General features: G+C 53.9%; 1 protein-coding gene across 2 annotated transcripts; it reads right to left on the bottom strand.

Moving 5' to 3' along the window:
* Nucleotides 1-21,809: 21,809 nt before the first annotated feature.
* Nucleotides 21,810-66,164, bottom strand: TENT4A (terminal nucleotidyltransferase 4A). 2 transcript variants are annotated; one of them, XM_081230793.1, is made up of 13 exons: nt 65,406-66,164; nt 39,956-40,079; nt 39,093-39,139; nt 38,097-38,217; nt 35,704-35,811; nt 34,579-34,707; nt 32,039-32,252; nt 30,077-30,203; nt 29,017-29,117; nt 28,265-28,437; nt 27,668-27,826; nt 25,564-25,728; nt 21,810-24,061 (listed from the first exon to the last, which is right to left on the bottom strand). In XM_081230793.1, the coding sequence occupies exons 1-13, from the start codon at nt 66,116-66,118 to the stop codon at nt 23,867-23,869; spliced, it is 2,376 nt and encodes a 791-aa protein (XP_081086919.1). In that variant the 5' UTR covers nt 66,119-66,164; the 3' UTR covers nt 21,810-23,866. The 2 variants fall into 2 exon arrangements, with proteins under 2 accessions (XP_081086919.1, XP_081086920.1); XM_081230794.1 differs by having other exon boundaries at nt 21,810-24,058.
* Nucleotides 66,165-70,947: the final 4,783 nt, after the last annotated feature.

Here is a 70,947-nt window from a genome sequence, read left to right as displayed (position 1 = left end):
ATGGAGCCCCTTGGCCCGCTGTTGGTACACTGCCCCCCGCTTCTCGCCACACACACACCCAGGGCAAGGCTTCAAACAGCAGGTACTGTGACGTCCTTCAGGGTTTGGAGCAGGGATCTGGGGCACATCCCCTGTGCTGGGGCCGCCAACACCAGGCTGAGGTTAATTTCCTGCAAGTGACAGCAATATCTGGTGTAAAATAGCATAAAGTTGCCGACCTGCTTCCAAATGGCAGCGTGGAGAAAAGAAGTGAATAAAAGTCAACTGCAGGTTCCTTTCCTCAGGCTGTTTGAACTCTGTCGTGGTTTGAAAGTCCAGAGCCCAGTCGATGTGTGTAGCTGACACATCTCCCATGTGTGAGGGTCGCTGTGAGCAGGCACACCAGGCTCCATCCTCACCAGAGGAGACGGGGGACCAGGGACTCAGGACAGACTCCATGCTCCTTTGCCCAAACCTGACTAAACCATGAGTCTGTGTCATGTTTCAGAGAAATTATCCCAGCTTACCTGTGCAAGAATCACTTTGGAAAGTGGCACAGATGTTTGTCTCCTAGTTTTAAAAACTACCTAAGGGAGAGTTTGATGTATTCTTTCACAAACACCCCTGCACACTACGTGGAACAATTCTCTCAGCTGAACCGCTGTTCTTTGCTGCATGCATTTCATTTCCTCTGTTTCCTGCAGAAGATGAGCATCTTGTCACTGAAGCAGCAGCGAGCTCTGCTAGGTCACAGCATCTCAGGAAGTTGAGCATAAAAAACACTCTGGTTGTGATGATGATGGCCGAGTGAAACCTGTCTTTCATCCCAGCATAGATGTCGTGTGACTGATTCATGCAGCTGGGTGGACCTCACAATTAGTGGAAGCAGACGGCTCGGCCAGCTTCCTGGGCACCTTCCTGCCACCTCTGTTCTCCAGGAGGAGTGTCTCCTCACTCACCCGCGGGCACCTCCAGCCACCTGGGAAACACACAAGAGCATCAACTCTCCCTGTGGCGCCAATGGCACTGCCAGGGGGCTCAGCACAGCTGTCAGACACCTGGATATGGTACCCAACAGAGGCTGCCCTCGAGGATGCAAAGAATTGTACTCGGGGCCTCCAGCCTCCATGGTCTGCTTTCAAACACAAGAAGCTGAAGGAGAGGGCAAGGGATGGAGTGAGCTGTGAATCAGTCCCATTCTCTGGACCCTGTGGGTGAGGCCAGCAACTCTGCCTCCTTCCAGGCAGGGGAGCTGAGTGGAAGAGAGAGGAGCTCTCAGGGGCCAGGGGTCCCCCTACATAAGCATGGGAAGCTACTTGTCTTGGGTGAAGAGAAGGTCTTGACAACTCCAAAGGGAAAGAGTCCTCATGGGGACTCGTAGGTTGCCATGGACATAAGATTGATCTCCAAGTTGGGAATCAGACATAATTGTGTGGATTGAGTAGTCACCTAAGAAAGTGGACAGTCACAAACACAGGTGAGCTCCTGGATCCTTCTGAAGGGAGCCCCCTCCACTAGCTGTTGGTACTTGCTGCTCTCTCTCTGGTGCTTCCCACCATCCACCTTCTCAAACCAATATTTGACCTCATAAGACATCGGTCCTTATGAGAATTTGAGCTAATTAATAAATTTAATATATAAATTTAAATAAATGTTTTCCTCCAGGGACTACCCTTATGAAAAAGAATATCTCTCATTGTCTTTTATAAGCATTAGAAAAATAATAAATATTGCAAAATAAATGCATGCTAAATTTAGGAAACTTGAGAAATGAAGTTGATTTTAAAAGATGAAATCATCTTTAATCCCACCACACAGAGAAACACTCATGTATGGAATGCTTAAGACACCATAGCACATGGGTGTTCCGTGATACTTGACATGAGTTCATCATGGATTTGCCTATTAGACGAATGCAAATCAAAACCACAGTGAGATACCACTTCACACCCACTAGAATGGCTAGAATCTAGAACTCAGATATTCATACAACTCAGTAACAACAACAACAAGAAAAGCAAACAACCCAATCAAAAACTAGGCAGAAGACCTAAATAGACATTTCTCCAAAGAAGACACAGGCACATGAAAAGATGTTGAACATCGCTAATTATTAGGTAAATGCAGATCAAAACAACAATGAGGTACCACCTCACACCATTCAGAATGGCCATCATTAAAAAGTCTACAAATAACAAACGCTGGAGAGGGTGTGGAATAAAGGGAACCCTTCTACACTGTTGGTGGGAATGTAAATTGGTTCAGCCACTATGGAGAACAGTATGGACGTTCCTCAGAAAACTAAAAATAGAGTTGCCATATGATCCAGCAATCCCACTCCTGGGCATATATCTGGAGAAAACTCTAATTCAGAAAGATACATGCACCCCAGTTTTCATAGCAACACTATTTACAATTGCCAAGATATGGAAACAACCTAAATGTCCATCAACAGATGAATGGATAAAGAAGATGTGGTACCTATGTACAATGCAATATTACTCAGCCCTAAAAAAGAATGAAATAATGCCATTTGCAGCTACATGGATGGACTTAGAGATTATCAGACTAAGTGAAATAAGTCAGAAAGAGAAAGACAAGTAAAACATGATATCATGCATATGTGGAATCTAAAATATGACACAAATGAACTCATCTACAGAATAGACTCACAGACATAGAGAACAGACTCGTGGTTGCAGGGGAAGGAGGTGGAGGAGGGATGGATTGGGAGTTTGGGGTTAGCAGATGCAAACTATTATATATACAATGGATAAACAACAAGGTGCTACTGTATAGCACAGGGAACTGTATTCATTATCCTGTAATAAACCATAATGGAAAAGAATATGAAAAAGAATATATATACGTACATATATATGTATAACTAAATCACTTTGCTGTACACCAGAAACTAACACAACACTGTAAATCAACTATACTTCAATTTTTAAAAAATCAGGTAATCGCGAGCGTTGGTGAGGATGTGGAGAAATCAGAATGCTCACACATGGCTGGTGGGCATGTGAAATGGGGAGGCCACTTTGGAAAACTGCTTGGCCGTTCCTCAATAAGCCGTACATCGAATTACCACATAACCCAGAAACGCCACTGCTAGGTATATACCCAAGAGAAATGAAGAATATGTCAACATAAAAACTTGTATATGAACGTTCATAGCAGCATTATTCAAAGTGACTAAACAGTAGAAACAAACACCAAATCCATCCACCGTTGACAGGGTAAATGAAATGCGGTACCCACACAAGCCAATGTTATTTGGCCATAAAAAGGAATGAAGCACTGATACATTATGCTCAGTGAAATAAGCCAGACACAGAAGGTGACATATTGCATGATTCCATTTATAGGAACAGGATGTTAGCAGATGGAGAGTTGTGAAAATAGTGGGGAAAGTAATAACAACAAAAACAGCTGCATTGAATACTCTCTCTGAACGGGAATTGACTCTTCGTCCTCACCACAACACTGGGAGGTGGATATTATTTTACCCCCATTTCACAGATGCAAAAGGTAAGACCCCAGGCCAGGACCCCACCTCTAGGAGATGACGAGGTGGTGAGGATGAGGAGGCAGTTCCCGTCCTGACTGCACGTGTCCCGAGGGAGAATGGAAAGTGTCCCACTCACACTGGCCCCAAACGTCTGCACTCACACCCCGATTTCCACAAAGGCCAGTCGAGAGGCTAGATCCTGCACCCACCATGATATCTCTCTCAGAGGACGGGAACGCTGGAAACCCTCGGGAGCAGGGGAGCGGCCCCCAAGCTGACTCACACGCCAAAGACTCAGAGGTTGACCACACATCACTGCCTTGGCATCACAGACGTCCGCAGAGCTGAACAGGTGACCTGCCCCATGCCCTCGAGACACCCCAGTCCTCCGTGTCCTCCTCTCCATCAGCCCCATCACTCCAGTGGTGGATCAGCCGCATCACTGGACAGTCCCTTCTGTACCATCAAGGAGGCAACGTCTACAGAAGCTGGCGCCTGGGCCATGCCCACTAGGAGACCCCTGCTTACCTCCTCCGAGGGACAGTAAGTGAGCACTCTGGGCTGCAAGTTTGGGACCCCACAATCCACATGTGGAACCCCAACCCCCAGTGTGATGCCATTTGGAGGCGGGGCTTTGGGGCGTGGCTAGGGTTAGATTAGGGTGGAGCCTTCATGATGGGATTGTTACCGACTCGGAGCTCATGCTGTTCACATGAGCAGTTGGGGTGCCGATGAGGTGTTGGAACAAGGAATAGCAACTTTATTCAGAAGGCCGGCAAACCGAGAAGACGGTGGGCTCGTGCCCCAGGGAACCATCTTTCCTGACCTAGGATTCAGCCTCTTTTTATACTACAAAGGGAGGGAGTAAAGTCAAACACTTCCTGGTTCCCATCAGCTTCCGGAGGGGATGTGTTCGTTGCTTCCTTCCTGCAGCCATTCACCGGTGGGCCTGGTCAGGATGTTTCCTGTGAGCTAAACAAAGGTATTTCAGCTTCACGCTCATTACGTGGGAGGCAGGCTTCCCAGAGGTGGGCCGTGATGTGTAATTGAAGCTTGTAGGCGACATCCCTTTAGTGATGAACTTGTAAGAGAATGCAAAATGTTCTTCCTACTACAGGATTAGTGCCCTCACAGGAAGAGGAAGACAGAGATCTCCCTCCATGGGCACACACCAAGGAAAGGCCACATGAGGACACAGTGAGAGGATGGCCGTGTACAAGCCAGGAACAGAGGCCTCCCGGGAGCCGAATCTGCTGGCACCCTCATCTTGGACATCTGGCCTCCAGGACTGTGAGAAATAAACATCTGCTGTTTAAGGCACAGAGAAAGCTGTGGTACTCTGTTGTGGCAGCCAGGCTGACCAGGACGGGGGTGAGTGAGTAGTTGGTTGGTGTACGGGGTTGAGAGAGTGTCTTCCAAAATTCCAGGTCCACCGGGAACATCAGAATAGGACAATAATTGGAAATAGGGTCTTGACAGATGTAATTAGATACACTCGTCCAAAGCTGGTGTACTTATAAGAGGAGGGAAATTTGGACACAGACACAGGAAAGATGGTCATGTGAAGACGAAGCGATGCTTCCACAAGGCAAGGAACGCGAGAATTGCCAGCCACCGTGAGAAGCTGGAAGAGGCAGGAGGCTTCCTGCCCTGGAACCTTCAGGGACAGCGTGGGCCTGCTGACACCTTGATCTCAGGCTTCTGGCTCCAGAATCTGAAAAGATGACTGTCTGTTGTCGCAGCCCTCCCAGCCTGCGGTGCTCTCAGGGCAGCTGTAGGACACCAGCATGGCCTCTAGTGAACCACTGTGCACATGCCCTCATTCGTCTGGAGCACTGGCTCACCGAGCCTTCAACCCTGAGCACCAACTTTGGCTGGCGGCATCCCTCGCCCACCCCGTGGGTGCTGCTGTGCTGGGGGAGGGGAGGGGTGGTCCAGGGGGCCACGGGAGCCACGGGAGCAGCCACAGAGCCGGAGGCCAGCCTGGCTTGCTGCCAGCCGGGAGGGGAGCGGTTCACGCACACTTCCCGCCTCCCTCCCCCACACACACTGCTGACAACTCCAGTGCCCATGTCCTAGGATCTGCTGAGTGTTAGATAAATCGTCCCTTCCCTGGTGCTCGGTGCTGCAACTGGTGCATAAGCAGCCTCCATGGAGACTGCCCGCGTGTCCTATGGGGCCACGAGCAGGGCTGTGCTTTTGGCTGAGTTGCCTCTTCTCAGGGGTCTGAGACCCCAAACACCGAGCACCTTCTTTCCATGGCCCAGGGGAGCTAAATGTCCTGCTCGTTCTCCCAAGCAGCGCCTCTGCAATCTCCTTAAATTGATAAGTCAAGAGCCCTAATTTCTTCATTTATGTCAAGAAGGGAAAGGTTAAGTCAGGATGAAAAGGTTAAATTGGAAAGATTAAACGTGTTCCTGTCATTTTGTGGGTTAGATGGGTTTTGCTTGGTACCTTGTCAAACAGAAATTTAACTGGAAATTGTTTCGGGAAAAAAATATAATTATAAGAGGGTAAAATCAACAGGCCCCATCGCAGGCCCCTGGGTGATTGCCTGGCAGCATCTGCATTAAGTCTAAGGGTGTGTTTTCCTGCATGTGTGCAGGTAAACACACATATACACACACACAGGCACACACATGTGTACACACACACATATACACGGTTCCCTCAATTCCATCGTCCACGCCTTTCCCAGGTTGAGTCATTACTGCACGATGCTGACCCAGGGAGGTAGGGATGAGTGTGCATTTCTTCTCAAAGTCACGAATCCTGTCTGTGACAGTCAGGCTGTGGCAAGTCCCTTCACAGCGGAGGGGACATCGGGTGGCTCTTGGAGACTCAGTAGAGCTTTGCAGACGGACAAGGAGAAGAGCTCCCAGCACAGGGAAAGAACTTGGGCCTCGTGGTGAAGCCAATGTGAGCTCCCACCCAGTCCCCTGGACCCGCAGGTACACTGGTCAGCCTCACAACCAGTCTTCACGGCCGTGCTCACCAGCCCAGGCTTGCCCTTCCCTTCTCTTTGTGGGTGCCTCCAGTCACCACCCTCAGCAATGTCGGGACTGAAGGCATGCCTCCCCGGGGCTGGCAAGTGCTGAGGGAAAGTTCTGAGAGCCCCCGGCAGCGCCAAGGCCCCTACCTCTTGCACCCTTAGTGCTGTGGTTGCACCAGAGCCGGCAGGAACAGCCCGGGATCCGGGCCACAGACCACCCTCCAAACGCCACCCGGCTGTGCTTGGGTGCCCCTGCCCTGCTAGGCCACACACGCCTCTGTGACAACTAGGAGGAGATGCCCCTTCCTCTGGGAGGACACAGCCCCGCCACAGGTTGCCCTCAGCCAGGCCCCGCGTGCAGAGAAGATTCTGTGTAGCCCGAAGCATCCCGAGGAGCCTGTCAAACTCCCAGGTTCCCGGGCAGACACACGTGCTGGGAGGGCCAGAGTTGGTCCCAAGGGGCAGGGGGGGTCTGGTCCAGCGGGGGGTCACCCTTGCAGGACGGGACAGTCCAAAGTGGCCAGAGGAGCCTCGTGGCACCAAAGCCCATGGAATGGGACCACGGAGAAGCTGGAGGGCAGATGGTGAGGGAGAGGGAGGCCCGGGCCTGCGAGCTCACGCGACGGACGGCAGCACCCGCTCCAGCAAGGACAGAGCCCAGCGCTGGCCGGCCGTGGCTCCAGCCTCTGGCTGAGGAACAGGGAAGATGGGATTGCAGGTCTCCTGCTGGCAGAGATGACCTCCCCCACCCCCGACTCCCGTCCCCAGGGCTGCGGCGGCTCCCGCCTCCCGGAACGAAGAGGCGAAAGCTCAAGGCAGAAATCAGCCCAGGCACACTGACTGCAGAGGACGGCCAGATGTTACACGCACAGAGCACAATTCTCCCCGGGACAGCCCCACCCCACGGGATCTCTGGTTCATGAAGGGATGCCCCCTTCTCCCCCCAGGCTCCAGGGAAGCTGGGGTCCAAGCTGAGCCAATGGGGACACACCTGCCTCTAATCACAGAGGACTGGCACTTCTGAGCATCTGTGTGCTGGGCAGCGTTCAAGACTCAGCCGTGGAGAAGGCAAAGTAAAAAGCTTCTAAAGCCCTGCTTCAGGGCTCCCACATCGGGCAGAGGGGACCGGTGAGTTGAGTGTGGTCTGAAACTCCCCATCCGGCTGGGGCCGGGCCAGAGCCAGGCTTCGTGGGGCTGAGGGATTCTGCCAAGGTGCATGGGGCGGAGGAACAGCCCCGAGGAGTGTTCTGGAAGCCAGCCCTCTCCCTCCTTCATTCCCTCCCTTCCTGACAAGTATCTGCTGAGCACCCACCATGCCGGGGGTGGGGGGTGAGGTCAGAGACTAAGATTCAGCATTAAGTGCCGGTGATGCCTGCTGAGCTCGGAAGGGCCAGAAAGAGCCTAATGGCATGTCCCCTGCCCCCTCGGCTCCTGCAGGTAAGTGCCCATGCGAACAACTGTCCTTAGGGCGGGCACGAGGTACGGCGCCTGCTTCTCCCTGCGTCCCGGGCTGCAGGGTCCCACCACCCGTCACTGACCAGAGGGGCTCTCTGTGTCCAGACCATGCCGGCAAGAGCTGCTTCCTTCTGGGGTCTGGAATTTCTGGCCCTGCTGGGCAGTGGGTGCCCACGTGACCAGCCCCCAGGAAAAGCCCCGGGCACCGGGACGGCTGAGCGTCCCTGGAGGACAGCACTTCTCGAGCGCTATCTCAGCTCCTCCCTGAAGGAATTAAGGCCTCCCCCGCCCACCGTGGGGCTCCCCCGGGAGGGGCTCCTGGCAGCTCATGCCTGGTCCCTTCTGGACTGCACCCCGTGCACCTCTTCCCTTTGCTGGTTTTGCTTCAGATCCTTTTGCTGGAATAAATCTGAGCCACAAGTACAATCGCATGCTGAGTCCTCCAAGCAAATCCCTGAGATGGGGTGGCCCTGTGGAGATCCCACACAAGCCCCCCGAAACCCCAGGCAGACAGTAAGTGTTCGGGGCTCACAGCGGCTGAGCATCTGGCTCTCAGAGCGTCCCCATCGGGTGAAGCCCCACACACTACCCAGCTTAGCTCACCTCCAGCTTGGCCACCGCAGCAATGCTGGGTGACAAGCGGTCAGAGACGAAGCACACATGAGCCATCTCTGCCAAAGCCCCTGGCCCCGCCCCTAGCATCCACCCAGAGGCTCGGGGAAGCAAGCGGGTCTCTGCCCCGCCGGCAGTGAAAGGCGGGCGGTTAGAGGGCAGGGTGTGCGGTCTGTGCACAGGTGTGCGCGTGCAGAGAAGTGCTGATGTCACAACATAAACCAGCAGCGGACTCGCTGCCTTGTATCTAAAAGCGCTTCTAAGACCCTGGGAAGAGCCAGTCTGGACACAAGGGTGATTCCCTTGGTCTCGGTACCGTCTCCTAGACGCTGAGGGGCGGCCGGAGGGCAGCTCCTCTCTGCTCCCCTGGGACTTGCCTCCGTGCCCAGGACACGCCGTGATCGCTCCGTCCACGTGGTGGCGCCATGTCCGAGCGAGTGAGGAGAAAACCCCGCGAGGCTGGGAAGCGAGGTGGAGGCAGGGCCTGTGTCCTTGCAGAGTCAGATCAGAGCAGCCCGAGGCCGGCCCTCCGGAGGACACAGGACACACACGGCTGTGACCCCCTCGTGACTGCTGGCGAAGACCAGGCAAGCCGCGTGCTACCGTGTGGATGTTGACAAGTTGTAGGGATTTCTGCGAGGCGGTAGAAGCATCCCCAAGGCTTTACTATCCCTCAGGACACGGAGCACTTTTCACCTAGGTGAACCAAGCTCATTCTAGAACCTTCTTTCACTGACTCTATCAGTCTCTCCTGTCCTCCTCTGAACCAACCGAATGGAAAAACCAATTTAAAGGAGCAGGTACCCAGCTCCAGGGCCCTTCCTTCTGCCTCAGGAAGAGCAAGTGGTGCCGTATCAGTTCCTACAGCTGCTGTAACAAATGACCACAAACTTGGTGCCTGAAAACAACACAAATTTATTCTCCTACAGTTTTGAAGTCCAAAATCAGTGTTGGGGGCTAACGCTGAGGGTCAGTAGGGCTGGCCCCTCCTGGAGGTTCTGGGGAGAGAGATTCCTTGCCTCTGCCAGCTTCAGGTACCACTAGCGTCCCTCCGCTTGTGGCCACATCACTCCAACCCTTGCTCCTATCACTGCATTGCCTTCTCCTCTTCTGTAGTCAAATCTCCCTCTGCCTTCCTCTTAGGAGAACACTTGCCATTATATGCAGGACCTACCCAAACGATCCAGAATAGTCTCCCCATTTTAAGCTCCTTAATTTAATCACATCTGCAAAGTGCCCTTCACCGTGCATGGTAACAGGCTCAGGTTCTGGGGATTAGGTCATGGGCAGCTGTTACGGGCTGAACAATATTCCCTCCCCAAATCATATGTTGAACCCTGACCTCCAGAACCTCAGAATGTGAACTTATTTGGAAATAAAGTCACCGCAGATGAAACTAGTAAAATGAGGTCAGACTGGAGCAGGGCAGGCCCCTCATCTGACAGGTGTTCTTATCAAAAAATGAAGTTTGGACACAGGGACAGGCATGAAGAGAGACACCACTTGAACACGAAGGCAGATGTCCAGGTGATGCTTCTGAGCCAAGGGTTGCCAGCAGACCACCAGCTGGACCAGACGCTGGAGAGAGGCCTGGACCAGAGAGAAACGTACCCTGCCCACACCGGGATCCCGGACTTCTCGCCTCCAGAACTGAGAGACAATAAAGCTCTGTTGTCTAGCTGCCCCGTCTGTGGTGCTTTGTCACAGCTGCCTCAGGAAACAGACACAGCCTCTTGGGGCCATTCCTCAGCCCAGCACTGTGTGGGTGACCCACGCAGCCAGCCCAGCGTGATCTGGGGCACAGGACCGCCTTGCCCCCCACCCCAGATTTTATCATCCGCAAGCTGAGGAGCAGGGGCTGTGCTTCTCCAGCATCTTGACCCACAGACGGCACTCCAACTGCCACCTCACCTGGGCCAGTGTCGGCACCAGATACAGAGCTCAAACTGCATCAGCACGCAGAGATTCCCCACTCGGGAAGCTCCTTACAAGCACTGAGCGTGGTGGGCTTGCACCTGTGCCTGTCACTGAAGAGGAGGCCCAAGGATAGCCCCTGATGACAGTGAGACCCCTGCACTTCACCTCCAGAGCCCCCGTCCCTGGAGCTGGGCCTCCCTCACCAAGACAATTAGTGGTTGCATCTCTGGAGGAGATGGCTGGACCCCCAGGAAATCCCTGGGTCCCAGCAACATGGATGTCAGTGTGTTTGTGCTGAATCTCCTCCCTTACCCTCCTCTCCTATTTGAAAATGACAAGAAGCAGAAGAAGGTTCCCCACGTGTTGCTGCGGTCCTCAAAACCACCTTGAGTTTCAATGATTTGCTGGAAGGACACATGGAACCTGGCAAAGCTGAATTTACGACAGCAAGATACAGACTAAAATTGGCAAAGGCAAAGGCTCCTGAGGGAGTCCAGGGGAGACAATGCATAAGCCTCCAGCTGTAGTGTCCACGGAGCTGTATGGACAGTGCTGAACCCTCCCAGCAGTGACATGGGACCACAGTGTGAAGTATCGCCAACCAGGGAAGCTTACCTGAGCCTTGTGTCCCAGGCTTCCCTGAGAGTTGACCTTGGATCCTCAGTCTCTGGACCCTCTAGACATCAAACTGATTACAGCATGACCCAAGGACCCCAGGAGTCACACTGCCAGCCTGACAATCTACCAGGGCCCAAAGCCCTAGATAACTGAAGACCACCTCATCAGGCAGGACGTAGGGGCTTAGAGGTGATGCCCTAGGATGGTCGAGGACCACACTTTTGGAAGGATGTGCAGGATTTATCACCCTGCTGAGCGAATCTTTCCCTGTATACTGAGCCTGTGCGTCTAAAAGCCCTGTCACGGCTGATCCCGCTGGGAGATTCTCTCCGCAGAGCCCAGCTCCGGAGCTTTTATTGCCAAAGCCACGGCCACCAGGATCCAGCCCCCCAGCTGAATCACATGTCCGGACCTGCCCAATTTAACCCCCTGTGTTTCTGTGGATGTGAGGCGCCGACTGGGCTTCTAACATGATGGAACCACAGAAGGTTTCTTCTTTGGATGGAAAAGAAGCTCTCACCCACCCGGGTCCTGTGATTAGAGCCTTGAACAGCAATCTCACAGGTAGTGAAAAGCAAACGTGCTTTATAGCTTCATTAGTTTTTATCCCACATCAGTTGTAGATTTTTATAATGAAAGCAGTATATATATATATAAGGGTAACATAAAAACTCTTATGAAGCTGTGACCACAAAACTCACTGCCCTCTAGGACAGGGATTCCCAATACTGGTGATAATCATAGCAAATTCTGAGCCCACAGAAACTATTATTTTACTGTATTTTTATAGTACATTTGGGTAAACTGGAAAAAATTGGGGGCATCGACATGAAGTGTGGCAAAAAAAGTTATTCCCTTTTGTATATCATTATAATCTTACAATGAAATACAGTATATGGAGATAATAAATGTTGTATTTGTGTAAAATTTCCAAATAAAAGCTTTTACTATGTTTGTAGTAGAAAGTTTGAGTGGATTTCTCTGAGCCTGACTTTTTCATATCAAGCTATGTGTTTGAAATGGTTGTGTGATCCCTGTTCAGGACTTTTTAGTGACGATGTCTTTAAATTCTTTTTGATGCCATGGGTGAGACACTCTGTTAATGTGACTGGGGAACAGAGTTCAGGAGGGCATTCCCCAGCACCCTTCAAGCGGTGACCTCCCTTGGAATGAGGGTGAAGCACCTGACAATCCTGCTATCCCTCTGCTGATAATGTAACGTGGATTTCTCGTGTAATGATAATGGTGATCGCTGAGTCCAGCGGACTTGTCGCAAGTAGGGATTTGAGTGACAACGATGCTTTGTCCACCTAGGCTCTGCCTGGTTAGGACAGTCTCCCTGAAGCTGGTTCTGAGCCACCGTGAAGACACATCTCCTTCCAGCCAGTGACAGAAGTGGGGTGGGAGCCCCTCCCGGCCCCTCCCAACCAGAGGCCCTCCGGCTGGGCACCAGCATCTTGGACGTCTAGAACTCACCCTGTGGATTCCAGCATCACCTGAGCTCACTGCCTGTGGGGTGCGCTGGCCACACAGACCCCACCCTGCCCTTTGTCATCCAAGGAGCCCCCAGGCCAAGGGAACCGGTGTCCCCAGCGTGCTGGTCCACGAGGGTGGCACTTTGGCCACAGGTGGGAAGCCTTACAAGAAGCTTGGTTCAGACAGAGGGTCAGGCCACACTCACTCCCGCCAGCCACTTACAGGGTCAACTCCCCCTCCCCCTCTCCCTCTCTCCTGGGTCACCCTCCCAACTGCCTTGCACCCCCAGGGTCTTGGGTGCTGCACCCACCTTCATCCTGAAGTGGGGGAGGGAGGGATGAGGCCGGCAGGGGGAGGCCGGGAGCCCGGCCTGGTCTGTGACTTCAATAACGTCACCAAGAGCAAAAAGAAGTTGGACATTTGTGAAGTAAGACAGCTTTCATAGGGACTTCCCTGGTGGTCCAGTGGTTAAGACTCTAAGCTTCTGCTGCCGGGGGCCCGGGCTCCAGCCCTGGTCAGGGAACCAAGATCCCACATTCCAGGCGGTGTGGCCTAAATAAATAAATAAATATTTGAAAAATAAAAAATAAAATAAAAACACAAACACTGTATATTAAAAACCAGCTTTCATAGTTGTTTGCTTCAAACTGTCAGATACACACACACAAAAACGGATTCTGGGACCAGCTGGGTTTCTGAGAAGATAGCAGGACTTCCTGGAATCCCTCTGGTGGACCTGGGGGGCTGGGTCTGCTGGGGAGGGGAGGGGGCTGAGAGGCCCCGGTCCCATGGAGGCACCAGGCCTGTGGGAACAGGGCCTCCAATGCACCCCCAGGACTTCAATAGGCAGAGGGAGGCGGAGGTCCCTGAAGGAAAAGCAGAGAGAGAAAAAGAAATATTTCTTCCACCAGCTCAGGCTCTGAGCATGTATTTGCAGAGTGTTTGCCGATGAGGCTGTTCTCAGAACGGGGCCGTCAACCTAACAACCCCCCGAGTTACCAGCCCCCAGCGTCCTTGGCTGCAGGCGGCCGCAGCTCCAGAGACCTCTGTCCACCCGCACTGCCCACGGGCTCCCCAGGGCCACGCCACGCCCTCTCTGCGTGGGAAACTCTTCTCCCCCCAGGAGATGCTCCCCACTCTGCTCCTGCGGGGCCGAGCGCCATCTCCACTACGGAGCGCTCCCCGAGGTCCAGCCGCTGTTCCGCGACAGCTCCCCCCTCCCGGCCTCCCTCGCAGCACATCGTCGCCGTCGGCGACCTGAGGACAGCAGGGCCACCAACCCCCTGCCCGGGCCAGACACGCCGTCGGGTCTGCACGGAGGGTGGACGCCTGATTTCGAAATTCGGGGCGCCCCCTGTCGGACCCGACGGGCACCCCCGGAGAGGCAGGAGCGGCCGCGGTCCCACCCGCACTGTCACTGCTGCGAGGTCCCAGACCTCTCTTGGTCGCGGTAGAAGAAAAGAGCTGCTGCCCCGTTTCCCTGTGCTTTTGTAAGACCTGGGCACGTGGTTTCCTTCCAAATCTTAACTGAGCTCACCGCCCGCCGCAGGGGGCCGTCCTCCGTGGGTAAAGGGACCCTCCCGCCGGGCGGAGGGAGGGAGGGAGGGAGGGGCGCTGGGCGGAGGGAGGGAGGGGCCGCGGGGGCGCCGGACGGAGGGAGGGGCCGCGGGGGCCCTGGGCCGGGGGGTCGGCTGTGAGCCCGCAGCGCCCCTCCCTCCTCCGCGGGGCGAGGCTCCCGCAGCCAGGCCTAGCGAAGGGCCGGCAAAGCAGCCCCCAGGGGACAGTCCCGGGCCGGGGGCGACAGCGAGGCCCGCCCGGACCCCGGTCGTCGCACAGAGGTCCCCTCGCCGGGCAGGCGGCGGCGGCAGGACGGCAGGAAGGCCTGGAGCACCTGTGAGGGAGGCAGATTCGCCGCCAGTAGACACCCCACCCCGGAACTTGGAGATGGGGTGGGGTGAGATGGAACAAAGCAGCCAAACTAAACGTTGACAATTGTCCGGCTTCACTGTGGCTCCAGCTTTCCTTCCTCCCGTTCGAGTAGCTGGCAGGCAGGGTATCAAAGAACCAAACAAAACTCTCCAGGACAGGCAACACCGCAGTGAGATGTGTTCCAGCTAAAGGGAGGACTTGACATTCTTTTAAATTCTAGTGTGTATCTAGACTCCAATTTTCCTAAAATGAACCTGGAGTCTTACTATTTATTTCCTGCTGCATTTTCCCACATAAAAGCTTCTTTTTTTTTTTAACTCACTGAAGCTTTGCTGTCTATTTGCTTCTTTCTTCCCTGTGTAACAACAGAAGCACGGAAGAAGCATGTGCACCTCCCGATAAACCAGTGAGATCTCAGCAAGAAGTTTCGCGATGTCCCGCCTGGCACTGAGGCTGTGAGGGACACACACAGGCACGCGAACTCACACACACACACACACACACACGCACACACACACCTCAGAAAGTTCACGATCTACTGAGTAAAGAAGATAGATTTGAAAAAGTCAAATAACAGTACAAAAGAAACACTACCTTCTTACCACGGTATAGTAAATATCAGAAAGCAAGTTGACTGACTGCCCAATGACGATTACGGGACCCAGCACGGTGCAGACAGCCCTTCTGACGCTCCAGGAGGCTCCAAGCAGAGGAGGGAGCCGCTGGGTGTGGACGGAGGAGCCGGCCCTGGAATAAGTGCACAGAGTAAAGGAGGGCCCAGTCACCCCCAGCCACGGCCAACATTTCCCTATGGGACACACAGGTGGAGGCCAGGGGTGTCAGGGCGTCCCACACTCAGGAAGGACCCCCCGCCCTGCACCAGACCTACCTGAGCTGCTACACCTTCATAGGGAGCTGGAAATTCAGGACGTGAGGAGGGAGGGAAGCCAAAAAACCTCCCAACTGCTCTGTTTTGCACCCCAAGCAGAATTCAGCAGCGTTTAGACTGTGACCACAGTGTCATCTCCAGCCAGTGAGATGCTTCTCAAAGGGCCAAGCCCCTCGGACCCCACCCAGCCAGTTTCTCTTGAAAGCAGCACAGAGGATGCTGCTCTGGCTCAGGGACCCCAGGAAAGAGCTGCACTCGGCTGGCTTCCCATCCTCCTCGACCGAGGCAGCTCGTGTCCTCTCTGGGCTCCGGGGTCTTGTGCTTCAAATGATGGGTCCAGACCATCAGGGCTGGCGAGAGAGATTCAGTGGGTGAGGCCACCAGCACTCTGTTTTGTTTTTATTTTTTAATTTTTTTATTGGAGTATAGTTGATTTACAGTGTTGTGTTTCTGCTATACAGGAAAGTGAACCAGTTATACATATACATATATCCACTCTTTATTAGATTCTTTTCCCACATAGGTCATTACAGAGTATTGAGTAGAGTTCCCTGTGCTGTACAGTAGGTCCTTATTAGCTATCGATTTTATATAGAGTAGTGTGTATATGTCAATCCCAATCTCCCAATTTATCCCTCCCCTTCCCTTTTTTTTTTTTTTTTTTCCTGCGGTACGCGGGCCTCTCACTGTTGTGGCCTCTCCCGTTGCGGAGCACAGGCTCCGGACGCGCAGGCTCAGCAGCCATGGCTCACGGGCCCAGCCGCTCCGCAACACGTGGGATCCTCCCGGACCAGGGCACGAACCCGTGTCCCCTGCATTGGCAGGTGGACTCTCAACCACTGTGCCACCAAGGAAGTCCCTCCCCTTCCCCTTTTGTTTGTTCGTTTGTTTGTAATGAGCTAGAGCAGGATAGAGTAGAACAGAATCGATCCCACATGTAAGCATGGGCAGTGGTTCATTTAACTTGTAGAGTCATATGTACGTGGCGGCAAAGTAACATGTATTCCTTTTGGTGAGGTGGTCGTGGAAATAGGGAACATGATGCTCTGGGCAATGGGTCTCACCCTGACCCTACAGGAGAATCCCCTGAGGCTTAAAGTTGGTGGGCACAGGCTCTGTCTACACAGTTGATTCAGATCTCTACAGGTGGGGCTCAGGCAGCCAGCCTCCGTGTAGACGCCCACACAGGTCTTCCAATCACTTTTGTCAAGAGCAGTGGTGGGGCTTCCCTGGTGGCGCAGTGGTTGAGAGTCCGCCTGCTGATGCAGGGGACACGGGTTCGTGCCCCGGTCCGGGAGGATCCCACATGCCACGGAGCGGCTGGGCCTGTGAGCCATGGCTGCTAAGCCTGCGTGTCCGGAGCCTGTGCTCCGCAACGGGAGAGGCCACAACAGTGAGAGGCCCGTGTACCCCAAATAAAAAAAAAAAAAGAGCAGTGGTGTAACATGGGCACATAATGGCCACCCACAAGAAGGAAACACCACAAGTCGTGTGTTAAGTGTCATGGGCCTTCCCAAAGGATAAATGCTCCCCGGGAGGGCCGTGGAGAGACCTGAGAACAGGTGGGAGCCGCGGTTCAGAGCAAGGTGAGGGACCAGTTGGGTCCCCAAAGCCCAGCCACGGCCACATAGGGAGGTACGAACATGGGTGGGAACATTTAGACTCCCGAACACCAGACAGCACAGCTTAGGTCTGACGGATCCAGTAACGAACCACATGAGCTTTTAATCTGTATATTTACAAGCAGGGTTTTGCTTTTCCACTTTTCTTTTTCTAATTCATTTTTTATTTTATTTTACATGACTATTGGTAAAGGGCTGACCAGATATTAAAAAATAAACAACTCACAAGTCCTTCAGTACAGACCACTTGAGAGACAAATGTTCAGAGGGCATCGGAAAGGGCGGCTTTCTCTTCAGGAGGGCTGCCCGGCCCCCTACAGGGAAGCCAGGGTGGTCCTACCAGCCAGCCACGACTGTCCAGGGCTCTTGAAGGCTCAGGCCGAGCTCTAAGGGAAACACGCGGGGCTGTGGTGAAGCCAGCGCCCCAGCGCCCGGGCTGGCCAGTGTCCCCTGAGAATGAGGCGGCAAACGGGAAATGAGAGGTGACCGGCTTCCTCCCTGTTCCTCCCTGGACCAGGCGCGGTTGGGGGTGCAGAACCCCAGGAAGCTCCCAGTTCCGGTCACAGGATACTGTGCTCTGCCCAGCCCCTCAGCATTTGTACGACCTGCAAGTCTCAGCCCCAAACCACCTAAGAAGGGATATCTTTTCCTCCCTACATAAATGGACCTGAGTTAAAAAAAAAAAAAAAGGAGGTAAGTAACAATTCAGGCAGTACACGCAGAGAGAGAAAACTGGGAAGGAACTATTCAGTACTATAAAGCCTGATGTTGGGGAAGGCCGTCCTGAGGACCCCGGAGAGACATGCCGGGATTTGAGAAGCAGAGACAGGGTTGAGGTTGTGTTTTTGAAAGATCGTCAATGGTGCTCCGTGGAGGGAAGTTGGAGAATGGACTGAAGGCTGACCCCAGGAGTGGCATCCAGGAGAGGGAGGAGGGGGAGGGGAGGAGAGGGCAGGCCCAGGGCGGGGCGTCCGGGAGAGGGGCGGGGTGAGGGCGGGCCCGGGGCGGGGCGTCCGGGAGAGGGGCGGGGATGAGAGCGGGCCTGGGGCGGGGCGACAGGGAGAGCGGGGAGGATGAGGCCGGTAGGGCAGCCCCAGGCAGTCAGGATGAGAAGGAAGGGATGGGTCTAGGTCCTGAGGAGTTGTAGGCAGCAGATTTAGAGGCCGACAGGTGCCCAGTGGATGAGGTAGGATGATGGAGGAAGGCTGAGGGCAGCCCCCCCGGAAGGTGAGGACACAGGTGGAGGGGAGGAGACCAGTGTGGCCTTGGGAGTTGCTCCTGGGGAATCCAGCCAGGGTACAAGCAGAGCTGGGAGACGGGAAAATGCGGAGAAAATGTCGTCGAGGAAGCCAAGGAGGGCGTCCTGGGAGCCCAGCCCGAGAAGCAGAGCTGAGGTTGCCCCGAGGTTTCACAGAGTCGCAGGGACGCGAGGCCAGAGGGGAGACAGAGGGTGGGGAGAGCCATGCAGGCAGCCGGTTCCAGAAGAGGCCAGGAGCCTCCAGAGAGGGAGGAGACGGGGGAGACCTGAAGGGTCTGGAGGCTGGTGGGAGACAGAAGCAGGGGTCTGAGACAGAGGACAGGACGAGTGGGCCCAGCAAAGGCCGGGCTGCACTTCCTATGTTTGTTTACAACGGCAAGGCCGGTGCTGCAGGCACCCTGGGGCCCGGGGATTGCTGTCTGACCCAGGAGGCAAGGCCATGTCTGAGAGGGGAGGGAGGGGCGCAGGGAGGTGGGGTGTGAATTTGAACCAAGCAGGGGTTGAGACCCTCCTCGCTGAGAAAGGGGGAAGGCGCACCTGAGCCCTGAGGGTGCGGGGAGTTGTGTCCCATCTCACCCCACACCTGTTAAATGACCCTGGCCGAGTTCCTTAACCTCTGCGCCACCCCTCACTCACCTGCGGATGGGACGTCACCTGTGCCCGGCGCGGAGGCGTGCAAAGCCACAGCGTTGGTGGCGTCACGGGGTGATCCGGGTCCACTAAGTACTTAGAACGTCGGCCTCGTCTCTGCGGGGCCCTGTGCCCCGGCCTTCGCTGACCCCCACCCCCGCCCCCACTGTTCCTTCCCCTGCGCGCAGGGCCGAGGGGCCGCCAGGGGCATGGATCTCGGGTGCGGGTCTTGCCGGGAGAATGCAATTAAGAGACAACGGTGAGGGATTTGACCACGAGGGCCTGAGTGCGCTTGAAGCTGGATGAGAAAGGAGGCGCCAGGGGCAGAGGAAGATGGGGTCCGTCAGGAAGGAGCCGAAAGGACCAGAGGGTGGGATGAGAGTGCACCTTCCGGAATCCGTCTTTATGAGGGCCACTATCTTACGACATAAGCACTGGCCGTGAAAACCAAGTCCAGGTGGTTTTCTCATAACCATTTGAACACATCAACCCAGGGAGCTTCCGGCTGGCCCTCAACACCAGTGTGAGGCGAGGGGGTTCAGCCTAAAGTCAGCAGTCTCGGGGGGGATCACGGGAGACCTTGAGGTGCTCCGGGCTGGCACGCGGCTCCACTGAAGGCAGAGCTCGCCCTACCTTCTGAAAACCCCACTAACGAACACCGGGTTTATCCATTTTGCCCAGAATTCACTCTGGGGCCTGTGAATCACGAATTGGTCCTTCTCCAGGACCCCGTGATGCTGGGAGACTGACAGCGAATGACACCAGCCGGTGTGGCCAAGGTGCCCTCCTCAACTGCTGGGGAACTGCCCCGCCCTCACGCAGCCAAGGAAACACAGTAATGACACCTATTCTTGAGTCGCTCTTAACCAATGGGAATTAGCCCCAAGGGTGGGGTGTTTGGGGTTCTGTGCTTCATGGTAGCCACTATCCACTGTAATCAGCTTGCTCTGGTCATCTAAGTCGCCTAAAGATTGGCAAGAGCTTTGCAAGTTCTGAAGCGTAACGATAAACATCACACCCTCCTCAAAGTGTCATCAAATCATCACAGGGAGTGAATGTAGCCAATATTTCATAACAACTTTAAATGGAGGATAAGCTACAAAAATATTGAAATACTAGGCTGAACACCTGAAACTAATATTGTAAGTCAACTACACTTCACTAGAAAAATAAAGAATAAGTTTTAAAAAATCATCACAAGGTGACTGAAACAAAAATGTGTACGCGTGTCTGGATTACCAATGTCGCCACCACCGTGCACACAGGCTCTCTGGGGCCCATGTGCCAGGTACCTCGAACGGGGATGAGAGAGGGCACGAGAGACCCTGCAGCAACTCAAAGAGGAAATCCTGGAGGGAATTCCCTGGCGGTCCAGTGGTTAGGGCTCCACGCTTTCACTGCCGAGGGCCCAGGTTCAATCCCTGCTCAGGGAACTAAGATCCCACAAGCCACGAGTCTCAAACAAATAAATGAAAAGGGAAGTCCTGGAGACGTGGCCGGGAGGGGTTTACCTGGAAGCCTGGGAGTCAGCGCTGATGGGCCCTGAGACAACGTGCTGGATGGGCAGAGGGTCGCACTGAGGCCGAGCTGCGGTGGGGCCCTCACGACAGCCGACGCCAGCTCGCCAAGTCCCGGGAGGACACAGGGCCCCGCCGGGACAGCACAGGCACCGCCTCCCCTCTGAGCTCCCCGAGGCCCTGCTTACACTTCAGGTAACCTGTCTCCACGCCCCCGGGTTCCAGGCTCCCCGTGCAACTGGCCTGTTCAGCCCCTGCTCCTCGGGGAAGCCTCGAGCATCTGCGGTCACGCCATCCGAGCTCCTGTGGAAAGCTGTGGGCAGAAACCCCGAGGCGGCCGAGGGCACCCCCTCCGCCCCGCCCCCCCCACCCATCACTCCATCCACCAGGCGGCCTTACCAGCTCCACCTCCAGGCCGACCCCAGATCCTAAACCCGCACTGCAGCCTGTCCAGTGCCCCGAGCAGCCATCCCCTCTCGCCTGGGCTGTCCCAGCACCATCCTCCAGAGGTGGCCACCGTGGCACGGAGAACCTCCCACCTCCCCTCGCGGCCTCCAGGAGCTCGCCCAGCCCACCGCCCTCCTAGGCTGCTCCTGCACCCGCCTCGGCCGTCAGGCCTCCTGCTGTGCCCCCATGCGCTCAGCTCCCTGGCGCCACTCAGGTCCCGCGCTCCAGGCCGCCCCAGGTGGTCCTGTTAAGAAAAACACCCCCGTCACTCTTCAGCTCCAGCCTGGCATCCTGCCCTGCTGAGGCCACATGGCGTCGGCTGCTCTCAGAGGTTTCCTGAAACCTCACTGGAACATGGGTGCCCGAGGAGCAGGCCTGGCATCTCCAGACAGCACCTGCCCAGAGCACCTTCGGAAGCCTTTTGTGGAAGGACCCGAAGGAGCACTGGACCCACGACACCAGCCTTACAGCGCGCCAGGCTCTACTGACCAGGTCCTGGAGCAGCCCACTCGCAGGGGCCGCGCAGCCCGGGACAAGCAGCTCAGTCACTCGCTGGTGTAAGAAACATTATACGTTTCCTTATAAATCCTAATCATCAGCTACATTAAGCTGCACCGTGATGTTCGGTGGTTTAAAATGCGTTATTTTGAAGTGATACAACGTTGACCTAAGAGAGACAGACGTGGAAGAAACAGGTGAGTCGTCGGGAAGCCTAAGTACAGTGTCCCACCAGCTTGTCAGAAACCGCGCACATGGCTTTGGCGCACGCTGCCAGCCTAGCCTGGGGCAGGTCTGGTTCTCCTGCGCTCGGCCTGCAACTTCACCAGGTTCTGAGTTCACCGAACCGGTGCTAACACGATGGCTCGCCCTCCGAACTTAGAGAAGTCAAGAACGTAAACTGCAGGAGCCACCGCCCACCCCGCAAGGAAAAACACACTCGAACACAGCCACCTCCTGGTTTCCAAAGTTTATTAAAAATCAAAGAATAGAAAAACTTTACATAAAAATATGTCAATTTTCGCTTCCACATTGTTGTCCACACACACAAAAAATCGAAACATGATATCCTGTTGTCAGGCCCGCGGCGCGTGGCCACAGGCGTCCGGGCCAATTCATTGGTTCACCGTGACGGGGCTGGAGCCTGGCGCCCGGGTCAGGGACTGAGGGTCCCGAGGCACACCCGAGGGCGCTCCCACGGTCCCCCGCAGCGTTTCCTTGGAGGAGGGTTATAGTCAATATTGCTAACGCGTAGAGATTAGTACAGGCCTACGGATCAGTTTTTATAAATATTTCTTTACCAATAGGTTCACGATTTAAATATCTTTAAATATTTTTGATAACCTCCGATCATCAAGAACTGCAGACAAAGTGTGCTACTCGGCTCTGGGCGCCTCCCAGGGAGCCCTGCAGGCGCGGCTGGCCGCTCTCAACGCACGGGGGCCAGTCCTGCTTCCAGGGGGCCCGCAGACGCGGTGAAGCTCTCCACACTCAGACCCCACTTGAGGACGCCCCGCTCCTGCATGTCACCGGGGTCACGGCAGTAAGCTTCTCGTCCCAACCTTCTCTGCTAGTGGACTTCAAAGACCATCCCACCTGTAGCGTCAGCAGGGCCAGGACTCCCATTTTAAAAACGGGAGTCGGATGACCTAGAAGAGGCACCTAACTCCCAGGACACCTGTGGTGCTCCAAAAACTCAGGGTGAGGCAGGATGGGTATATTAGTGTTCAAAAATGGGTAACAAAGACAGTGGCTGTCATGGCAGAATACACTTGCATAGTATACCTGTATGCTTCTCGAGTCGGGCGCCAGCTGCTCCGGGGCCCGACACTGGGCTGTGCTCTCCTGTGATGTGTTAAAAACCCCTCCACAGCGCACTGAGCAGCTCAAGTGCTTCTCCTATATTTGCTCTTAACAGAACGAATGCATACTGCTACAGATTCCACAATAGAATCAACATAATTCCTTTCTCCACATTCCTAAAACTGGGTACCATTGTCCGTGACGCTGTTCACCAGACCCATCATTTACAGGCTGTGTCACTAAAACTGAGGCGTTTCAAAGTTCACATTTGCTTAAGATTTCATAATGTGACCACCTTTTCTTCCCGTAGAAAGTTATACACTCTGGCACTCTAAATGCTGGGTCTGTTGTCTAGTTTAAAAGAACCAAACCCAAAACATTAAAACTCCACGGTCAGAGCAAGACAACAGACAGGCCGGACGGCAGAGCCGGCGGGCAGCTGGTCAGAAGGCTTTGGAGCCAAACCCCCTCGGAAACCCGCTGGGGGGCGGGGGCGGGGGGGGGACTCAGCTCCTTCACCACGAACTGAGAGGCCTCACGTCTGACCAAAAGAAGGAACATAAAAATAAAGCCCCTCATTCGCGGTGCTTGTCACAACACTCATCAGACAACCAGCCGACAGGATAAACCCAACTTAGAAAATGCAACTCGGGAAAGGATCTAAGCTCGTTTAAAAAAATTCCCTTCTCCCTTAAATATAACTTATGTGAAAATATGAAATTAAATAAAAAATATCTGAGTTATTGCACAAATCATAAATTTCCAATATTTACATAGAAAAACAGTTCTGAAATTGGAAACAAAATGTGAGGGCAGTAAAACAAGGAGGACCTCCCAGCAAATAACGGGGTTCGATCTCCGTTGCTCTGACGACGTGGAATGAAGTGTACCAACGCAAAGGACAGACACGGTACCGAGAAAGGCCAAGGCCCCGTCCGTCCCCGCAGCTCCCGGTCCAGACCTGCTCCAGCACTGAAGGGAGACTCCTGGGAAGGCAGAAGGCAGCGTCCACGTCCAGTAAGGCTCCACAGACGAGCACGGGAGCCGCTCCTCAGGACGGACGTGGCCACCGCACAGGAACATGCAGAGCGAGCAGCCGAGGGCGCCGGGGGCCCGGCCGACGTGCTGGGTGCTGGTCTCAGGTCCCGGGGGCGCCGAGGCCACCCGGCTCCAGTCTGGGAGGCGTGGGCCGGGTGGCGCCACCAGGAGTATTATCTGCTGAGACTGACGGGCAGGCTGTCCCTCGTGTGTGTGTGTTTTCTCCTCCTCCAGCCGGCGCGGTTATACTGGTGGTGCCCCCGGTTGCCCACGGGAGGCCGCACGCCTCCGCTGCCCACCGCGCTGTAGCTGCCGCCTTGGCCGTGGCTGTGGGAGCCCTTCATGGACAGTTTCATGCCGCTGTGCTGCTGAGGGGACCGAGAGGGACACAGGGTTGGACAGGGCCCATGTGGAGACCCGCCGCCTCCGTGGGCTGGGAGCCCGAGCGAGCAGGAGACACGACCCCACTGGGGGTTCTGAAGGGCGGCGGGCCCACGGGGAGGGCTGCAGGCTGCGCACAGTGGCCCACTGCACGTGTGCACGGGACCCCAGACGCGACGGGACCGACAGCGGGCCTCCGCTCACACCTCCCAGGGACTCCTGTCGCTACCTCCAGAGGCGGAGAACTACCCCTACCCCAGAGCTTCGGCAGCACGAGAACTGTGGGCCTATTTCAAACCACACGCGTTCACATCCAAACACGTCTAGAACCTCATTTCTAGCTTCTTCTACGCATCCGCAGAAATAAGAGGGTCCCTGTCACTTTCTCCCCCAGACTTTGACCATGACATTCTGGAAACACACGAGTGGGGTCCACGTCAGTGGGGAGTGTGCAGGCTGCTCCCAGGCCGCCAAGCCCCACGCACAGCACACCAGGGAAGACACGGCTGGTCTCAGGAAGGTTTCAGAGCAAAACCAGCAGAAGGGGGTTAAGAAGGAAAGCCAAAATGCTATTAAGCAAGAGTGCTTTTGCCCTTTGCAAAGCTGTAATTTCATCCTGAGTATTTCTAACAGATCAGCGTAGCAAGCCAGGTAGCGACAGGATGGATAAATCCAGGAAGGAACGTTCTATTAGTTAACTCTAAACAAAAAAGATCAGCAGGGCTCAGTGACATAGGTCCAAAGAGCCAACCCTCAGGGATCAAAACTTACTGGCAAATGTGATTAGACAAGCAACAGAGAGCGCTGACCAGAGCGGAGGCAGACAAGCGCCGTCAGCCTGGGCGCGTCGGCCTTCGGACCTCGCACCCCGACCCCCATTGCCTGGACTCGGTCGTGGTTCTTTCCAACATCCTGGCACCTTAACAACGACCTGTCTTCCTGATACCAAGTTTCTAACATGTGGGATCTGGACTTAGAGCAGAAACAGGGCAATTGACAAACGCATTCACAGGGACTCCCACGCTCACTAGAAAACCAATCGCACGCAGGCCCTGCCAAGCCCTCTGCCCAGGGCACCCATGGCAAAGAACGGGGAGGGAGTGAAACTGTGGGAAGACACTGCTCATGGGCCTGATCGTTCCTGGTTTCATCATCTGCTTCTTGAAAACCAAAGTTCTTTTAGCGTGTGAATTGAGAGAAAAATGGGAAATCAAAATATTCTTCCCTTCAAACATCATTTTTATGCTAACAAATGCAACAGAAAAAAGAGATGCATGATGAATTAAACTATATGAAATTTTAAAATAATTTCTTAACACTTGTAAAGTGTTGTTTGCTATACAAGGAAAAGCAAACATGAAGCTGAATGATCAGAGAAGGAAAAAAAAAAGACTCTCTGTGGAATTCCCTCTCTGGTGGAGGCGTTAAGCGCCGGGCTATCACAAACCTGCTTGTTGGGAACCCAGGACCCGGGCGGATGGACCCGTACCTTGTGATACAGGTGAGGGCTGGAGAGCGCATTGGGGGGCGCAGACGGGACGGCCGGGGAAGACACGTGGTGGACAGCTTTCAGCGCCGGAGCTCCTTCGATGCCAGCTGGTCTACAGGGCACAGGGGCCACCCCGAGCGTTGGTGGAGGTATAGTAAACCTGGTCTGGGAGAGAACGACCGGAGACATCCGTGAGGCAACAACGTGACACAGGCTAAAGCAGCCCGTTCTTACCATGGGCGCCGACGAGGGTGCCATGTGCAAACAGGCTCCTTAGTTGGATGCCCGACTACAACATTTTGTTTTGAATCGGACACATTCCACACTCTGAAACAGCAAGACGATGTGAAGTATGTCCAGTCACCCAAGTCGTGAGGTTTTAATATTCACTGAAGACCAAACAATTCAAAAACATTACAGTCATCAAAGTAACTGTCCCCCCTGGTCTCCGGAAAGAGCCCTCAGCAAGGCAGGTGACAGGCGGGAGGCTGGCCCGAGTGAAGGCCCGCACACGGGGTGGCCACCCTCCCCGCTCTCACCGGAGTCCCCAGCGCTTCCGTCTTTGCATCACCGGCCCGTCACGGCGCAGAGGTGCTGGCGGGAGCCCCTCCACCCACTTCCAGCAGCCTCACTGCTCTCGTCTTAGAATTGGACGCATTTGCCCCAAAGCCCTCTGGAGAGTGCCCGTGGTCACCAGGGCAGCAGCTGCAGCAGGAGCTGGGGCCTCAGGGCTGCGCTCGGGAGCTGCAGGGCACTCACGTGCCCCTTCCTCACACCTCCCCCCACCCAGGGCCTGAGCACACCCGGGGCCTCTCCTCCATGCGGGCTCTGCGCCCCCAGGGGCACGAGGCCCCGGGAAGAGCCCACTCCCGGGACCTCTGACGGCTTCGCAGCCCCAGCTCTAAGTCCCCACTGCACCCCGAGCGGGCAGGGGAGACTGTACACGTGAGGTTTTCGAGTGGGATTTCCCTTAGTTACCCCACTGCAAGGAATGTGTGAAGTTTGGGAATACAATGAGAAAGCGGGCTTTGAGCCTCGTCTTAAAACTTGAATGGCCTTAGCTCCTGCCTCACTCACTGTCCGTGCGGGTGACAGATGGGCCCAGGCCCAGCATGTGGTCCTGACCATCCCCCCGACATGCCCGGCATCCTGGAGGAAGAGCACGGGCAGTGTCGATCGGCACGCAGCTCTCGAGGGAGCCGAGCCCAAGGGAAGGTTAGAGCCAGATCCACCACTGGTGCCAGAGTTTACTTTCACAGTGCAGGCACCTGCCTCTTCGTTTCACGCTTACGCAGCAACTGAAGGTTTCTGGGGTGCTATGCTGATGGCCGCCACCACGCATCCTGGGCCCGCTGCCCTCAGTCCCCGCGGCCTGAGGCGTGTCCTGAGTAACGCCCTGCCTGGACGGAGAGCCAAGCAACGCAGAGGAACTCGGCAATACATTCGCACTCATCCGCGTTGCTTTACGCTCAGATTATACCCCACACTGTAGAAACTGGCTCTACTTTAGAAGTAAATTAACGTGACGGGTTTTATATACGTGTAATTGATGTACATTTGGGAAGTAGGTACAAATTTAAAATATTTAAAATTAACTTTTACGCTCTAACTTTGTCTAAATTTTTTAAAAGAGGACATATTCAAATAGAAAAAAACCTACAAATACTGCCTAATGGATAACGTGGAGAAGTCAAAGTTTATATCAGAACTTAGTAAGAGTATAAACACTGAGAATCTGGGGGAAAGCAAGGACGGCGTCCGTCTCTGCCCGGGGACGGCAGCAGAGTCCCTCTCTCAGCACGGCCCCAGGGCGGTGGCCTCACGCTGGGCGCCGACATAATCTGCAGAAAAGCCACCTCGGTGCCCGGGAACCAAGAGTCCCCTCGCTGCAAGCACAGGGCCTGGCGGGCCTCAACTGTAAGGACATCCCTCGAACATCAATTACATCCTATCCGCCCACAGAAGATGAGAATTTCCTACAGGACAGAAGTGGACCTTCCAAAGCCTTTTATAAAGTTGCTTCTCTAAGTTCTACCGTATCAGCCAGTCCTACAGCGCAGGCAGCAGCTGGGAGCTGGTCCCGGGGCCGTCACCAGCCACGTACCTGGGTGTTAGTTGCCATGACCAGCGTCCTGGGCGTGGCTGACTGAGGTCTGCCGCTCGGCACGGGCAGGGCGGCGGGCAGGCTGGCCGGCAGAGGGGCAGGCGCCTGCAGGCTGAACTGGCGCACGCTGGGCGTCGGGCAGGGGGGCGTGTCCGAATCCTGTGGGTGACAAGAGGACGGCTGCACCCGAGGCCCGTGCCCCTCACATCGACGGGAGCGGCCAAGGGTGAGCCCCCAGGGTCCTGGGACACGGGCAGCCCCAGTCTGCCCAGGTCTCCCCCGAGTCATAAGACCTGGGCAGATGAACGTAACCGAAGAAGAACGTAAAGGAAATGCAGAAGAGATGCCCAGACTGCAAGGTCTTATCTCCCAGTAAGTGGGTGAGACACGACCCACGGCAGCTGCGCCGCGCGGGCCCACCGCTCCCGAGGGGCCACGTGCCCGCCACCTGAGGTTCTCGGCACAGCGGGGCCCGCTGGGCGCGCACGCAGGGTGGCCTCGGGCACACAGAGCAAGCGATAAAGCGAGGGGGGCAGAGTTTAAACTCACTGCTGCGGATGTTTTCCACACACACACGCCCCCAGCAGACACACTCACGATGTCGCTTCCGGAGAGCGAGGACACAGAGGAGGCCGACGAGCCAGAGGACAGGAGCTGGGGGCTGGGCAGGGACAGGGCCAGGCGCGGGCCGCAGGGCGACTCGGGGTTCCGGCGCGGAGGCTGCTCCCCATCGCACGCGCCCGCCCGCTCGGTGGTCTTAATCCTGTCGTCTGCGGAGGGAAGATGGAGCTGTCAGGCACCTTAAACGCTGCTCAGGGGCCTGACGAACTGCATTTCTAGTTTACTTCGTTTCGATTAAGTTTTTAAATTACACTTCAGTCACTGGAGAACATTTAAATAGGCCTGGAACAACGTGGATGTACAGTTTCATCTGGAAATTGCACAAACCCTGATCAGGATGTGTTCTAGGTATTAAAACACACTGGATTTCAAGGACGCAGTACCAAAAAAAAAAAATCTCAGTTAACTCTGTTCAAATGTTAATATTCTGAATACTAGAAGTTGAATAAAATATATTATAAAATATAAAATATAAAATATATTATCAAAATTAATTTCACCTGCTTCTTTCCACGCTGGCAATGCAGTTACTAGGAGCTTTAGAACTGCACGTGTGGCGCGCACGTTATTTCTACTGGACAGCACTGGCCTAACCCTAACAGTTTTAAGTGAAACTCTCACAGAAAGCGAGGTGTCTTTAGAGTGAACAGTTTACCACCAAGGGACAAAGAGACACTGCCGCACCGACGGGTCAGGCGGCGCGGCAGCGGCCCGGGGCGGCCTCTCACCAGCGTCTGGCAGCGCGTGGGCCCGGCTGCCCCACTTCTCCTTGATCCACGCCCGGTAGTCGATCACCTCCTGGGTCACCTTGATGATCCTCCCTAAGGTGCTGCAGCAGGAGGACACGGGCAGTCAACAGTCCCTCCCAGAAGCTACTTTACATTTTAACACAGAACCTCACTAAGTGAAAGGTGGGCAAAGAGCTGAACTAATTTTACAGATCTGTATGACTTCCGGGGTGTGAGCCCAAACATACTTTGCGATCACAGTACAGAAAAAGTGGGTGCTCTGAGGCAGAAATCCTTGGACCTACATCTATCTACAAAAGACCGCTGAAGCCCAGGGCCGATTAGGGAAGCCCGCCCTCTCCAGCCCCAGTGACCACAGGGGTCCCGTTTCCCAGCGCTCGGGCGAGACAGCCGAGAGCCCAGCACGGGCCCAAAGCTCTGCCTGCAAACGCTGAGTGGACAGAGGCCGCAGAGCCCTGGGCCACCACCGTTGGGGCCAGGCCTCAGAGTCCGCTTTCTCCATCACCGGCCGAGGATGGAGGTGGCGGTCCTGCTGCAGTGACCACTGGTGGCCATCACCTCAGCCTCCCTCTCAACTCCCCTCTCCCACCCCCCACTCCCCCCCCAGTCCCTCCACCTCCACCACAGCAGCATCTGGGCTCAGAAATATTACTCATCGCCAATCAAAGCATACACCACGAGAGTGCGCACTCAAAACGGGGAATGGGGGACAAGTGTGCAGGAAGGGGCCGGGGCGGGGGGTGGACGTGTCCCTCAGAGCTATGCACCCACATCTTGAAGATGGCCTGAGAAAAAGCACCACGTGCCACAGCTTTAAAAGCCAGAAATGACCTCCCCAAAACGAACACCCTGAGAAAATGTTAACTCCCTAAATAAAAAATTTTCCACCCTTGACCACGATGACCATCCTGAACTCCTGAAAGGCCCTCCTTTACCAGTATTTCCCAGTTCTCCCAAGACAGGGTGGCACACCCATCAACAAACGACAGAGGCCAGGGCGCCGGTGCTGCAGAGACTGCAGCACCCAGGACGGGGCTACCTTTCGGAATCTCTGTTGGGATAGGACCTGGCGAGCGGCGACACGGCGTGGCTGAGAACGATGTAGGCGTAGTCGAACACCTGCTTCACCTGCATGGCCCCGTAGGAGCTCCGGCCCACGTCGTTCCCTGAAACAGAAAGGCTGCCGTGGGAGCCGCTACCCAGCCACGTGGTCCTCTCACGTGAGCCTTTCCCACATGGGCCTCCAGCCCTGAAACGCCCTCCAGATCCCCCAGCACAGCCGGATCGGGCGCCAGGAAGTGCACAGCGCCCACCGCCGTGAGCAGCTGGGGGCGTTCCAGCCCGAGGGCCCATCTCACCATCAGATCAGGATCCATCTCCGTTAAAGGAGCTGTCATTTATGGAGACGGAGTGACAGTTCCTCAAACGGCAGGGTCACCCCCCGGACGGCAGAAAGCTCAGTGGAGCCAAAGCACAACCTTAACCAGACGGCCAGGGCCTGCCCGAGAGGACAGGTCAGCCTGAGCCCCGCACCTGTCAGCACCGAGGGGGCCTGCAGGAGCAAACCCTCGAGGACAGAAGGTGCCGGGCCAAACTCTCGGGTGGACGGCAAATAAAGACAAAGTCGCCACTGAAGTCGGCAAGCGCCACAGGCAAGGAGCTGACTTTTGTTAAGAACGGCAGAGTTTCCAATTTTAATTTTGACACGTAACTCGCTCTTCACGATTCAGGTGAGGGTGTTTTTTAGGAGACATATCCTTAAGTACTGGAATTGTCTCCTTTCCAGGTTTAATAATAATGTAACCCAGTAACTGTGTGGGGTTTCATTTTTCAGCAAACACTGAAGACCAAGGAATTGCCTGCCATTTAACTGATCCAGACAGACCGGTGAGAGAAACCTGTCCTTCTGGGCTGAGGGATAAGCACCTGTGTGGACCACAGCGCTTACAGACCACAGAGGAGAATCTTCCAAAAGATTTTTAAGAAATAAATTTCATACCCCAGAAGCCACAAAACAAAACAAAAATCATAAATTTGAGGATGTTGGAAAACATATACAGGAGCAAAACAGTAAAAGAAAAAAAAAAACAGATACAGACACAAGAGACAGACGTACAGTGTGTCAGCAAAGCAAGGCTTCCAGGACCTTACGAAGTCAGTGAGGACGGTCCAGCAGACAGATGGACAAAGCACATGAGCTCACACAAAAAGTAACACAAAGGGCAGTGTACCTGGAGCTAACAACCTCCACCACCCTTCCTGTCACTTGTCTGTCACTGACTTTATCCCCAACAGTAAGAACACTGTGTCACCTAATAAATGCTCGATAAATATTTTGTGCAATTGACAGTAACCATGTGTTTAACCTCACTCATCATTAAAGAACTGTAAGGTACGTGACAACGTGTACGGCATGGTCTCATCAGATCAGCAAAGATTTAAAAGACGGTCACCAAAGGTGTGGGTGTAAAGCACCCTAACCTGCCTCGGGGTCGTCTTTACAACGAACACTCCCCATGCACAGAGAAAAGGGGTCTTGGGTGTATTGTTTAAATAAAATGACAAACTGCACTCTGTTGCTATTACGTGACGCCATTCAATTAATAAGGAGGCAACAATCAATGTTAATATCCACGTATGGAAAACTGGAGAAAAACACATCAAAAGGGAGGGGATTATGGCATACTTCACTTTTCTATGTGACAAACTTCTGGGAAGCAGATGGTTTATGATGGATATGTAACACTTTTCTATTCAGAAAAAATAAATTTCTTTTTTTAGTTCTCACTTTCTACGTTTTTCTGATTACAGAAAGTAAACAAAGTTGCAACTTTACGTTAATTAGAAGCATTAAGAACAAATTCTGAACGTGCCACCATTAACTCTATTAGTACAGCAGGAACCTACATCAGATCACGTGCCCTCGGCTCGGTGGCGGGGGGGGGGGGCGGGGGCCTGTGGATGCCCCTCCACACCCGGCTGGCAAAGCGAGGGTCCTTACCAGGCAGCAGGGGGTCCTCAATGCACAGCATCGACGGCCTGTACCCGCTGGTCATGGCTTTCATGATCTCCTCTTTGGCGATATAGGCACCTCCTTCTTTTATTCTAATACCAGTTTTCAAGTAATTAAAATTTCTTCCGTAGAGTTCAAAAAATTCTACAAGAAGCATTCCAAGGTTTTCATCAGCTCTCCGGGCATCAATTCTTGGATGCAACTGTAAAAGCAAGGCATCCACGGTTTGCACAGATTCTGGTCACTCTCTACGGACAGCTGCGCGCGGTGGCATCGGCTAGCTAGCCAAGGGTGCACACAGTCGGTGGCCCTCGCTTGCCCACCAGCACCGAGAGGACGCTCGCAGAGGCAGCCAGGAGGCACCAAGAGAGCCTGGATATCTTCTGCCAATCAAGAGTGCTCAAAAGAAATAAAAGCTTCTCACCTGAATTTTTAAATTATACTTTAATTCTTTGAAGTTTGTAACCCATATAGCTACCTCCGACACAGACGTCTGATGAACCGCAAATTCCCAAACACCGATAAATAAGTGGACCATATTCTGCACGATTTAGAGTCACCTAGATGGTGGAGGTACTTTCTCAGATTCTAATCTCAATTCCATTATTCTGAAGTACAGCCAACAGGGGGCAGTGTGAGACTGAACAGTACCACAGGGCAACGTGAAATGGGTAATGTTAACCGTGAATGGTAGTCCGCACGGCATCCTGATATTTACAGCAAGCTCACGTCCCTGCCCGGGCATACGGGTGCGCGTCAGCTGCAGCTCCACACCACGCCTTCTTGAAGCAGGTAATGGATTTCTTCTGAAGCCCCAAGCCCCTGGCTACTGACCCCACCCAAGTGTCACTAATTTAAGAGGCTCACAAATGTGAGCAACAGGGACCTGCACTGCCCACTGTGACAGCCACGGGCCGTATGTATTTATATTTAAACGAATTAAAACAAATTAAACATTCAGTTTGCTGGTCTGCTATAGACACGCTCACTGCCAGCGCCCCGTAAGCACACACGGCCATGCTGCTGGACCGAGCAGACGGCACTGCCCTCACACAGCAAGTCACACTGGACAGCAGCAATCAAGAAAAGGACGGTCAAGTCCAAAAGGACGTAAAAGTCCGAGTCTTGGCAGAAAGCACGAGGGCTGAAAACGTTTATAACACGGGGCTCCTCAAGGAAACATGGTTTCTAAAGCCTGCAGGTGTTTTCAGGGTTCGGAAGACCTTACAAAGGCACAGTGCTGCATTCTTACTTTTGCCTTACCTTCTCCCTTCCCTATTTTCCTGGCCTTAGTCAAAGATCATCCAGCTGAGAGCCCACCCGGGGCAAGGCTGGGCCTCCTGACCTCAACGAGCCGTGAAATAAACACACGCGCTACAGCAGTCACGGCTCTGCGGCAGGGCGGGCAAGGCACCGAGGGACGGGCAGGGGACAGCGGCAACCCCGCCCCGGCCGGGTGCAGCCTCCACGGTCACTTCAGACGGGGAGCCCAGCACCACGGAAGTGGGCAGTGGTCCGTTACAAGGCTACTGGAATAGTTTCAATCAGGAAACCGGGAGGAGATAAATTAAGTGCACAACGTTGTGCTCTGTTCAAAATAATGTTCGAAAACTCGGGAAGGACGGCTACAAGGGCAGCGTCTCCGAGGTGAAAGGGGAGGCCAGGGTACGGAGCTCCGTTTTCACTGTTCTTACAGCACCTCTGCAAAAACACGCCAAGGAAATCAACATGGTGAAAGGCGCAGTGACCAGCAATCCTGCTGTCAGCTGTACTAATGACACTGAGAAAAATGACCAAATTCTGGACATAAAATCACAAATGCAAGCCTGCTGATAAGCATGGAGGACGGTGCTGCGCAGCTAGAACACAGGCGCGGTCCTTCATTCCAGTGAATGTGGACGGGGCAATTCATGTCTCCGTTAACTTAGAGAATGTACGTCTAAAAAGTCATATAAAGTATAGTTTATCACTGCATCACAGCATTTAATACTTAGGGGAGTTCTCTCTTGATTGATTTTTCCATGGTACTCAACAAAATAAGGGCAACAGATAATTAAAGACAAAATACTGACTCTTCATCACTCAGGAAAAAAAAGCCCCCTTCAGTATTTTTTTTTACCTTCTGTGGTAGCCAACTATTTTTCTGAGACAAATTTTGCAGTATAAATCACAGCCAAGGTCCGAGAAAAACAGTGTTTCACTGTCCCTCAAGGCATGAAATTTTTCTAAATATAAAGAGTGTTTCTTCAAGGTTAGATCGATATACACCCGAGTGACAGAACGAGACAAGCCCTCCCCTCCAGCAGTTAAATCAGATACAAAAGTAAGCTAGGGAGAAGCAAAGGAAAAAGTATACATCTAAACAGAGCTTTGTGATGAAGATTAGAAGTCAATTTCTACCACACCAAACAGAATACCGAAGGGCCAGCAAGGAGCTGGAACCCGTGAAGCAACCGGTGAGAGCGTCAAGGAAGGGCGCTCCCACGGAAGCCTCAGGGCCAGGGGTTCTCGAGAGAAGGCACACTCACCTGTAGAAAGCTGATGGCCATTAAAATTAGGCTGTACGAGCTAATTCCACCTGTAAAAACTTCATTCAGGTCCCTCTGCAGGAGGAACTGTTTCAGTACTAAAATCAAGTAAGGCAGCAATGAATATTTCTGCAAATTCCAAAAGAAAAACATCATCTGGTTAGATTCTGTAGCTTTGAAGACTTCTCACACAGCAAATTCCACATGGCAGGCAGGAAGCTCACTTCACCCTCTTGCCCCTCGGAAGGCTCGAGGCCAATCATCCTCCCACCGTAGGGGCCTGAGAATGAATTCTGTGAGGGTCTCTTCAGGGCCCCGCTGGGGGGCCCCTCCCCAGGTTACCGCTCAGCAGGGTGAGGCGGGGAGCCTGCAGGGAGACCCCAAGCCCAGTGGGGCTGGGGCGTGAATGGGCATCTCCTCCCAGTGTCTCCCCGCTCGCCGGTGCCCAGCGCAGGGCTCTGCGGGCGGGTGGGCGGCAGTGTGCAAACGCCAGCACTCAGAAGCACCCGTGAGAGGGGCAAGGGGGGCACCATGGCCAAACGCAGGGCGAGGGGTGGAGGGCAGGAGGGCTGAGAAGCGGGTGGAGGGATGTGGAAGCTCCTGCTGCTTTTCCTGCTCTGCTGGCATAGAAATGACCCCTCAGACGAGCGTGATGGTACAGAGGGAAGGGGGAGCACTGGAGGCGCGTGGTCCCGAATCTGTGGGCAGAGGGGCTGGGGTCACCTCGCCACCTCCACGGCAACAGGAGGGAAGGACTCTCCATTGAACCGGACCACACACCTGGTCAGAGTGCAGTGAATGCGTCCCATCCTTAGGCACTGAGACCACCCAGAGTAAGCAAACCTACATCCCCTCCACTATCATGTACTCAACTTGCAATCAGGCACGCTGAGCTACAGGGATGGTCATTTTGTAATAACCAGAAAGAATATTTCAACAAAGCGCTCTAAAATAACGCTCGAGTGTATGAAACGGTTAGCCAAGGAAGGCAAATCTGCAGAACAACTCTGTCGTTTCGAAGTGTCTCTAGAAATAGTACTGTAGGATCAATTCAACTGCGACAGTCTTTCTCATCCAAGATTATCACCCCCTGGTTTTTACTGTGCTAACTTGCTGAGCCAGCACCTTCATGTAATTCTTGATGAACTCTGCTGCCCGGACCCCGGTCTCCATGTTAAAGCTGATGTCGACTTTGACTTCCGTCTCCTGGTCTGTGAGTTTTATTATCGGCACCTGCAAGGGTTTAATTGTGCTTTAATAGGCAACGTTTTCCACAGTCGGGTATCAGATGTTTCCCAACTTGTACAGAGGGTTTTTCTCCTTAGACACAAAAGGGACTTAGAGATCATGAACCCCAGATTGTAAAGATGAGAAGAAAAGGGACTTTCCCAGCATCAACCCCATAAGCCCCCAAGGCCACCCCCCCATCCGACAACAGCTAGTGCTCATCTCTGCCCGGCCCTGTCGGCCTGACCCGGCGCCTCCCTGTTGACCGAGCGTCAACCACCTGCTCTCTGCAGGACCTGTGCTCCCCAAGCCTGCCTGCCACGAGGGGAAGCCAGCTAAGGCCCTGTCCCACCATGAGGGCCTGGGGATGGGAGGGGCTTTTGGTCCCCAAATCGCATTTGCTAGAATTTCTGAAAGCATTCAAAGTAACTTCAAAGCCATTTTTTAAATTATATTTTGACTGATATTGTTTTTCCAAACAACTCTACTGTGGGTTTTCATTCTTTAAGACAATTTAACTTAAAAACATTTTTTCCCCTGAAAATCAAGTAAAAGGCTATTCTGTAAATACTCTCAGTAACAAGAATCATCACCAAAAGGCACTCAAAAACGGCCTCATAAAAGCTGCCCAAGCAACCATTCAGACCACACCTGCCCCACACAAAACTGTGTTCTTCCAGAAAAAAAGGCAGCCTCCAAGGAATAAAAAAGGACATTCCCTCCACCAAAACAATCGGGGTCTCACGAAAGGTTTAAAATCTCTGGAAGTCAACAGAGGAACATGCTCTTCAGTGCACACCTGCTCTGAGCTCTAAAACATATACACCTGGGGGCAAACTGCCCAGGACACGTGTGAGAGGGACAGGCCAGCAGGTGGTGACAGTCTCTCCTGGAGATCACCTCCACCACCAGGCAGGGCGAGGTCCAAGAAGGCAGAGGAAACAAGACACTTTCCCAAAGAACCGATCAAAACTGCTTCAGAAGGAGCCCATGGTCAAGGGCCTAGGCCTCCCAGACGTGGTAAACTCCTCAGGAGCGAGCATCTTCCCTGGCACCTCTGGACACAGCTATGAAGCCTCTTCTATACGCATGGACTTTTCTCCCCAAATCACTCCTGGCACCCTCCTGCCTTACACACACACACACACACACACACACGCACACGCACACGCACACATACACACTCTCTCTCTCTCTCTCTCTCTCTCTCTCTCTCTCTCTCTCCTCCCCCCCTCGCTCATGTGTTGAAGCCCCAGATTCTGGAGATTAGTAGTAACACTGCAATACTTATTTTCTGGTGCTTGTTCAAAATAGACCAGTTTTCACCTTAAACACAGCTCTCACGCTGGGCTCAGAGCCCGTGATGAGATGCCGGTGAGGCTGCCCGGCACAGAGGGCTGCCTGGCAACAGATGACACTCATGGAAAAGAGCAGGTGGACCCTGCTCCTCAGCCTAGGACGCGGCTCCAGCAGCTGAGGAGGTGTGTGACAGCAATGAGGCCACCTGACCACACAGCTCCTGCAGCATCTATTCAGCATACGGTGTGTCCTCCAGAAAGCTCTGGAACCCAGGACAATCAGGCTGAGCCTCCTCAGCTGCTCTACACCTAAACAAGGACACCTGGTCAGAGACCACCGGCCACCCACCGTGCACTCTCGAGGGGCCGACGGGACAAACGGCAGAGCCACAGAAGGTCAGAGCCGAGACTCTGATGACCAGCACACAACGGGCAGGTAACACGGAGCTCCTGAGCTGTCGATGGCCCTGGACTAGGGTGAACCTGGGCCCGCGCTTCAAAAGCCGCTTCATCTCCCATCTTCTCGCGAGAGAAGCACAGTTCTCACATGTGTACAGTTTTGGAACGATGAAAGGAACAGGCAAGCTTCTCTGTCTGAAGTATAACTTGGCAAATGGTCATCTTGTTCGACGTAATAAATGCCACAGTCTAATCATTCTGCTACATTCTGCACAAAAGGCAGCCTCTGAATCTGTCTCGTTTCGGGTATTAATATCTTTGCCTTACGCAGCCTCATAAGAGACGACCTCATCATACATTTTAGAGCAGGAACAGTTTGGCACTCTCACAACTTGCACTTCAGATGGTGTCTAAACATTCTCAGCTTGAACTCCTAACCACAAAAAAATACAAGCGCGTTTACACTACAAGTAGGGAAGTCTTCAAACGCGCAGCCAGAAACCGCTGGCCACATCAGCGAACCCCCTGGGACGCAGGCTGCCTGTGGGCGCGCAGAGCCCCCGCCCGGGCCCAGGGCCCAGAACCCGCGCTTACCGTCGCCTTGTCGAGGACCTTGATGGAGCCCGGCTCGGCCACGCTGTGTTTCCGCAGGGCCTGCTCCAACAGCTGCAGCGGAGGGCGCTCCCATTTCCCAAAGACCACTAAGTCGATGTCGCTGGGTGGGAGAAAAGCGAGTGTGAGCCCCGCTCGCCTCCCCACACGGCTGCGCACGCGGCCGGCCGGCCGACCGGCACCCCGGCACAGGCCCGCAGGTCCTCCGAGAGGCGCACGGAGTGCCGGGAAGCCCCTCCCGCTCGGTGAGGGAGCGCAGCTGACGAGCCACTCGTAACAGAGGCGGAAAGCAAACGCTGACCGAGTCTCCCGCGCCCCGAGGCAACCGAGGCCCTCACAGCTGCGCTGGCCCGGACTCCTGGACACCTCGAATCTGTCCAGTTCCCCGCTGGCCCTGCCAACGCCAACCCAGATCCTGAGACTGTGGCCTCTTTAGTCGCCAAGCATTAACGGTGGCTTGGCAGAATATAAGCTTTTAATAAAACGATGCACATAAAACTAAGATACTGAAGAGACCCTGACGAGGGTACACCGGAGAACGGCTTTAGAATGCAAACTTCTTTGACGTTTTTCTATCCGATAAAAATCCTTACAAAATACCGTTCACGTGGAAGTTTGCTTGAATCTTAAAACATAAGATGAATTTTTCAAAAACAAATCCGAAAGTCTCAGACCGTCTTCTATCGCACCTGCCCCCAGGGCTCTCACTTCCCCCGGCTCCTAGGAGCCAGCGCTCTGCATCCCACCACATTAAGTGCAAGAGGAAGAATGCAAAGCACTCAATTACCATAACGGTCATTGAATTTTTATTTCCTGCTATCACCCCTCCGGGCTCACCGTCTCTTCCTTGCGCTCACGTCTCTAAGCCTTAGCTTTGAATGCAAGGAACCTACTTTAGCCTTGACACGCATGCAGACACCCACCGGGCTGTGCAGACCCAACCCCGGTCCTCCGCGCGGTGGCGCAGCTGGGCCTCACCTGGTGGGAAGATAGAGGCCCGTGCTGAAGCTGCCAAATATCTGCACCTGCAACAGAGAGCGGGCGCCTCAGACGCGGCCACGCGGACGGCCCTCCCCCGCCCCGTCACCCGCGCTGCTGCAAGGGCCCAGCGGTCCAACAAACTCCTCTGGGTCTGTGAGGTAAACGCCAGCCCCGAAAAGGAACCTTTAACAACTCAGCACTAAAGGGCGTAACAAGTCCTGGCCTCGCCCACAGCCCGCAAAGCCGGGGCCTGCTGAGAGCCCGGCGGCTCCTGAAACAAGCCCACGGCAGGCACAGGGCAGGGCTCTGTCCCGGGGCACCAAAGGGCAAAGCCGAAAGTGCCGGGTGTCACCGTGCCCAGGAGGGGAAGCCCGGGGCCGGCCAGAGGGCCGTCTCCCGCCGGCCCCGTGCTCCAAGTGCCCACGGACCGCATCTCAACGCACACGCGTTCGCTCTCTGGAAAAGTGGTGCGTAGTTTCACAAAACAGGACACACGCTATGATGCGTGATGCAGATTAGAGGTAAAACTTCTCATCTTAAGGTAAACTTAAACCAGGAAAAGTCACCACACTGTCCCAAAAAGGAATTCCCTCGGGCTGATGGTCCTCACACTTGAAGGTGTCAGAACCACCCAAGATCGGCAGAGATCCCCCCTGGACAGGCCCAGGGTTTCTGACTGGGCAGGGGCAGGGCATGTGCGTCTCTAAGCAGCTCCTCGGTAGGGCGGCCACCCATCTCAGGACCCCCCTGGAACCTGGAAGCATGGCCTCGGCCACGTCTGCACAGATGCACAGACACAGGCGGCCACGGGGCGCTGACATGAACGCGTAGCGACACAGAAGTGCAAAGGGTATACCCACATCAGCTGTCGGCCAAAGATCTTTAACCACAGTTTCGATCCTTTTCACCACCTCTCTTCTCATGGCTGCTTCTTCAGGACAAGGGGACATGAAGTTATAAAAGTCAATTATTTCCTCATGAAGTCTAGCGGACAAAAGAGAAACACACTAGGGTTACAATTAAACTTTACCACACTTCTTATTCTATTAGATCAGCATGACACTAAAACATATTTCTGGCCACTTAAAACCCAGTTTCTTGTTTCCTCTGAAAGTATATAATGAAGTGAACACTCCGTGGGGGATGAAACTCCACGGCACGGTTTAGCACCAGGGTAACAGGAGCGAATCTGTTGATATAAATATCAACACTTTCAACTGGCATTTAAAGGCTTATTCAAAAGAAACATTTCAGGGACTTTCCATGAACGAAGTGAGAGAACTCCATCCGTGAAAGATGGAGGGTGATCCCAACTGCGGCAGCGCAGGGAAACCCAGTGGGTTTCTCACCCTGTCCGGGCTGTGCTCTTCACCCACGGGCACCCTCACTAAAGGGTCTGAGACAGGTCAGGCCAGGAAGACACGTGTCCTCGGGAGCCTGGCGGCCCCAACTCTCAACAGCCAAGTCTGCCTGGCCCACCAGCGGACAACACCCTAGACCCAGCACCCAGGGCTCACGACCACGTCGCTCGGGCAGAAAGCCCCACTCAACTCAGCACTGGAGCATCCCCCCTCAAGATTCCCGCAAGGAGGCCAGCACCAAGGTGTGCAGGGACACGAGTCAGTTCGGCCCTCTCTCCCTCTTGGTCTTTCCTAACAAAGGTCTAAAACGCAATGGTTTCTGGAGAAAGGAGCGGGCTCCAAAAGCTGCCTCACACCCCTGCGCCAAGACCCACGTCTCTGCCAGTCCCTGGCGGGGGCAACGGGGAGTTAAGTCTCAGCCAAGGATCTGGGCCGCAGACCCAGGAAGGAAGGACAGGTCACCCTCGGTTACCTTTAGGGATTTGAAGACAGGCAAGCAAATAACCCGATCCTAGGAATTACGTCAAGTCAAATCTAGTCTTGACTTGAATAGATTCTAGACTTGAAGAATGGAATGCTTCCGTTCTAAGTTTGATTATTAGCATGGAAAAGAGAAGACAAAATGAAATTTGTTCAATAATAGTATCATGTTAGCTCAACAGCTAGCAAGACAGTGCACCCGACAGCAGACAACACTTAACAGGACCTTCCAGTACCAAGCGACAAAGGTGAGGTCAGGATGTCGAACATCTCACCTTCCCTCGGCTCTTGTTTAAGGCCAAGCTCACTCTCTCACCCTCAGGACTGCCACCCCCACCACTCACTTGAAGTGACCATCCTGACACTCAGTTTAAAAGCTACTTGAAGCCGCTGACAGCACACATGGGACACACACGGGAAATAAACGCTCGACACGCTTGTTCACGGTGCGTCTGCAAGGTCAGTGAGGCCATTGCTGGTTGGAGCCCTGACGTTATCACGTTTAATTTTTTTTTTTTAAATCACGCAAAACTTCACCCCAAGCATGCTGCTGATTCAGCCATGAGTCCCGTTTTTAGTAAACCCAAGAAGGTAGAAAGTCATGCAACATTAAAATGCAGTAATTTTTCCAAAATATCTACCCAACTCCACGATTTATCAGGTAGAGCTTCTAACATCTCAACAACTACCCAGCGCCAACTACACCCTAAGCCTTTAACTGCATCTCTTCCAGCAGCTCAGCAGGCACGGCACGTCAGCGGCGTGGCCCGTGGTTCCCGGCGCTCGGCAATGTCGTCAGCAGGACCCGATGTGTCATGTTAGGGACCACACCGGGGACCTCCCCCTGTTAACAAGTGACAGTAACGCTGTCACCGGGCAGCTGTCAGGAGACAGCACAGGGCTCCTCGGGGCAACAGCATGTGCCACCGGACCAGCCGTCACCTCGCCGGGAAGTCAGTCCATCAAAGCACTAAGAGCACACGCTCTCCCGCAGCTCAGCGCTGCCCTGCTAACACCAGGAGGACAGAAGTGTAGAGACGTCGAATAAGGATATGGCCTAGAGCACCTAAGCACTGGCCCAGAGACACCGAAGAAGAACAGCAAACCTGGCGTGGCAAAACCCTAGCCACACCCCACAAATGTAACGCATTAAAGCACCTAGGAAACAGGCCATTCCCATCTGCCAAAATGTCACTGCCAGTCTGCGCCTGCAGGGTGGAGAGAACTGTCACGTGAAAGGGCAACAGGAAAAGTCGCCCGTCAGCTTCCCAGGAGGCACGGACACCGCCCAGTGTGACAGTGTCAGTCTGGTCAGATGTCTGTTGACTTGCCTGTCCCAGAGAAGGGCGCCCCTTCTCTGGGACAGGCGAGCACGCCTCCCCTCCCGACTCAGGAGAGATGAGTAACGAGGCCGAGGCGGGCCCACATCCCAGAGCGGAGCGCCTGCCAGCAGGGCACACGCCTCCTGATTTCAGCGTTGGGCTCCACCAAGAAGATACGCTAATGAAACGCCTACCTGAAATTTGTATTAAACTGCATCTAAAAATTAGCAACGGCTGTAACAAATATATTAGGAAGAATATTTTTGCTTTGCCTTCTGGGAATGGAAGGGATCCTGCTGGCGGCCTGGTTGGACAGGGCGGCTCTGGCCCAGCCCCTGCAGGCTCTTCCTCGAGGCAAGCAGGGACCACCGGCGAGGCACTGCGTGACCGCTGGGGCCGCCTGAGGACCGCGTGGCTCTGGAGGGTGATGCACCATCGGTGCAGCAGAAAAGACACGAGAAGGTCTAACAAGCATCACGAGGCCCGGGCAGATTCAAAGAGCCCTGCCGCTGCCTTCTCCGGCTCAGGCTCTTGGTGGAAGGAACGCCGAGAGGAGAGAGGAAGCACCGAGGGCTGGGAAGGGTGGGGCAGCCCAACAGAGCCTGCAGGCGGGAGAAGCAGCGCCCCGCCCTCCAGCCAGCGTGGTGACCACCGCAGCCAGCCGGGCTCTGTCCCGGGAAGGTGACCTCCAGGGGCCTGATCTCAGCGCCCAACAGCGCTCGCTCGGGTGAGCATTCAACCAGTATGTGTGGGATGAATCAAGTTTTGATAAAATGCGTATTTTGCTTATGACTTTGTCACTTAAGATCTACCTTCCCCGTACAATGTCATCAAAAATCAACATCCAAGAAATAGTTTACCCCTGTACCGGATAACTTGATTTGTTAGCAGAAATTACTTAAATGGCCAACTGTCCTTTTAAAAAAATGTAAACAGTGCTAAATGAAACAGCTGGGATTATTTATTCAGTACCACATTACGAGTAGTTTCATCGCTTTAAGAAACGACCTATGATGGTTAGGACAACACACATTCACACTAAGTGCCAGCGACCACGTGTGCAGCCATTGCTTCCGACACTGAACATACACACGCATTCGGTTCTCCAAAGTGCTTTGCTGAGTTATGTCTGTGAAAAGTTTTGATCTTTTCTACTTGAAAACGAGGACAGTTACTCTTCTCACATATCAGAACCTCAGAGGAATCTCACAGCTGACAAGCCGTCTACATAAAACCACACCCAAGTCTCCTCCATGACTCACAATTTAGTCACCGCATCTCCTAGAGCTCACGTGACCCCACTAGCTTTCAGTCTCCAAATCTTCCGAGGAAATTTCTATGCTATGGCCATCACGGAAAAATTCCTCCATCATGGGTCAGAGAGGTGGTATCTCAAAACCAGCAGGAACGATGATGGCCTGGAGGGCCCGGGCCACTTGAGACTCGGCCAGGGACCATCTGCTCTTGCGGATGCAGGTGACTGCAGGCCCCAGCAGAAGGCCCTGGGGAGACCTTCTCGGAGGGTTTCCTAAGGGGAGAGCTCCCATAGCCCTCTCCCCTTCCCCTTCCCTAGTCCCAGCGTGCTGGCCTGTGGCTGGCCTCCAGAACCATGATCCCCACAAGGCTGAGAAAGGCAGCAGAGGGAGAAGGTGGGCTGGTCCCCTGGGATCAGGGCACCATCAATCACTCTGTTACTTTCACTCTTTGTAGCCAAGCCTAATCCTGACACAGCAGCGGAAAAACAATGAAGTTAGCTTCCTGCCTTGTTCTACATTTGAAAACATAACACAGACGCAGAGTTAAATTACTAAATGAAAACATCAAATAGAAGTCAGGGGAAAAAAGCAAGGGAAATCATCAGCTATCCCGAACTTGAAGGAGGCCTTTCCAGACTTCCAACACAAAAATGACAATCACAACGCAAAGACTGGGAGGGTCAAATAATTACCAAGAAATTCTAACAAAAAACATGCGGAGTGTAAACAAATTAAAAAGCAAACGTCAAGTGCACATGTCAGAAGCAGGAAGGACTTGTTCAGAAAGACCAGGCCTCTCTCGGGCTGGACCTCACGCTCTGGGATCAGCTGACAACATATCTCAAGGCTAAAGAAAGGCATCCCTCGCTGAGCCCGGAACCCCACGCCTGGACACCTGGGCTCCAGACCCCCACACACACGCTTGCGGCAGGGCCGTGGGTCAGGACGGGGCACCGTCCGCCCACCGAGAAGAGCAAGGGGAGGCTCCGTGACAGACAGGTGACAGACACGCCCCGCGTGCATGTAACTCAGGAGAAGGTCTAAGAGGCCACGTGCCAAGGCGGCCGGGCTTCCTCCTGCAGGTGACGGATGAGCTGGTGAGAGTGGCCACCTCCTACTCTACATGCGGGCGCTGCTGGAATTCTGGGTTTTTACAAGAATGTACTCATCATATGTATAAATTTAAAAGTGAAAAGGAGAAAAGATGACACATTTTAGAGGGAAAACAACTGCCCGAGAGGATGCTCGTTACACCACTGGTTATATTTAACATTTGGAAACAACAAAACATTAAATACAACACAAAAAAAGTCAACTGTACTTCTAGATGACAAGATTACTTGTAATTTTTTAATTCTTTTTGCTTGTATTCATCTCCTAATTTTAACAGTGAATACTGATCGCTTAATTTAAAAAAAAAGAACATCAAGTCGGTCAGGCTTCTAAGCCCTGACGTCACTCTGCCCATCCCGCCCCCAAACAGCAGCGAGGTTTCCAAGGCCCTCGGTGTACCCGGTGCCGGCACCTCTGCCAGGCCCTAAAATCCATGTGGAGTGGGGAGGCACAGGCTGCGGACAGGACTCCTGTGATGGCACAACGTTCTGCAAGCGGCTACCGGGCACCTGAGGCGTGGCTGCTGCGACTGAGGGCCTCAGGTTGCAGCCTCACTTAATTCAGTCCCAAGAGCCACGTGGGGCTCGTGGCTGCAGCCCGGCTGCCACTCCCTGGGCTCCACCCCGACGGCCGAGCAACGCTACGCTCAACACAGGCAGAGCAGGCGGCCCCAGGACCGCACGTCCTCTCGGGGACCCTCCCTCCTTCCGTCCCGTGAGACACCACCGTCCAGGAATGAGGGGCGGCTCCCCCAGGGGGCACGGGCCTCGCATGGGGGCCTGGGGAGAGCGCACCCTGCCCACACACCGTCCAACGGGAGACAAGGGATAAAAACACACCCTGGTCCTGGGGCTCTCAAGGGTTCTCTAAGTAAACGTTTTAGAATCTTAGGGCTAAATGTGGACAAATAAGAGCCATGTCTGTCAAAAGTAAGCATTATAGTTCTTGATAGAATTTAAACACATACTCACTGCTCCATTTACGAAACTAGGATTTAAGAGCCCGACAAGATGTTAGTGACAATGCTGCCTGATTAGCGCATTTTCCAAAGTAACTGATGTAATTGTGGAATTGAGCAAGGCTATTCTTTCGCCATCACGAAAACGTACTCTTTTTTCCTTAACATTTCAACATGTCTAAAATTGGGATGCATCTTTCAATCAATGGCTGAGCATCAAATCAATGCAAAACTAAATATTTTTCTTTCTTCATGGTACATTTCATAACAGTGCATATCTCTTTAGGTTGGATGATCTGGAGGAAGTTGTCTAGATGAAGTTTACATTGGGCTGGCCAGAAAGTTCGCTCGGTGAATGAATATGTTGTTCAATAAAGTTCTTGGTGAAAATAAAGAAGGCGTCTCTTGTTTTTACTTAAAACCGAACGAACTTTTTGGCCAACCCAATATTTCTGCCCCGCCAAAAAAAGACAACTTCGAATGGGTTGGGTTTTTGCAAGTAGTAGCACCTCAAATCCAAAGAAATATGGGAATCAGAAGCTGACCACAAGGCATCTTGTGGGGAGAGGGCAGCAAGAGCAACAGAGAGGATCCACTGGCATGTGAGGCCCGTGCGGCCACTTTGCAGCCACGAGGCCGAGAACGAACTCTGGAAACCTCTGCACAACACAGCCCTCATCCTAAGCTGAGGACCCGAGGGCCCACGCCACCATGGGCCCTAAAGGGATGCGGCCGGCAAGGAGCAGCGCTCTGGATGACTTTGTGTGGTGGCGGCTTGAGCCTCCTAAGTGGTCTCATCAGGTGGCACACGGGGGGAAAGGTCTGCTGTCTGGGTGCAAAAGGAACCCTGCAGGTGGTGGAGGCAGGAAAGCGCAGCATGCCTGATGCCTTGTCTCTGCGCAGTGGATTCTGAGACACTCTAGCCTTGGCTACTGGCCCATACAGACCACACGCAACTCTGAGAGTCAATCTGGAAGAATCTCAAATTGATACAACGCAGTGGAGCAAGCCCTGAACCGATTCACTTCCTGGCTACTTTAAGAAAGATGAAAATAGTGAGACCAGAGTTTTCAGTGCATTTTAGTCTTCATCGTGAAACTACTGGAAAACAAACTTCTGAACGTTATTAACAAGCATGCTTTTAATCTAGATATTAGAAAATAAAGTTCACTGCAAAATGAAAAAAGACATTTCTCATTTACAATAGCACTCTTGTAAGAGGCCAAACCCACTCAAAAGGTAATGACTGACTTTTCCATTTTTAGTACGTGTCCCAAGTTAATTTTTGCTTTTGGTCCCAACTTATCAAGATCAGCAATGTTTCCGTATCTATCTCAGCAGCTGGTATACGGTTGCTGTGAACATTTATGAAATCCAACTCAATGAGCTTTTTTAAAGAGCAAAAGTTAGATTATTAAGTTAGAGAACCAAACTGTCTAATTTCATAGCTAATAAAGCTATTCATGAAAAGAGATGACCCACTTCAGGAGGATGACTCTGTCTAAATCAGAACCGAAGCCGGGGAAGGCCGGCTGGTCCTGAGGGGGGCGCCCGCCGCCGGCTTTTCCCTGCCTCCTCGCCTGAGAGCCTCGGTGTCCAGCCCCAGCTGCTCCCTCTCCCACTGCCAGCCCAGCGCCACCTGCAGGTTGTTCCACGATGACGTCTCTGTACGCAAACAAGGACAGGCAGATGCACTACAGCAGGTGAGAGACACGATGACACAAGGGGCCAGAAGCGAGGACAGTGAAGTACATTTAAAATAAAACAGTGTGGACAGTAAAGGGGCAAAGCTAACAGGCCAAGCAGTTACTGATGCGGGTCTGCAAGGGGGAGGCACAGAGGGTTGCCTGTTCCCCTAGATCTGAAATCCCCGCAGCTTTTTCTAAGGAAAGCCATGGTCAGAGGTCAGATTTCATTCACTGCTTTAAGGAACAAAGAGCCGGATGAATGAACGCAGCCTCCTCCAACATGGTCACGAGACGGGTCGGCTCCCAGTCCTGCAGGTAAGAGCTGCGCTCTCAGGTATTAACTCATCCAACTCTCCCGGCCCACAGTCCCCAGGGCCCCGCCCTATGGCTGCCCTGAGTCACGCCTCCCTTCCACACCCTCCAGGAACCTGCTCAACTCCAAGTGCTTGTGGAAAACCAGGCTTTTTGATTACAATGTAAAATGCCACAGAAAACACTAGAAACTCACTTCAACTGTTAATTTATTCTCTCCCTCTCCCACTCCTTCCAAGCCTTCTTAAAACCCTCAAAAGCCTTGAAAAGCCAGCGGTTTCTCAGAAGCTGGAGCTCCCTCCCCTCAGCTCCACAGTGCTCACTGTCTGCGTTTTTGCCAAAAGCAACGGCTTGGGGAAAGTATTTGGAGTTACAACTACTGGAGTTTTACGGTAGATTTTCAAGCCCGCGTGGATGCACTTACACTAAGATGCCGGAGTCCCAGCGCCCCCGCAGCCCAGGCGGCCCGAGTTAGCAGCTGCCTCTCCACCAGCTGCAAAGAAGGGCTCTGCTGGGCAGCGACCAGTGAGACCTGCAGTGAGTGACTGAATTACTTCTATTTTGGGGATGGACGATCCTTTTTTTTTTTTTTTTTTGCAGTACGCAGGCCTCTCACTGCTGTGGCCTCTCCCGTTGCGCAGCACAGGCTCCGGTCGTGCAGGCTCTGCGGCCATGGCTCAGGGGCCCAGCTGCTCCGCGGCATGTGGGATCTTCCCGGACCGAGGCACGAACCCGCGTCCCCTGCATCGGCAGGCGGACTCTCAACCACTGCGCCACCAGGGAAGCCCGGATGATCCTTTTTAAAACTCCCATTTCCTGACACAGTTAATGAGCTAATTATAAATCATTTTATTTATTTTTAATGATGTTACAGGCCAATTAATGTCTGTACCACTATTTAGAAAGTCTCGAATCAGACCTTCGAAGGTTGTTTATAATCCAAGCTCAAAAGTGTGAGGAAGCTGACTGAAACTGCAAAGCAGAAAGCCTGTGTGTTTCCAGAGCGTTCCTTCCCGTCGCTGAGCCAGCGCCCCCATCAGCCTGCCCGCGGGGTCTGCACCCCGGCCTCTCTCCACTCCTGCAGCGCCCCACCTGTGCACAGCTCCTCTAGAGGGAGAGAGCCTCTAAAGAGCCTCTAAAATGTTAATGGCAGAGGGAGGCCCTAGGAGAAGCTGCTGCACAGGGAGGGGCCTGAGAGCTGAGTGACAGACAGGAGGCTGCAGCGGGAGCCAGGAGCCGGGCTGGGGGCACTGCTGCTCCGGGCCCAGGCCACGGTCAGCCCAGGAAAGAAAGGGCTCCGACCAACAAAAGAGCCAGGACAGCTGGAGCAACCTAGAGGGAAGCACCCCACTAACGCGGCACGTCCTCAAGCCATCATGGGCAAGAACGACCAGTGGGCCTCAGCCCCCCAACACTGGTGTCCTATGGAACCCACAGTGCACTCCAGGACCCCCAGTCTGGAGGAGCTCATAGCCGGGAGGGCCGCCGGGGCAGGGGGTGCCAAGAAGGCACTCAGCTGGGCCCCGTGCACTGCTTCAAGCCACCGGCCACGCAGCCTCGCCGGGAAGCCACAGAACAGACCCCCACAGGCCACGGTGCTTGGAGGGAACCGCCAAGTCTGAAAGCAGGATGGCCCGGCCTTGCTCGCTAGCTCAAGTAGCTGGATCATTTTTGAGATGAAAACAGCTATATCCTCTGTCGTAATTTCCAGAGATGCTCACCCTCGTGAAGGTGAGCTGGATAATCTTTTGGGAAGCAGTGTGTGTAAGAGCCTGAAAGGATGACAACCCTAAGATACTACACAATACCATCCATATTACCAGCATTTTCGTTAGTCTCCCAAATAGTCCTTGAGGCAAGTATTATTCAATATTTTCCCCATTTTACAGATTTTAAGAAAACTATTCATTAGACAGATGGTAAATGGCCCAAGATTCCACGACCAGGACTCAAACCCAGAGCTGTGCAGCTCTCGATCTTGACGTTCAGCCACAGGGCTGTGAGGCCACACTCAGGAAGTGGCCCAACGTACAGAAACATGCAGAAATATGCACTATGGGCTGTTTACAAAAAGGGAAAAGTTGTAAACGTCTCTCCCTAGTTATTTAGGAAATAATATATATCAATTCCATCTTTAAAAATTGTTTAAAAGAGCTTTTAAGACAGGAGGAATCACTGATCTAGAGTTAGATTTAAACAAACATACAAAAATGACACATTTAAAGTAGCATTAAAAATAAGAGAGACGGGCTTCCCTGGTGGCGCAGTGGTTAAGAGTCCGCCTGCCGATGCAGGGGACACGGGTTCGTGCCCCGATCCCGGAAGATCCCACATGCCGCGGAGCGGCTGGGCCCGCGAGCCATGGCCGCGGAGCCTGTGTGTCCGGAGCCTGTGCTCCGCAACGGGAGAGGCCACAGCAGTGAGAGGCCCGCGTACAGCAAAAAAAAAAAAATAAGAGAGACGTATGCTCTGTTAAGAACAGGAGAGTGTTAACAACAGGAAAATTATGGTGGTTTCCTTTCTGTATTTTCCAAGTTTCTTCAATAAGTACTTTATTGCTTTTATAATCATAGCCAAGAAAAAGTGTCTTCATGTCAGCTTTACTGACACTGACTTCACTCCAAAGCTCAAAGGGCAGACATCGCTGTGCTTAAGTCTTCTTTGAGACTGGCTGCCTTCGGCCTTTACATTAAGGCCAAACCCGCGTGGGCTTTCCCTTTGGCTCGGCCCATGCCCGGCACCCTGGGGGCCAAGGGAACTACTCGTGTGACTCTGCTCAGCTCCAAGGTCCAGCAAGGCTAAAGGCCCCTTCACCCCTAAAGTTCTGGTTCTAGTGCCACCCCAAGTCACTGGTTTAGCATACAGCCCCCCCCACAAAAGACAGGGCTCCTGAAAAAGCTACCCTACAATCCCAGAAAAACCTCTGCAGATGGGGATGACTGAACCCAGAGACCTGTGAGGAAGAGGGTGTTCTCTCAAGTACCCCTACCCTCTCTGGCCACACCACACCAGGGACAGCTAACAGGCTTCCCCACTGTCCCAGCGCCCATCGACGGCACTGCTGTCAGAGAGTTGTGTTGAGTACGATTCTGAGGCTATATTCAGACTTAGAAACTTAAAATTCATTAGTGATACTATCCTACCAGTATTCTTAGTTTGATGATAAGTAACTGACACGTACCACCTGCCTGCTCTGTCCAGTCAGCGTATGACACACTTCACGAGGATGATCCTGAGAACCACCACCACCTCCCGTTTTACAGATGCTCAGAGGCTGGAAAACCAGCCTGAGCCTCACGTCTGGCGTGAAACGTCCTGGCACGAACCTCTCCAGTGTGCTCTGCTCACACTGCTCGAAGCGCTCCCGGGAGCCTCCACACCCCATCGGCTGCCCCTCCCATCTGCCTCCTGCAGACTTCCAGGGCCTCAGCTCCACTTCCAGGGCGCTACCGGCTCCCTCCCTGGCCCTGACCCCTCGGCGGTGACGCTAGGTGATGCAAGACGTGCGCAGCCTCTCCCCGAGACACTGTCCTGGCGGGACAAGTCGTCCCCACGACCCTCAGGACAGGAAAGCCCATGTGTGTAACGCGCCTGAGGGAGGACATGTCGATCACCTTCCACGTCACCAAGAGTGGCCAAGCACTCGTTAAGCCTGCGTCCAGTACCGTGCGGCCTGCAGATGTGACCAGAGTGGGCGCTCGTCACCGCCAGGCGCCAGTGCGCGTGGCCACACGAAAGCCAGGTCTCCCCGCACGCCCGAGTGTCAGCATATCTGAGCGTCTGCTGTAATTAAAGCTACTTAACTTCCCTGTATCCAATATTTGCATATATATCAAAGTTTGATCTACAGTATCAGAAAAATAAAAACATAACTTTTAATTATCAAATGTTTACTTTTCATTCAATCAGCAGGAATGTCTCCATCCAGTGTAAAGGAGGCCGTAAATCACCTGTACCAATTCTGCTCAGCATGAACTAGGCGTGTCTACCTCTTCAAGTCTCAGGAGACAGGCTCCAGGGTTCTGGCTCAAGATGACAGGAAGAACACACATCAACCTCCCAAGACCCCACCATGATGACCAGAAAAAAATGTTAAGAAAAAGGACAACACAACAGCGCTGGAAAACTAGCAAAAATAGAAAGGCAGGAGGAAGGGAGGGCCAAGCACAGAACTTAACAGATCCAAAGGTTTCAGTCAATACTGAAGGACAGAAAGCAGACTCAAGTCATCACTGTACAGTCATTTACTGCCAACCCACGACGGAGCAGGTGCTGCTCTGACACAGGCTACAGAGGGAGCAAGACAAAATTGGTAAGGCCCTCGTGCTCGCTGAGTTAGGTCAGGGGCACGGAGAAGGGAGCTAAGTCAATAACCAAAATCAACCCCGAGTATAAGCACACTATGCAGAGATTCCAAATGGGGGCCACGGCTGTCTTGACGGCTACTTTATATCGTATGGTCAGGGACAGCCTCCCAAAGAGCTGATACTGGAGCCAAGACGGAAGGGCAAGCAGCAGCCAGATGTGCAAAGATCAGGGGATGCACCTGGAGGCCCTGAGAGGAAGTCAGCGGGGCCTAAAGGACAGGGGGAGCCTCAGTCTGACACACCAGCACTGAGGGTCTTCTGTTCCCTGGGCTGACTTCAGAGCAGACGACACCAGGCTTCTGAGGACCCCGAGGCCATGAAAGGACTGGGCCAGATGAGCTGGGCCCTAAGAGGCTGAACTAATTCAGGGAACAGACTTCAGGCCCCCAACACGGTGGCCCACGGACTCGCCCCAAGACTCGACTCTCCACCTGGGGGCCGACGGGTCCCAGAAGGTCGGCCAAAGACGCAGCAGCCTCTCAAACCTGCAGCCTGGCCTGAGAGGGAAAGTTCTAGGGGATGTCGGAGGGCTCAGAACACCCTCAGGTTGCATCAGCAGAGATGGCAACCCATGAATGTGGCACAGCAAACAAAGAGGAAGAGAAAGGGGCCCAGAACATCATGAGGACAAGGACCCCAGTGTGGGAGGAGACGCCAGCCGGGATGAGGAAAACCCACGCCCACGCTTCGTGCTACAGAAAACCTCGGTGAGAACGTGGCCGTAAACACAGGGTGAAAAGAGGGCAAGGAGCTGCAGGAGAGGACAGGGAAGCCGCTGTGCCAACACCTGAGAAGGGCCCGTTTAAGGAAGACGGACAGAGACGAAAAGAGAGTCAAGCCGTCCACGTGGAAAAGGTGGAAGATGAAACCAGGGCCGCGCCGAAGGCCCGACAGGGGACCTGCCCCTAAAGTCAAGGCAGAGCCCGGCCTGCGGTGGAAGGGCAGTTGCGGTCCAGGAAGGGCTGATGCAGGGCCCACGCTGCAGGAAGGACCAGGTGAGGACAAGAGGGAGGCGCGGCCAGGTGGGCATCCGGAAGAAACCACGTCCCTGAAGCGGGATCAGTCTCGCCCCAGATCTCTGACAGCATTCGCAGCTAGAGACGTCGGGGAGCGTGCCAAGGCCGTGAAGCGGGGGCCCTGTTCTCCAGGCACCCGGCGGGCTTCGGGGAACGCGGAGCTCATGAGCCCTCCTGTACAAACTCGACTCTCGACACGCAGCACAGACGGAACGCAGCAGAGCCGCGTGGACACGTGGGGCGGGCTGTGGGCTACCAGGCCAGGCTGGTCAGAGTGGAGTGAAGGCCGTGCACAGAGCCCATCCCGCAGGGGGGCCGGGCAGCACGGCCCCCGGAGCCCTGCCGAAGATGTCCATCATAACGTGGAAAGCTGCCGGCGTCCCGGTGAGAGCCTGGCGCACAGCATGAAGTCTATGCAAAGACAGAACCCAGACTAATCGACTGCAAACTGTAGTGTTCAGGGCCAAGGCAGGATGGCAGGATCCGCTACAAAACCCTGTGGGACCCTCAGCTGCTCTGGGCTTCAGTCTCATGTGAAACATGAGGATGCTGATGGCTCCCCCTCACGCGGCACTGTAGGAGGATTTAATGAATACAGACAAAGTATTGAGAGTGGGGTCTAGCACTCAGTAAGAGCTCAACAAACGGTAGTGATCATAACTGCAGAACAAAATACAAATGCCTAACTCATGGCGGCAGACAAACAACATAATGCAAATCAGGAGCTGGGAGGCTACATAAAGGGTTGTCTTAGTCTGCTTGGGCTGCTGTAAAGGGATACCAGAGACTGGGCGCCTTAAACAACAGACATTTATGTCTCACAGTTCTGGAGGCTGGAAGTTCAAGATCCAGGAGCCAGCAAGGCCGGGTTATGGGGAGGGCCCTCTTCCTGGCTCGCAGACTGCCGACTTCTCAATGTGCCCTCACATGATGGAGAGAGAACGAGTGAACTCTCTGGTCTTTCTCATAAGGGCACTAATCCCATGATGAGGCCCCACCCATGACCTCATCTAAACCCATCACCTCCCAAAGGCCGCACCTCCTAATGCCACCACATTGTGGCTTCAACCTATGATCTGAGCGGAGACAACTCAGTCTATAGCAAGGGCTAACGTCGCTAACCTACGTGGTAGCAGACAACCTGAAGTGATTTCATTAAAACTTTAACTTTTCTCTGCACTTAGCCACATAAGGTTTTTAACCTTCTTTATATTCTTAGTCTCAGCAACATCTCTTAGAAACTATTATTTTTTTTTGAAGTTGAACATTACTTTCGCTTTCAAGCAAAATTAATAATTTAGTAAATCGTACCTAAGGAGAACATAAGTTGTAATAGAAGTATTTCTGTTGATCAATGCATGTGTCCATCCATACGGGGCTTAGAGAGATGTCTACAATGGCAGTCACCTAATGGGTCCGTGGTTATTTCTGGGTGGTGGGGTTGAGTGATTTTTAAAGCTTTCTGCTTTTTACCAAAAAATACACACAAATCTGTTTTATAAAACCAATATCATTATTTAAAAATCAGCATAAAGCACAGTCCAAATCAGTCTCTCATTTTAAAGCAACGAGCAAACAGAACCATAGAGGCACGGTGTCACGCACAGCCGTGCTGTCACCGGTTCTTAAAGGAGCCACTGGAGAGCCGCAGGGTGACAGACCAGGGCCTGCTGCTGGCTCTGCAGGAAGCTACTCAGATTCCTCTTGGGTCCATCTGCGGGGTGCCCAAGAGATGTACAGGGATGGGGCGGAGCTTCATGATGTCGCCTGCTACCCCTCCTGAGAAGCCGGTAGTCATTTCTCTTGACCTAGAGACTCTGGAACTCAACGTAAGCAAGTGTTTTCTTCCTATTGTTATTCCTCTTTGGACAATCCCCTCTTTGCGCCGAGGGTCCAGCAGTTAAGAGGACGGGCTGTGCCATCAGACTGCCTGGGCTCCCATGCCAGCTCCGCACCTATGGGCAGTGTGAGCCTCACGCCCTCTCCTACACCACCCTCTCCTACACAGTAAGGAGACAAGAACCTCTCCCTCTCCTGCGAGGGGCGAGGGCTCAGTAGGGCCAGTGACAATTAAACACCATGACAAGTACTGAGGACCACTCCCCTGATGGGAGCAAAGGAAAAGCTGAAGCATCCAGCTGCTACGGAAGGCTCCGGAACACTGAGCCGTCTTCCCAGCCCAGCTTTTTACTTACTTCCTATGGGCTTACTCGGATCCTAAGAGGCCCTTTTTACTCTTACCAATTGTGCAAGCTTCCCTTCCTTCCAGGCCTTAGCCTGTGACAATTCTCACAGGTCCCCATTCTTTGGAATTTGGTCTCAGCTCTATACTCTTATTTCTATCCATCATATCGTACTTAGGTTTTGTCCGTCTGTCTCTTGTGAGGCGGTCTTCGAGAGACACACCGGCTCTTTAGACAGACTCCTCACCCACGTTTTTACAGGAGCTAACTTGCAACAATACTTCAGAATTTCTCTGCATTTCACAAGCCATGCAAGGTACCCTCTTTTCTATTTCAGTCATTTCAGAGTTACACTTCAATTTTTTGATCTGTTTGCTTACGTTTAGAAAAGATGCCAGTAACCAAAATCCTCCTTACTGCGTGGCGCTAAGCACCCCCCCCCCGCCCCCGCCAGTTCACCAAGTTCCTGCTTCTGGCTCTTTCTCTGGGGGCACCAACCCCTTCCTGGGAGGCAGCACTGAACACAGGGGCTTTCTTGTCAAGCAGGCCCGCGCTGAGGCGCCCGTTCTTTTATCTTCTAGGTGCACCCTGGGCGAGATGCTTCTTCATCTACCAAGACTTAAAACTACTTACTGTCCGGGGGAATTGGGAGAAAGCAGGATCTGCAGCAAAGGCAGCGCCTGACACCAAGGAGGCCGTCGGCAAACGCTCGCCGGTCCTGTTTCTCGGCCTTTCCACTGTCTTCCAGAAAAACACAAGCCAAGGATTCATCAAATGCTTCGTTTTTCAGACAGTGTAACTTCTAAGAATAACCCAGATGGCAGGAGCCCGGCTGCCTCCACCACGACTGCCCCCAGGCAGCTGCGGACGTCTGGGGGAAGCAGGAACTCCTTGTACTACAGCAGCAGGATGGGCTTCCGGTCCCCGGGGGGGGGCCTCCCCCAGCGCTGCCCCACCCATCTCCCGTATCTCTGTCATTGGTCATCTGACCGGCAAAGTCCTTAAGGGAGGACCTGGGCCCCCTCCCCCAGTCTGCTCTCTCTAGGAAGGCAGAAAAGCAAATGGCCCTCAGCAGACACACGGAAGCCAGGTCTGCAGAGCAAGCTGCTAGTTTCCATCCCCGCGTCTTGGGGACGGCTCCTTCGTTTCAGGAACTTCGTTTAAGCTCTTCCTTTAAGAACTGTTTGCAGCCGCCCAATGTCAGAGCTACACTGACATTTCCACATGCAGCAACTTTGGCCAGATCACATTAGCCTGTCTAGGCTTTGCTTTTCTGTCTCCAAAGCAAGAGAAAAACTACCCGTTTCATGGGCCTGCTCTGAGAACCAGGGAGGAACCTCGTGCAGAGAGCCGACCCCATCCATGCTGGAGTCCCTGTGCTCTGCTGCTGCTGCCCAAGGACACTGCCCGGTGGGAAGAGGCTGGATTATGTCATTAGCCCGTGTGCAGAGGTGCAGAGAACCACCACCTGCCTGCTGGACCAGACACCCCGAGCCGTAGGAACCCATTTTATGCTTCATGTGTTACTGAAACAGCAGCCCTCTGAAAAGGATTTATACTAGAAACGCAGAAACACACTTTCTGGAGCTTTCCAGTGGCAACTTGCTGAGTAGCGCAGCTTTTGCTGCTGTTTGAGTTTGGATTTATTCAGGCAGCAGTTACTCAATCAAGTAAGGAATCTGTGTTCCAAGCAAGGAGTCTAAAGTTACTGCAGTTCGGTGCTGTCCAAACATAAGACCATTCGAATGTCAACTAAAATTAAAAACAATTAAAATCCAGTTCCTCAATCCCATCAGTCACATTTCAAGTGCTCAGTGGCTACACGGGGCCGGTGACTACTATACAGGGCAGCACAGAATTAGAGCCCCCCATCCTCACAGCATGTTCCACAGAGGGTGCTGCTGTTCTAGTTCTGACCTTCCCAGGCCCTCACTTTTGCTTCCTGCACTATTATACACAGAACGTGTGCTAAAAGCTGCAAGAGCTCAGAGAAATAGCATAACATCCACTCCACTCCTTCCACTCTGCAGAGAACAAGACCAAAATCCCAAACAACTCTAAGCAAGTTACACAGGGCAGCACACACATACCTGATAAATACATCAGGAAAACCCTGAAAGCTCTGGGAAGACAAGATTCTTACTTAAAAACCCAGAGGACACATGACTCAGGCATTGTTTAAATTTTTAAAAATAGAAAAGTTTCCCTTGGCTCAAAAGGAGAAAGCATTTCCACGCATCAGGTGGGTCTGTCTCCAGCTGTGCCCGCTGCCTGCCCTGAAGACACCGACTGCAAGTCTTCAGCAGTCTCTCCAAGAGAAAAGTTTTGGCCTGAGAGGGAAAGTTGTCCGTATCCGGTTGGCAACAAGAAGTTTGGTTTCCATTTCTTTAGAGAAGAGAGGAGAAAAGCAAAGGAGCAGCCCTAATTCCCCCACGTGACCACTCACACAAGCGAGCCCACGTCTCCTTTCTCTAATAAGCCCTGCGAGGGCAACGGGGCAGGCCCTGCTCCACGGGTGGGACTCTGAGGCTCAGAAGTCAGAACCCTCGATGAAGCCAGCCACGTCCAGACCCGGGAGCCAGGCTACCCGAGATGCAGGCTAGCCGGCAAGCTCAAGGCCTCGCACATGCTTCCCGATGCTAAAGGGATGGAAGAAAAGAAAACACACAAGTAGTTCGATTTTTCATTTCCCTTTAACTACCAGCATTCTAGCCATTCCTTCAGATTCCCAGGATTCCAGAAACGTTAAGAGCACCTGAAATCTCTTTCAAACATGAAAAGATATAAACGACCTACATCCACATGTTATCACTCAGGAAATTAACTCTGATCTCAAACCACAGAGAGCTTAAATGATTGTTCGGAGCAGCTGATCTGGGAATTAAAACTGAGCACAAACCCACAATAAAAAGGCACGGGGCTGATCAGCAAAGCCACTCCCCACCAGGGGGAGCCTCAGAGCCCTCCGTCAAGTCCACCCTGTCAGTGCAGAGAAGGACAAAGTTCTGCGCTGCCTCGCAGGCCAGGGCGGGGCCCAGCCTCCGTCCCCTCCCACCAGCAAAGGGAACACAGGCCTCAGAAGGAAGCCCAGGCCACGTGTGTGCGAACAGGTGACAGGACGCTCACCAGGTACCAAGTTTTCTAACTTTTCATGTCAGGTATTAATTTTATAGTAAGAAAAAGACCCGTTGGAACTGAATGGAGATGCCTTTCTAACGGAGACTAGAATTTCTGTTGAATGTTTTGTTTTTACATCCTGTCACAAGGCATAAAGCTGATTTAACCACGCTCTTCAGGCAGATACACTGCGAGAGATTTTACTTCACTCTGCATTTAAATAACTTCAGAGTTGGCAATCAAGTCTGCAGAAATTCTAAGACAAACAGCAAACGTTATTTTTAGCCTTTGGTTTATTTAAACTCTGCAGACTGGCCGCACCTCACCTGCCCCTCTAAGCTGCCAGAGTCTTTCTCTCTTCCTTTCTTTCTTTCTTTCATTCACTCACTCACCAGACACTTACTCAGCAGAAGCTTGGTGCATGCTTGGCACTGGGAATGCAGGGTAGGACGCAGCCCATCTTCCCCCGAAGAGACCCAGGGGAGCAGGGGTCAGCTTTTAAAAGGAGTAGTGGGGCTTCCCTGGTGGCGCAGTGGTTGGGAGTCCGCCTGCTGATGCAGGGGACACGGGTTCGTGCCCCGGTCTGGGAGGATCCCGCGTGCCGCGGAGCGGCTGGGCCCATGGGCCATGGCCGCTGGGCCTGCGCGTCCGGAGCCTGTGCTCTGCAACGGGAGAGGCCACGGCAGTGAGGAGCCCGCGTACCGCAAAAAAAAAAAAAAAAAAAAAAAGGAGTAGTGACTCCACAGGAAAGGACAGAGCTCTGAGGCGGGGCTTCTGGGCAGGACACCACTCCCACTAACCTGCGCTGCAGGACAAGGGGTGCAGGGTCTTCTGCAAAGCAAGGATGGCCTGCGGGGATCCAGGTACTGACTACGGAGGCGACGTAGGTGAGTCACCGACCTCCCTCCCCCAGCACAGGAGCGGCACCTTTCCTAAGCTGACCGGTGCAGGACAGCTCACAAACGGGACTTTTCGATCACTGTAATTTCCCTATGTTCATCCCCATGGCTTTCACATAACCTCTTCTCAGATGACATATTTTAAGAACAGTCCACGTGAGAAAGGCACAGAAAGGCACTCACAGCTATGATCACTCTGGCTGTCCCTGAGTTCAGGGGTGACAACCAAGCCAGAGGACAGACAATCTGCAAGAGTCATCGTGATGGGCTGGAGTCCAGTCAAAGGAGAGAAGTGTTGGAAAAGAAAAACACAACCTGCGTTCCCACAGCATAGAAGTCTACGTACGAGAGAGAACACCTGCACGTGCAGCAGGCAGCCCCCAGAAGATTCTGTACCCTGACCCCCGGCACCTGCGGCCGTGATGAAATTGTCACTGCTCCTGTGATTATGCTGTATGATTACGTGCCCTAAACACAGACAGTCACCTGGGTAGACCTGACCCAACTCCATGAGCCCTTAATGCAGGAGGCTTCCTTCAGCCGGCAGAGCCATCTAGAGATCCAAAGCCCTGTGGTGGGTTTGAAGATGGAAGGGCCTCGAGCCAAAGGACGCAGGTGGCTTAAAGGAGCTGAGAGAGGCCCCAGAGGGCAGCCAGCAAGAAATCAGGGAACTCAGTCCTATAACTGCAAGGAATGGAATCATGCCAATAACAGGAGTGAGCTCGCAGGAGGACCCTGAGCCCCGGCAGAGAACACAGTGGGCAGCCCCAAGACTTCAGCCAGCGGAGTGCCTGCGCAGGGAACCCAGCCCCCAGCGCCAACCTCTGACCCATAGGACCTGCAACACATCAGTGAGTGCTGTTGTAAAGCCACTGAGCCTGTGGACATTTGTTACACAGCGGCAGCAAACCAGTGCAGCATGAAAATCCTAGCATAAGACATTTCATTTTTAGCGCAAATCCCAAGCCGTTGGGGAGAGGCACCTGTGAGCACCTCACTGGGAGGCTCGTTCATACTGGGGGCAGATGTCTGGGGCACCTGTCTCGATTACCAAGACCACCCACCTGCCCTTCCTCGGGTGCCACACCCACTCAGCAGCCTTCTGAGAGAAGAAATGCCTGACAAGCTGACCAGAGTCTTCTAGGCAGGCCTCTGCACAGCTGTGCTGGCCAGTGGCAATTTCCAGGTGACGCCGTGGCTTATGACAACCTCCTATGACTCCAGTGAGAGATACAGTCACCCCTCCCCGGTGAGCCTGCCTTCTGGCTGTACCATCAAAATCGAGTTTCTGAATCTGAACATCATAGGTGTGTTTGTTTGTTTACTAGAACCCTCTTCTACTTCACAACCAAAAACCCAAATCTTAAACCATGATGACCTAACCACGGCACACAAAGCCTTATTTTCCAAGGATGACTGCTATCTCCCCTTCTATTTACATGAATCCATTTAAAATGGGGGCCAGCATTTCATATTAAACAGCGACCAAAAGAAGGTCTGAGACTTTACTTTGGAAAACAGATCTTAAATTCTGAAAAACTTGTTTACTTTCAAACACTTAAAAATACGTTTAGGAGCAATTAAGTCACAACCACGTGTCACATCTAAGCGGCTGCAATGGCATTGCCCTGGCACTGCTTTTCCATCCAGAGCTCACAGCAGCAGGACGTCCGCTTTATCCCACCCTGACCTGCACAGCAGGAGCAGCCGGGAGGCCATTTTTTACAAGATCATTCGAGGGCCCACTTTTCGGATGACTCCTAGTATCCTGACCCTCCACTTCCAGAGCTCTGTCCCGCTCCTCCCCCTCCCCTGCCCCCTCCCTCCCCCCCTCCTCGGCAGCCCCGTCCCCCAGCGTCACCTATGCTAGCTTTGCCCGTCCTCCTTTACCAGTGCCCAGACATCACTTTCCCCCACTGTCACAGCCACCATCTTGTGCTGGAGTTTCAATGTCACTTTGCAGAGAGACTGGCCGTGGTGCAAGGGGCAGGGACAAGGATGCAACTTCCACGCAGGGAGGAGTGTCCGAGGGGGAGCTAATTTCACAAACGGTCAGTGCAGCAGCAAACGCGTGCCCAGCGCATCACCCTTGGGGCCTCCAAGGATGAACACTCAGAAAACAAGGCCCACGTGTGCCACCATCGCGCAATAACCATTCCTGCGCATCCCCGGATGTTTACAGGAAGAGATGAGAAGGAGACCAAGGCAACAAGAGTGGCGACAGCCATGGTCCGTGGCGGGGCCTGCTGGACCTTCACCTGTGCCCTCCCACTGGTCCCCTAAGGACGAGCCGTGGGAGGCCATTCGTTGGACTGCAGGTAGTGCCACGTCAGGCTGGAGGCACAGAGGGAGAGGAGGGATCCTGAATCTTCTCCAGGCACTGACTCGGGAGAAAGGAGAAAAGAGAACACGCGTGGAGTTAGAAAGAACCCAGGCTGGGGCCCAGCGGGGCACATGGGCCTCTCCTCCGAAACGACATCTGTCGGCTTCTCACAAACTTCAGGCTAAGTGAATTTTCTCTGAGGGAACAGAAGATGTTAAAAAAAATGAAATACTGTCAGGGGACCTGCAGGGAGGGTGCTGCGTGTGGCCCTGCACACCGCGGGCAGGCCTGAGAGGACAAACGCTGAACACAAGCCAGGACAGGGCCCGGACTGCAGGCATCCGCCAGGGCGCTGGGTTCTCTCCCATTTCAGGACCTCCCTCCCGGGGGTCTACAGGACACCAGGAAGGGTGCGGCAGAGTATCTGAGGTCCACTCTCCCACTCTCACTTACGCAGGACTTCTCTTTACCTTTGAACTGGGAAGGTTTCTGAAGCTGTTGAGACTGACCCAGGCAAGGTCACAAAGTACTGTTGGGTCAGGAGACAAGGGCCGGAGAGAGTGGCGGCAGCCAGAGGCCAGGACACGTGCTCAGGGTCAGTCTCAAGACGGAGAGCTCAACCAAGGAAACTGACTAAGAACTAGAACCAGCGGCAGCTCCAAGACAAGAATGTGACCTTCTCTGCTCTGAAGGTTCTCACACTAATTCCTGCCCATTTTCACCTGCTTTTTCTTCGTCTTACTCAGGATGCAAATAGGTTGGTCACCTTACAAGGCGGCCGCCAGGCAAAGTTCCCAAGGGCAGAAACCTCCCCAAGAAAGAAGGGATGGCGCCAGCTGCTACATGGGCTACCAGGCAAAGGCCCAGTGGGGTTCAGCTGGCGCTACTCACACTCCCCCCCACCAGCAACTGCTTACCCTTTCTTGAGGACTGCAGACACTGTCTTTCCAGAAATGCTGTCCTGAGACTAGATGGGCTGAGCAACTTCTCTTCAACAAGATTCTTTTCTGCTGGCCGGCCGAGGCGATCTCTCATCTCAGTTCTTTCCCTTTCTAAGCCACAAGTGAGAGCCCTTCTGGTAGCCTTCCTCATCACTCTGGGTAAGCTGGTAGCCTGGAGCAAGTTCCAGACACAGCTACCTCTCTATACCAAAAAGTTAGCTGGAGAAGCCCAGCGGGCGTGGGAATGTCTGCTCCGGAGCACCCTTCCTCCGCTCCGCCCTTCTAGATGGGCAGTCCGCTAGGACTCAGAGCGGCGAACCAAGCGTAGGGTACTCACCCTTCCAGGCACGTGACAGGCAGGCCTAGCAGGCTCCTCCTCTAGGTAGGGAAAGCAGAGAATGGACAGGCCCAGGGCCACGCACAGAGGCAGGCAAGGAAGGGCGGCCAACACGGCCCGCCTGTTTAGGTGGCCCGAAACACAGAACTCCCGGCCGCTTCGGAGCCCACTCTTCAGCCCTACGCGACTTGGAGCCGACTTCTAACAGGCTGATGGGGGTAGAGGCGGGAGACCCTGACAGAGAGGGAGTGGAGACCCCAGGCAGGGCCCAGAGGGGCAGCACCCGGGAAGCAGACCGGGTATCAGGCTTTGCCTCTAACCTAAGGGGGGCGAGGGAGGTGCCCGGGGGTGGGACCTGACCCAAGCTGCTGCCAGAGGAGAGAAGCCCACTGGCCGCGCCGGGAACGGTCCAAGGGGGGCAAGAAGGCGTGATGACCACCTTGGGGTTCGTGAGCGACCTCACTAGAGACGACAACAGGCCACGTGACGGTGAGGAGGACAGGCAGAGAGAGACTGGACAGGCAGGGCTCACGGGCCCTAGGCGCGGGCAACCCGGACTCAGGTTTCCAAGTCAGGGTCCTGGGGCTGTGTCTCCCACGCCGACCCCTCCCCCGGATCCCAGGGCAGCACCTGGAAGGTAGTAGGCTCATTTGCTAAGGAAAGCGATAGCAACCTACGTACTGAGGCGTACTAGAAACGATGGGTGAGGGAACAGCTTCCAGAGCCTGAGCAGTTTGCACAAGGGCATCACACTGGCACTGCCACCAGATCATGAGAGGAAGAAGCAGGGCTCCAGACGGTCTGGGCCCAAAAATGCTCTACAAGCAAAGACCATGCGCCTTCTGTTTCCCAAGTGCTAAAACACAGTCAATTCCAGTTACAAGACAGGCTGGAAACCTACAGGTCCCCCAAAGAACTCTTACGTTTAACGCCATACATCAAGAAACTGTGTCCGGGACTTCCCTGGTGGCGCAGTGGTTGAGAGTCCGCCTGCCAATGCAGGGGACACGGGTTCGAGCCCTGGTTGGGGAAGATCCCACATGCCGCGGAGCAACTAAGCCCGTGCGCTACCAACTACTGAGCCTGCGCTCTAGAGCCCGCGAGCCACAACTACTGAGTCCGCGTGCTGCAACTACTGAAGCCCGCGCGCCTAGAGCCCGTGCTCCGCAACAAGAGAAGTCACCGCAATGAGAAGCCGCGCACCGCAACGAAGAGTAGCCCCCGCTCGCCGCAACTAGAGAAAGCCCATGCGCAGCAACGAAGACCCAACACAGCCCAAAAAAATAAATGAAAGAATGAAAGGAAGAAACTGTGTCCCCACCACCTCTTCTTAGAAAGTTCTACAAGTAAGAACTGGAGAAAGAGAAGGAAGAGGAGTCTGGGCTCTTCCCTGGGGCTGAGTGCATGCTCAAGGCTTCAAGGAATTTAAGAAAGTAATGCTTCCAACCCACACCAGGTGAAACGAGTTGCAGAACGCAGCTATTACTGTGTATCATACACTCTCTAAAGTAGAATCAATTTAAGTGTTTTACAACACACTTCAAAGCAGAATAAACAGACCTATGAAAAGAAAAAGTTACTTGAAGAGACCATTTCAATACCTAGCAATTGAGGAAATTTCTAAGCCTCTAATGTTTTCCAACCCTAACACCCAAGAAAATCATTAGGTGCCCTTTAAGTCAGCATGAGATTGTACAAGGAGGGTGCTCAGAAAAGCACAGGAAGCTAAGAGGGCTGGGTAAGTAGCACTCACACCCGAGCAGCGTCACCTGGGACTGCTCCAACACAACACACACACACACCTTTTTCACCACTCCTTGCGTCTGTAATTGCACTAACCCTAAAAGGAACTTCTAATCCCCTTTAGGCTGATGTGGAAATACGTAAAGCAGAGGTGACGCCTTCCAGAGAATAAGTATTTGCTACAAACGTTTTTTTTTTTTTTTACTTTCTTTGAATGCTACTAACTTGTTTAAAAAAAAAACTGCAGATGATGCTATTTGTCACTTTCGGCACAAAATTAAACCGTAACATTGACACCCCCTCCCGAAAATGTCATTTCTAAATTCGCTGTTGGTTAAATTGTATCGTTACAAAATATCTAATCCTCTTTCAAATGAATTTCCGCGGAGAAATAAAGTTAACATTTAACCAGTATTTACCTTCCACTTAATTCAAATTCCTGGCAATACTATAATTCTCTGCAAGGTAACAAACTCCACACCTATCTGCACCCCACTTTGACAAAAGGTCCCTAACCTGTCGGGGTGGGGTGGGAGAAGATGGAGAGAAAGTTAGGCGACCTCCTTTCCAGTTTCGCCAGGGAGAAAAGGAAAACATCTGCACAAATCGGACTCAAGGGTCCCTCTCCTACATTGTTAGTGCAAGAATCCGGACATTTCACTCGTTTGTTAAGAGGAGTTTAAAATGGAAATAACAACCTCCCAGGGAGTCGGATGTTAGCCTCCAACATCCACCCTCGGGAGCCCGGATGGGGACCTCCGAGCTCCCGCGGCGCTGCCCGGGTAGCCCCGCGGCGGGGTGGCATGCCCGGCCGGGCCGGGATCCCCACGGGCGGGCGCCGCCACCCCGCCCCCCTCCCCGGTCCCCGCGCCGCACCGCGCCGCGCGCACTCACCCTTGGATACCCGGACTGTACGCGCGGCTCTTCCACGGCGTACCGGGCCGCGGCGCCTGGGGCCCGGGGCCGCCCCCTCCGCTCAGCGCGGCCGCGCGGCTGCCGGACAGCAGGTAGTTGAGGCCGTACGTGCTGGCCTTGTTCTCGCGTTTCCGGCGGCTCGGGTGGAACTGGTGCTGCGGCGGGGAGCCGGCGGGCGCGGGGCCGCGCGGCCCGGGGTGCCCGTTGGCTGCGCCGGGGCCGCTCGAAGGACCGTCGGCGAAGTGGAAGAAGGCGCCGCCGCGGCCTCCTCCCGCCCGGCCGAGCGAGGCGCTGCTGGAGGACGACGAGGAGCAGCCGGGGCTCTCCGTGCCCGACTCGGCGTTGGACGAGGACGACGACGACGACGACAGAGACGGCGACTTGTGCAGGCGCCGGGCGCCCTCAGCCGCGGGCCCGAGCGCCGTCAGCAGCGCGGGGGGCAGCGCGGCGGGGCCAGGCGCGGGCGGCGGGGGCGACGCGGCGGACAGCGCGGGCCCAGCCAGGCCGCCGCCGCCCAGCCCGGCCGTTCCCGCCGCGGCTGCCGTGTCCAGTGCGGGCGAGTTGAGACAGAAGTAGGACGCGAAGCCCGAGCCGCCGCGGCCCACGCCCTGCGAGGTCTCCCAGATCTGCATCCACAGGGCATTGGCCGGCCCCTTCTGCTCGGGCTGGATCCAGGCCACGCGCGGATCCATCCACACGCCGCCCCGCGGGCCCGCGCGCCCGTCCGCCCCGGCCCCGCCCCCGCCGCGCCCCGAGCCCCGGCCGCGCCGCGCACGGACGGACGGACGGGCCGCGCGCGGCCGGGCGGACGGCCGGGCGGGCGGGCCTGCGCCGCGGCTCACGCCGGCTCGCGGCGGCGGCTCCCGTCGGGGTCCCGGCTCGCGGCGGCCTGGAGGGGCCCGGGCAGGCCGCGGCGGGCTGCTCAGGCCTGTCGGGCTCCCTTCACGCGGCGCAGGGCGGGTGCGGGGGCCGCGGCGGCGGCGGCGTTCCACTCGGGCCGGCGGGAGAGGCCATCGGAGGGGGCGGGCGGCAGGGCCGAGGGGGCGGGCCCAGGCGCCGCGCAGCCCGGGACCCGCGGGAGGGCCGCCGCCGTGCGCCCGGCCCTCGATCACGCTTGCGCCGCTCGCTCAGCGCTCCTGCAGCGGCGGCGGCGGCGGCGAAAAGACACTCTCGGCGGCGACAGGGCGCGGGGGAAGGAGGGGGCGCCGCCGCCTCCGCTCCAATGAGGGGCGGGGAGGGAGCGGGGCGGGGGCGGGCGGGGAGGAAGCGCGGCCGCCCTTGCCGGGGCCGGGAATCCAGTGCGCACGCGCGGCCGATTTCAAATCCTCACTAGACACCGCCGCCTTGGTTACCGCGCCTGCGTACTGGGGTTCTCCTCGGCGAGGGCCGGCCGGGGGGCGGGGGGCACCGCGACGGAAGGATACGCGACAGGGAGGGGCTGGAGGGGGGCGGCGACGGCGGCGGTTTCGTGGGCCTTTCTAGACCAAACTGGGCTGCGGTGGGGCACGGAGAAGCCACGAGGCGACGCGCCACCCTCGGCCCGGCAGCGGCCGACAGCCCCACCTCCCTCCGCCGCGCAAGGCTGAGGCGTGGAGACATGCGCGCTGGCCCTGGGGTACCGGCAGCCGCCTAGCCGCGCCGCGCGTGCGCAGGAACGCGAGGCCGGCGCTGCCGGTGGATGTTTCCGCACCACCGTGCGGGGTCCTCGCCCTCCGCCGGCCGACCCTCCAGACCTGCGTAGGGAACTGACAGGCCCCGCTGCGGTCCCGTCGCTGCTCCAGGGAAAGGACAGAGATGCCCCAAGCCCCCTCCCGTCCATCAGGGTCCTGCGTGCCGCCGGTCACGCTGCGGTCCCTCGTGTCGGCGCCCTTACAAGTGCTCGCCGGCGTCCTCCCGGAAGAGCAGGTCTCACACCCTGCGCCCGGCCGGCACTGGCCCCTGAGCGGCTGCCAGGAGCGGGGTCCAGGGGTGCCCTGGCAGAACCCTAATCTGCCGGTTTCCTCACAGGCTATTTTAGTTTCATTTAAAAATGACTTTCTATGCAGAAACGGGTGTTAAAACGTTCAGCTTAGCTCACTGGAGCGATTTCCCGAGGCAAGCTTGGCAGTGCTGCCCATCAGAGAAACAGACCGTGTACGTGGGTGTCGGGCGCGTGGCCTCGGCTGTTTGAGCTGGCACAAGGTTCGCAGGATGCATTGGAGAATTGCCCAGCTGTCTGCTCTTTGAGTTCCCCGTGTCCAGAGGATGCTCTGAGCCGGGTCTGACAATAGTATTGTTTGGAATGCAAAGCTAACCACGCAGTCTGTGAGATCCAAAGCAAGCCTGCCGGTGCCATGGGAGCCCAGACGGCCTGCCGGGCCCCGCGGACGGACACACACACACACACACACACACACACACACACACACACACACACACACACACACACACACACACACACACACACACACACACACACACACACACACACACACACACACACACACACACACACACACACACACACACACACACACACACACACACACACACACACACACACACACACACACACACACACACACACACACACACACACACACACACACACACCCCGCGTCCTGGCCTGAGTCCGGGGAATGCGTTCCCGGGCCAGGCGACTTCAAGGCACCGAGCCAGGGCCCTGAGGCTGTGTGCCTCACTCCCACAGCGCCTGGGCACCATTCCTGTTAAATGTGTGGGAACAAGGCGTATTTCAAATGGTCTGTTCCTCGTCTGTGTCAGAGATGCGTAGACGTTACTAAGTGCTTGACGCCTCAAACCTTGTACCGACATGAAAAGTCCGTGTATTGCATACTAAGGTTTTTTGCCAGATGATGTTACTTGATAAAAGTGGCTATTTCGGTTCAGACGTTTTTCAGTACCTGTGTATTGTACATGTGGAAATTATGATCAAGTATTAGAACATGTCCAGTTAAATAAACTACAGAAAATCGCACACAAGCAAGTCAGTTGCTATTCTGGAACTCCTTGCTTCCAGTGACTCAGGCCAAAATTCTTGGAGTCATCCCAGCCTCTTCTCTCTCCATAACCAATACACCCTCTTGGCTTCACCTTCGGAAACAGCCAAAGCCCTACAGCTACCCTCAGTCCACCCTACCCCCTACCTACACCCCCCTTCAAGCCACCAATATTTTTAGCCTATTTTAAACAGTGCCTTCTAGCTGGTTTCCCCCATTCCATTCTTACCCCTTTGGCATTGTCTCCCTACAGCCACTTGAGTGAGCCTTTAAAAAAAGAATGTGGACTTAAAAAAATAAGATCATGCCACTTTTCTGCTCAAAACCCTCTGGTGGCTTTCTTTCTCACTCAAACTTACTATGATCTACAAGTCCCTGCATTGTCTGGTGCCCTATCCTAGCCTGATCAAGTCACAAGCCAGTGGGCACACTCCTACCTTAGGGCCTTTGCACTTGCTGTTACATCTGCCTGGGATGCTCTTCCCCGAGATGTCCCTCCCCACTCTCAGGTCTTAGTGAGGACTTCCAAGTGCCTCTGTTTAAACTACAAAGCTAGTCTTCAACACTCCCTACTACCCTACCCTGCTTTATTTTTCTTAGCATTTATCTCCGTTAGTTTCCTAGGGCCACATAACAAAATACCACAAACCAGATGGCTTAAAACAACAGAAATTTATTCTCTCACAATCCTGGAGGCTAAAAGTCTGAAATCAAGGTGTTGCCAGGGCCGTGCTTTCTCTGAGGGCTCTGTGGGAGAACCTTACTCTTAACTTCTGGGGTTGCCAGCAATTCTTGGTGTTCCTCGGCTTGTAGGTACATCACTCCAATCTCTGCCTCCATCGGTGCATGGAGTTTTCCCCATGTGTGTGTCTCTTCTTATAAAAATACCATTTACATTGGGTTGGGACTCACGCTGTTGACTTCATCTTAACTTGACTACATCTGCAAAGACCCTATTTCCAAATATGGTTACATTCTACTGGTACCCAGGGTTAGAGCTTGAACGTATCTCTTTTTTTGTGGGGGGGGGGGCGGACACACTTCAACCCACTATACCATCTAATGTAAATTTTGTTTACCTTGTTTGTCATCTGTGTCCCCTCACCCCGTTGGAATATAAGCTCCACAAGGAGAAGAATTTTTATCTGTCCTTTTCCCTGCTGGGTGCCAACTCAAGGACGGTGTCTGGCACATGACATGTCCTCAGTGAGCACTGGTGGGGTGACCAGTGGTCACCTAACCGACCCAATGGGAATGAAAGCAGGAAGTTGCCTTGCCGAGCTTCCAGGATCTAGTACACGGGTTGTCGTTGTTTACTTGTTTTCAACATTTCAAGCTCCCCCCCATGACCTCCCACTCTGTCTTTGCCGTTTGCCTCTAGCTAATCCCCCTTAGTCTGATTCATCAGCCACCAGTCCACTTCTTGTAATTATACCCAGATTTTGATGTTTATGCATTTGATCAGAAATCTTTTATGTAAATTAGAAGCAGTATATTTCTTTACGTAAATCAAGAAACAACACTGAGGGCAAAATGCAGTCTCTGAGACTCTGGGCAGGGGAGGTCTTTCTCTTTGCTTATCAATTTTCACAGTAAGCCCAACATTTACCCTTTTTGGCCAAAACCCACTCTTCTCTCTCTCTCCTGATATTAAAGGAGAGGTGATATTTGAGATTACATTATGGTTTTAGTGTTCTCACGAACAAATGGTTTCCAAAGTGTGTTTCATGGGCTTTCTGTACCAGAATCAGACATGCTGGTTTAAATGCAGGGATCTGGGGCTCATTCAATCTACTGAAACTTTCTAGAAGTGAGACCCAGGAATCAGTATTTTAAGTAAATTCCCTGGACAATTCTTAAGCACAGTAAAGTTTGAAAACCTCTGCCTGATCCAAGATTTCCAAACTCAATTGCTCACAGGAACTGACTAGGTAATATAAGTAACTGACAAAAAATCAGTGTGTGTGTGTGCACGTGTGTGCACGTGTGTGTGTGTGTGTATTAGTCAGCTACTGCTGAGTAACAAACCACCCCCAAACTCAGTAGCTTAAAATAAGTGTTTGGTATTGCTCACAAGTCTGTGGATCAACTGAGTGGTTCTACTGATCTGGGTCAGACACAGCTGAAATTGGCTTAAGGTTGCTTAGATGCTTCAGTCAGCTAGAGGGTACACCAAAGGCTGGCTGACCTAGAGTGTCCACACTCACAGGGCTGGCAGTTGGCTGGCTAGCAATTGGCACACCAGGGTTGACTGGCCCATGTGTCTCTCATTACCTCTCAGGCTGGCCCCAGCTCATTCTCAGGGTGGCTGAATAGGATTTCAAGAGAGCAAGCAGGCATGCACGAGCCCAGACTGGCATGCCTTCACTTCCTCCCAATTCTATGAGCCCAAGCAGGTGACAAGGCCTTGGCAAGATTTAAGGGGTGGGAAAGTAGCCTTCACCCCTTGATAGAAGAGCTGAAGTCACATTTCAAGGGTCATGGGATGCTATGAAGGGAATAATTAGGGCCCCAAGGTGACA

This window comes from Mesoplodon bidens, assembly GCF_964165515.1.
Source record: "Mesoplodon bidens genome assembly, chromosome: 4".
NCBI lineage: Eukaryota > Metazoa > Chordata > Mammalia > Artiodactyla > Ziphiidae > Mesoplodon > Mesoplodon bidens.
This window is presented reverse-complemented; position numbering and strand designations above follow the sequence as displayed.

Coding starts and splice junctions, on each gene's coding strand:
- TENT4A (XM_081230793.1), bottom strand. CDS start 66,118: ATGGATCCGCGCGTGGCCTGGATCCAGCCCGAGCAGAAGGGGCCGGCC. Junction 30,204..32,038: donor TGAGGACCCCCTGCTGCCTG/GTAAGGACCCTC, acceptor TTTCTGTTTCAG/GGAACGACGTGGGCCGGAGC. Junction 27,827..28,264: donor CGCTCTCCGGAAGCGACATC/GTGAGTGTGTCT, acceptor TGTCACCCACAG/GATTCGGACACGCCCCCCTG.